General features: G+C 30.2%; 6 protein-coding genes and 2 long non-coding RNA genes across 8 annotated transcripts; 1 reads left to right on the forward strand and 7 right to left on the reverse strand.

The window, feature by feature from the left end:
* Positions 1-4,415: 4,415 nt before the first annotated feature.
* On the reverse strand, positions 4,416-7,474 carry LOC108340190 (uncharacterized). The gene is made up of 8 exons (XM_017577406.2): positions 7,415-7,474; positions 6,537-7,346; positions 5,605-5,658; positions 5,437-5,465; positions 5,155-5,229; positions 4,970-5,060; positions 4,746-4,832; positions 4,416-4,625 (listed from the first exon to the last, which is right to left on the reverse strand). Exons 1-8 carry the CDS (start codon positions 7,451-7,453, stop codon positions 4,599-4,601), a joined length of 1,212 nt encoding a protein of 403 aa, XP_017432895.1. The 5' UTR covers positions 7,454-7,474; the 3' UTR covers positions 4,416-4,598.
* Positions 7,475-10,265: 2,791 nt separating this feature from the next.
* LOC108327840 (uncharacterized) lies at positions 10,266-10,998 on the reverse strand. Its single transcript, XM_017561565.2, has 4 exons — positions 10,933-10,998; positions 10,735-10,825; positions 10,540-10,626; positions 10,266-10,427 (listed from the first exon to the last, which is right to left on the reverse strand). Exons 1-4 carry the CDS (start codon positions 10,980-10,982, stop codon positions 10,401-10,403), a joined length of 255 nt encoding a protein of 84 aa, XP_017417054.2. The 5' UTR covers positions 10,983-10,998; the 3' UTR covers positions 10,266-10,400.
* A 247-nt stretch (positions 10,999-11,245) lies between these two features.
* On the reverse strand, positions 11,246-12,253 carry LOC128196486 (uncharacterized). Its single transcript, XR_008248813.1, has 3 exons — positions 12,096-12,253; positions 11,465-11,518; positions 11,246-11,275 (listed from the first exon to the last, which is right to left on the reverse strand). It is a non-coding gene; the product is annotated as an uncharacterized LOC128196486 (long non-coding RNA).
* A 107-nt stretch (positions 12,254-12,360) lies between these two features.
* Positions 12,361-14,237, reverse strand: LOC128194027 (uncharacterized). The gene is made up of 2 exons (XM_052868564.1): positions 14,179-14,237; positions 12,361-13,203 (listed from the first exon to the last, which is right to left on the reverse strand). Exons 1-2 carry the CDS (start codon positions 14,215-14,217, stop codon positions 12,361-12,363), a joined length of 882 nt encoding a protein of 293 aa, XP_052724524.1. The 5' UTR covers positions 14,218-14,237.
* A 5,363-nt stretch (positions 14,238-19,600) lies between these two features.
* LOC108340577 (mediator of RNA polymerase II transcription subunit 25-like) lies at positions 19,601-22,349 on the reverse strand. Its single transcript, XM_017578065.2, has 8 exons — positions 22,284-22,349; positions 20,965-22,140; positions 20,714-20,767; positions 20,487-20,515; positions 20,282-20,356; positions 20,086-20,176; positions 19,867-19,953; positions 19,601-19,774 (listed from the first exon to the last, which is right to left on the reverse strand). Exons 1-8 carry the CDS (start codon positions 22,329-22,331, stop codon positions 19,748-19,750), a joined length of 1,587 nt encoding a protein of 528 aa, XP_017433554.2. The 5' UTR covers positions 22,332-22,349; the 3' UTR covers positions 19,601-19,747.
* Positions 22,350-26,531: 4,182 nt separating this feature from the next.
* Positions 26,532-29,262, reverse strand: LOC128196488 (uncharacterized). Its single transcript, XR_008248815.1, has 3 exons — positions 29,119-29,262; positions 27,270-27,297; positions 26,532-26,590 (listed from the first exon to the last, which is right to left on the reverse strand). It is a non-coding gene; the product is annotated as an uncharacterized LOC128196488 (long non-coding RNA).
* A 4,378-nt stretch (positions 29,263-33,640) lies between these two features.
* Positions 33,641-35,990, forward strand: LOC108327848 (farnesyl pyrophosphate synthase-like). The gene is made up of 6 exons (XM_052868590.1): positions 33,641-34,012; positions 34,121-34,266; positions 34,438-34,482; positions 34,561-34,650; positions 34,729-34,800; positions 35,883-35,990. Exons 1-6 carry the CDS (start codon positions 33,808-33,810, stop codon positions 35,988-35,990), a joined length of 666 nt encoding a protein of 221 aa, XP_052724550.1. The 5' UTR covers positions 33,641-33,807.
* Positions 35,991-59,104: 23,114 nt separating this feature from the next.
* Positions 59,105-59,595, reverse strand: LOC128194040 (uncharacterized). The gene is made up of 2 exons (XM_052868618.1): positions 59,407-59,595; positions 59,105-59,320 (listed from the first exon to the last, which is right to left on the reverse strand). The coding sequence occupies exons 1-2, from the start codon at positions 59,593-59,595 to the stop codon at positions 59,105-59,107; spliced, it is 405 nt and encodes a 134-aa protein (XP_052724578.1).
* Between the last annotated feature and the right edge of the window lie 12,494 nt (positions 59,596-72,089).

Raw genomic sequence — 72,089 nt, forward strand, 5'->3', positions numbered from 1 at the left:
ACATGAAATCTTGTGTTCATGCAGTACTATAACATCGGGAATGTTTGATATGCTTTTTGCAAGACGTTTATAATTCAAAATGATAGGAAATAGAAGTTAAGGAATAATGGAATGAAAAAATGAAATCAAATTTGTTTGATAACTGGTAATAAGGGAAGAAAAGAAAAGAAGCTATTTGAAACAAACCTAAAATACCATGTTTCATACCCATTGGACCAAATTCAAATGAAATCAAACTTGTTTGATAACTGGTAACAAGGGAAGAAATGAAGAAAATGCTCTTTGAAACAGACCAAAAGTATTCATATCCTTAAGACCAAATTCAATTTTCCATTTTTGTTGATTTGCATCGAATATGACTTTGCTTCCTTTTATTACTTTGGAACATGCCTCCTTTCTTACTTTGAAACATGTTCCTTTGTTTTGGCACGGGTCATGAGCTATCATTAGGTACCATCTCTATATCATCTTGCTACCCTTGTTTTGTTTGCAAGATAAATTGTTTTATTGTTGGATGCCATTAAACCATCTATTTTGGTTATGATTCATGTGATTTAACTCAGCTTTCGTTCATATCCAATCTTAATTTTAATAAGGGTTCTGTTATATTTTCTAACAAGTAGAACAAATAATTTCCCACGTGTAATTGTTTGGGATACAATTTTCCTTAAATAAGTGTTTTTATTCGTTAGGTCTATTGTCTTATTCTTGTCTTCCTTAATAGAACATTTTCCAAGACTTTTGAAAGTGATTATTTTTTAGTTTTCTCAAGCTCTGTTTTGAGTTTCAACTTTCTGTTTCAAATCCTTGTTCTTCTCCTCTCACACCTTTATGTTTGAGCTCAAGGTTTTCTTTTGAAAGACCATCTCATGTTTCAAAATTTTATTTTAAACACTCGAGTTAAGACATGATTTTAAAATTCTCTAATAGACTTAAAACATGCTAACTTGCACTATTGGAAATAACTTAATGATATGAAAATAATGAATGTTAATGTAGTCTAAGTGATCTGAAGTTTGGTTAGGCATTGTGTTTTTGTCAGTATCAAAATATGGCCCTCCTCTTCCTTTTCATCCTCAAATTTATAGATGTCAAGGTCTTCCCATATGGATATGAGACTCCTTTTTTCTTTGTCCCGCTCAGAACATTTTTACCCAAAGCGTTAAGGCTTTTTATGTCGAGAGTAAATGACTTTCTAATATATTTCCTCAGACTCTCTAGTATTGTATTGTCTACCTTTCCTACCATGTTTGAGTACATTTTAAACTTATTTGTAAGGAAGGAGAAATCATCATCAGTATCATCTTCATCTAATATTTTGGTATCTGATGAATCATTTATGATAATTGACACCTTGGATGGAGAAATTTTCTTTTCTTTTTGAATGCTAATGGTTAAATGTGTGTTGCATTGAAACACCTCTTCATGTTCTTTCGGAATTCCAATGATCTTTTCTAAAAATAATTTATCAAGTTTCATAGACAGGTTGTTTCTTAAGATCTATATTTTGGGGGACTAATCTGGTTAATGATGTCGTAGCTGTCAATCATTCGTTCAATTAATAGTTTTTGTTTATTGATGATAATCCAAAAGCTGTAGAATATGCTTGAATGCTTTCAGGCATGATGAACAAGTCATATATGGGAAACTACAAGAATCAACATATTCCTCAAAACATCTTTTGATCCTTCATATGCTGATTCCTTGCTCGATGAATGCTTAATAATGTAATGGTCTTATGAGTCATATATCTAAAGATGAATATGGCAATATGTTAAAAGAGATGTGTAGTTTGCCGGTATATGAATTGTTCATGATGCTACAACTTTATATAATATACTAAATGTTTAATATCTATTTTGGCCCCTTGGTTTTTAGGGTATGTTTAAAGTTGTCCTCCTTTTTTTCAAAAATTCATAGGTTTACGACAGAATTGCTCCCATGAGAAAAACTTGATGACCTGTTCAGTTATTATTGACGTGACACTATGACATCATTTGAAGTGTTAATTACATTTAGGGTTAAAATGATGTGGAAAATCTAAAACATCTTTCAGTCCACCGTGAGGACACCATTAACACCATCTTCTTCCTCTCGATTCAGACACAACAAAACCCAGAAAAATTCTCAATTTTTGAACTCCTAAATCGCATAACAGAAAAACCCAATTGCGTTGTTGCCATGAACCCTAGCTCACGAGCGCCGTCGCGATAAACCTCCATCGCGAAATTCCATCACGCTTAAAAAACCAGCATCGCGACCTTCGTCCTCTACGAGAATCACCATGCCAACCACAACGCAAGCCCCTCCACCAATCTCCACTACCTGTAAATCAAACACAAAAATCCAGAAGTTGAAACCCTAAATCACATCTTCTTCGCGAGTTCATCATTCTTGCGCAACCTGCAAATGCATGAAACCCATTCTCCTCTCAAAGTGTCACCATCAAACCTGCATCCAAAATAGAACCAGAAACTTATTTACATTGTGAGGATCGAATCGTAGTGCCATGATGTTCTCCTTTGTGAAACAATCGCGTTGCCGTTGTGAATACCTGAATCGCACATCCATGGAAATTCGTGATAGAACCTCCAGTTCTCATGACGATGCATAGAAATCCCTTGCCCATTCTGCAACTGTGAAACCTTAATTTTGGGTGGAAAGGGATATGCCATGTGGCATCATCTCATTGGTCAAACAAGGGCTAAACACTTCATAATGCCATGTCAACAATAATTGTACAAGTCATCAAGTTTTTTGACAGGGATCAAGTCTACCGTTAGCTTTTTTAACATCATAAGCAAAAAGGACAAGAGTGAGCTTTTAAAAAAAGGAGAACAACTTTAAAAACACCCACAACTGAGGGACCAAAATAGGTATTAAAGCTATATTAAAAATATTTATAACATAAACATCAATCACAACATTAAAAAGTCTCATGATGCTACAACTTTATATAATATATTAAAAATATTTATAATGTAAACATCAATCACAACACCCAAAACATCTAAAAAAATTTGTATTTATATTTATTATATGAAAGATGCTAGCTACTGAGAGATAGTATTGCAAAAAGTTTTTAAATTTAAGGTACGTATTTTAGTGACTCTCATAGTTGGAGTGTTATAGATATAATGGTCGGGCCTACCAGGATGGGCAAGAAGGACCAATTGGCAAGATGGACCAAATTGGACGATCTGACAGTATGGACTATGCTGGATGAGATGGACAAGTTAACTTGATAGTCGGGATGAATAAGGTTGACGGGACTACCAGAAAGGCGGGGTTATCTATGATGGACCTGGTTGACAGGATGATCAGAATGGATGTGATAAACAAGATGACCAAGATGGATGCGATGAACAGGATGACGAAGATGGACCAGATGAATAGGATGACATGATGACCACAATGAACACGATGGACAAGATGGATGTTGGATTGACGTGATGGCCAGGGCCAGGATGGACAAATGATAGAGTTAGACGGGTTAACTAGGCTGACGTGATGATTGGGATAGAAAGGCTGACATGGATAGACCGGGCTGACGAGTTGACCGAGATGGATGGACTGACAGGATAGCCGGGATGAATGTGAAGGGGCTTGTCGGGATGATCGAGATTGTCAAACTGATAAGATGGACGGGTTTGTCGAGATGTTCGAATGGACTAGGCTACAGGATTACCAAGATGTATCGGACTAACGAGTTGACCGGATTGATAGAGTAATGAACGGGATGGTAGACCACGACTGAACGACCTTACAGATATTAAACTTATTTATACAAATATATTATGTTTTAAATTTATTATTATTAAAAGAATAGATTAAAAAGAAAAATAATTTATGTGCATACTCATTGGTCAAGATACTAGTACTCTTGAAAACGTTTCCCATCTTCTACCAACCTTGGGGAAAGGTTTATGTCCAACATGGCGTATTGATAAAAACCCACACCATAATTTCATGATTGCTGGACGAGTGATATCAAGTTCATTTAGATGAAGTACTATTTTTGATATTTTATCAGTTAATAAGAATATTTTTCTCTTAGAAGGATGGCACTGGTATCCTATGTATATCTTCTTTTCCAATATATTTATAAGACCAACTTTTACAGTTGAATGAAGGAAGGAAGAAGAATTTTGCTTGTTTTTTTTTTATCATTCTTAGTTTGTTTGCCTTATGAAATTCAATATAGAATAACATTATAAATAAACAACCAAAGAGATACGTATGTCATTTTCAGCATGCTTTCACCAAGGAAACTTTTCATCTCATATGCCATCTTCAGCATCAATAAATATACAAACAACGAAGGAAAGGAGCAGTTTGTTTAGGGTAAATAACTCGAAAGAAATTAGAAATGAGATCTGTAAACAGTTTTTTTTTATACACTATTTTATTCCTTATTATTAATCAATTACATTCATTTACTATATTTCAAATATACTAGAATTGATAATTATTGTATTAGTTTTCTGATATAGATTGTTGTTGCAGCATGATCTGATGATCAGTCTCTTTCTCTTAGCTCTTTCAACCTTCAGTTCATGGCTTGTGGTCTCTTTCACTTTTGGAAGCCAAAATGCATATCAGTAAGGTATGACAAACCTTGTATCCTGTGTCACTCACCGATTAGTCAAATTACAAATATTGGACAAAGAACATGAAATTAATTCCCCACATAAAAGCTCTATCAAAGACAATTTGAGGTAAAATTATTTTGACATCACACTTACCCCTGGAAAAACTGTTCCTAAGAAGTGATATTTGCTTTCGGTTGTAGATAAGATTATCGTCTGTGAATACAGATCAATTTTTGCACACTGCATAAAGATGTAATGTTCAAATGTCATGATAAAATGCATTTACATATATGCAGCCAAATATATCCATTCATCTAGGCCTGACAAAAAAACAATTTTTCTTATGGAAATTCACATGAAAGAAATGATTCCTATACCAATTTTTCACTCTTCATATGTTCGTACAGGTCAAGATTGTTGAATTTAGTTATGTGAAAGAGCACATAATCAATAGGTCCACCACATGCCCTAAGTTTAAACGTAATTAAAATACCTGTAAGATTTCTCAGAAATAGCAACGTTAATTAAAATAAAGCAATAACATTATATGCCATAAAATTACTTCATTGTATAGTTGACCATCCTTGTGGGTAAGAAGTGCACGATCTGAAGCCTACTCGACCAATCATCAGCAAGCCTGAAAAATGAAAACAAAAATTCTTCCAATAAATTGTCGATTTAAACAATCATATATACCCTTTTGATTTTTATTATAAATTAAATATCACCCAAGCAAGTTATCCAATCTAAATTATAAGGGTTTTCCCTTACGTTTGAGAATTTTTCTTTTTGAAAAAGACAAGACAATTGAAAAACTATAGGAATGGAAGATGAGTCCACTTACGTGACAGGAGATGTTGGTTTCCTCACTGCCTGTTTCACATATAAAAAACGAGATAATTTCTCATAATTGTTAATGTTGCTCAACTAAAACATGAACAGAGTCCACTTCTGATATATTATTTCATAAAAAATTTAGACATTTATAAGCCTATAAAATTATTTCTTTTACCTTTGCAGCATTAAGGCATTCGCGATACGAGTAAACTTTTCCAACCAAACATCCCTACATGCACAAGAAAATATATTTAATGTAAGAACATCTATATATAAGCTATAACATTACGTACCAAATTTAATATTAAAGTATTGCCTTTTTCGAACCACATATATATGTTCTGTCTTATACCTAATCAGATATTTGCTGGTGATAATTACTGCACATACTATATAAGGTTAACACAATAAAATTCAAAATTAATACATCTGCAACTTAAAGCACATCACGAACATGCTTCTTCACATCTAAACTGTCAATAAATTTAATATGCAAAATTTATGAAAACATCACCCACTACATTAATCAAATATTTATTACGAAATATATTTTTTCTTGGAAACGGTAAATATATATATATATATATATATATATATATATATATATATATATATATATATATATATATATATATTTGCTTTCAAAAATATATAATTGATTTTCACTTATGTCTCTCTCCTAACTGATGACTCTAACATTGCACATCGAACAAGGTTATATATGTAAATATGTATTACAAAAAATGATAAACTCTAAAGAGTAAAAATAAATCAAGAAATATACATTGAAAAGAAAACACTACAATATATTAACATGATGTAATAATGTTTAAATTGTCTGTATAGATATTGTTACGTAGACAAACGTAAAGGAATAGATGGATTATGGTTTATCTCAAACTTTTGTTTTCTTACATGAGTTCATTCAAATAGGGTTTCAATCAAAGAAGATGTGGGAAGGCATTTTGTATGTGGTAAGAAACAAATTGACATATTTATATTAGTGCGTATATAAAGAACAAGTATATATCCAATTAAGTTTTGAAATTATGATAGCATATATTATATTGATGATTTTATGAGAGAAAACGAGGCAAGTTAGATCACCTTCCATGCAGAAACCATGGTATCAAAATCGCTGAGAGATGGTGGGCGAGGGCAGAAAATTCCATGGTTGTTAAATCGATGAACCATTGCAGAAGCACCTGGTGCATTCATCCCATTCGTTTGTAACGGAAGGGACCTTGGATGTTGTTGGTGAATATTGCTGCTGCTACCACCATAAGGAAGCACAGGGAATCTTGGTGATGGAAATCGAGTGATTGAGCTTCCTGTTACATTAGGGAACATGGGATTACGAAATGAAGCATTAAATCCTGGAGGATCCATTGTTCCGAGTCTTGCACTTGGATGATTCCATGAATCTGATTTCGCAACCCAGAAGTTTGGATTGTTTTGAGGCAATAACAGAGTTGAATTTGAACAGTTTCTGGAGTTGATAATAGGGTTGGCTACACCCATGTTGCCTCCTAGTTCCTGTGCTAGCACTTTTGAAGGTCCTTCTCCTGTGGGAGTGGATGTATCAGATACAACTACTATCCCTGGTGAAATTGAAATGTTAGCTCTCTCAGATGAATTTGGGGTCAATTGAATCATTGAAGATGTGGCTTTTGAAACATTATGTGCTGGAGTATCTATAGCCACTTGTCTTGATTCTCCTTCTTCCACTTCTTTCAGGGCTTCCGAAGAAAAATAGTCTAAAAGAATCGGCTCATCTATTTGAAAAAGGGTTTCGAAAGTCTCATCTGTTAGTGGCAAAATATCATTATCATTGCATAGATCTGCCAGAAAATCATCGTACATCTCATCCCATGTTGTTTGCTCCTCGATAACCTGGGATAGGGTTCCTACAGACTCCTGAAAGAATTACTCCAATTAGTTTACCAAATAAACCTAAATTTTTTTCAAAGTATAATAATACGTACATTTTGAACACCCTCCAAGGCTTGCTCTCTGATGTCCATGCTGAAGATTGGTCTTCTGAAAGGGGGAAACAGAAATCTATAACAAAATTCATGAACTTCACACCGATAAATCGTAAATAGATAAAAATACATTTGAAATGTAAGCTTTTAATGAGTTTTGACAGAAGAATGTTTATGCTACTACATTTATAAAGACATCTATCTTTACAGCAAAAGATAGATACTAAAGAAAAGGGCAACGAAAGTTATATTATTAGCTAGAGAAAAATGATGATAACAAAATGATTGATGAAGAACACACATTGAAAGGGAGAACCTTCAGGAAACTGTAGTGAAAACTATGGGAAATGTAACATTTTGCACTCCTTTTATAGTGTGAATCCTCTGTTTCTTTTTTGTGACAATGTAAACTTAGCAATTCTATTTTATGCATTGGAGATACACGAGAAGGGTGCATTTCGCTTTCCCCTTATTCTTCGGGATATTTTTCAAGAGTGACATCAAAGACTTAATTGTTCATTTTAAAAAGTTACTTACTTTAACGCTCAGCAACTGGAACTTAACTGGAACTTTCTTCACGTTTTTTTTCTTTCATTTTCTCTCTCCGTATTCAATACAAGATAAATAGTTAGAAAATCAAGAGCAGAACAAAAGGACGAATAAATTAAAAATGAAAAAGTAGGTATAGATGGAATATTATAAAATATTATCGGTACTATTTGCGTGTTTCCTCGATGATATTTATGCATTTGTACGAAGCATGCTAAATGTTGAAAATTATACTGGTTTTATGGGATTTAGTTAGACTTAAAGTCTATTTTTTAACACATTTTGATATAATTAAAAGGTATTATTTCACGTACTTTTATACATTCATTTGATACAAAATAAATAGGTAAAAAAATATTTTTTAATTAAAAAATAACAATGTCAATACACACTCACGCTCAATGTGATGTTCTATTTAAAACCAAAGTGAGATACGAGGTTGAAAGTTCAAACCGATAGAAAAACACAAACGCGTGACGTTGGAAACGTAAAGAGTCCTAATAAAGTCAAATTTGATTTTCCCTAATTTTTATTTCGTATTTTCTTAAATCGTGATCTTATATTTAAAAAATTTGAAACGTATGTTTGGTATATGATTTAATTAAAGTTGAAACATACTGAAATGTATTTTTGTTTAATAAATTATTTGTTTCTCAAATTATTTGCTTACGTTCTGCGGAAGTTAGAGCTGCGATTTTTTCTCTATTAGTGGACAAAGCTCTAGTAGCAACGGAGGTTCAATCATACAAGTAATTGTAATCAATGAATAGTTTAAATTGTTCTCCATTTCTAATTCATACTTTCAAAATATATATAATTTATTGAAGTCTTTAAAAAGTTTTCGATAATAAGTCGTGATTTGTATAATCCAATTTTGTTTTGTAAATTTATTATCATTGGTCATAACAAATTTTCTTTATAAAATTCTAACACCGCATTTCAATTATAGTTTGAGCATTAATATGAAAAGATTAGGAAGTGGTGTATTGTATGTGACTGAAGACTCTTTGATTCTACTACTACAACCTTTTGACCGAGTTACTTAAGACAATAACATAATATAAGTTACCGAGTACCCGGTGTTGGATAGCCTATAACCAATAAGACGATTATTGGATACTTTATACATGGATCACTTAGCCGGATATCACATACTGGATATCGGGTACTATGTTTCCAACACCAAAAACTCCATCCACTTCGATAACAACATTGCTCAAGGCATTGCCTACTAGCATCTTTGTGCGTGTTGGGAATATTTCAATGTTAGATAACTTAGTAAAAAACGAGTCTAGTTTCTCAAAGGTAAATTGGTCATTTGACTAGAATCTTTGACTAAGTACTAATTTGAATATCGAATGATCTTTTGCAACAATCCCACCATTCGATGGTGGATGAAAGAAGCTTAGAGGATGAGTATCGGGAAGCAGAGAGTTCATGGGAATAGAAGGCGACTTTGCAGGGTACGTTTGGTTCCGAAAGAACTAGAGCATTCTTCATTATAAAGTAAAACACCTTCAACTACATGATCTTCTCTCATTAATTAATCTGTGTGGCTCTTGTGCTTGCAAGACATGTATCACTTTTATCAAAGAAATGTTTCATATCTCTTTGACACTGTCACTAGAATTTTCTCAATAAGTCTGGAATCTAGACACTTCTTTCTCCAAACAATTCATCTTGTTATTCCAATAATTTATTTGAGTATTCCTTAATTGTCTCAAACTCTTTCATTCTTTACTTTTCAAATTTCCTTAAGTTTAAAACCTTCATGAGTCTTCTCGCATTTCCTTCATGTTCTTCTTTCAAATATTCTCAAATTTCGTTGGGTGACTTTAGAGATCATTTCTTAAATACTTGAAAGCATGACTTTACCTTTACCTTTCTCATTTTTTTTTTTGTGCCTTTTGATTTGAGCTAGTGTTCTCCCATGATTTATATTCATAAATCTAGTTTCTTTTGATAAGTTTTCATTCTTACTGTTCATAAATCATAGCTAGTAAGAAGAATAGCTATGATACTACTGCTTAAAACTTTTAAAAGTTATTAAAGTATGAGAGATATGAGATGTATGATAGATATAAGATATATGTTGTATGAAAGAACTTCTTATTTTATTTTATTTACGTAATTTATTTACAAAGAACAAAATGTAACATAGTAACAATCTTGATTTTCTAAATCTAAAATAATAACTAATTTTAAAACTGGATATTTTTAAAACTAAAATATTTCCTAAAAATTAATTTAAATAAAAAAGGTATTAAGCCAACAGAGTTTGTATTAGGTTGTAATAATCCAAAGAACCTATGTTATAGAATGTCGAAACAAATATTCATAAACAACAAAGTTTCTTAGCGCCACAAGCCTCCCAGGTAATAGAAATTAGTTCTGCAAAGTTGGTACTTCTATCTCTTCTTCAGACCCAATGCACCCTTCAGAGATGTTCAACAATTATCGTATCCTGTGACAGACAAAAACGCAAACGTTTCATCAAAAGACAACTTTAAACAAATGAATAATGAATCATCAATAATGTTATGATGATGATGAAGAAGTATTCACATCACACTCACCCCTTTGAAAACTGATCCTAAGTAGCAGTGCTTGCTTTCAGTTGTGAATAGTATTAAAGTATGAGAAGGGAGAACAATTTTTGCATACTGCACAAAGAAGTGACGTTAAAATCATTCTTCAATGAAGCTAAGTCAATGGCAGAAAGTAAAAGATTTTATCATATTATGAAATTTTCCGATATATAAATGACTCACCTTTTTTTCAGTCATGAGACGACCGTATAGATCAAGATTGCCGAATTCAGTAACTTCAAAGAGAATGTAATCAATGGGTCCACCATAAAGCCTAAGTTTAAGTGTTATTAAAAAATGTCATTATAAGATTTCCATAAAAGAGATAACGTTAATAATGTGAAAAGGAAAGACAGGAATAACATTGTGCCATAAAATTACCTCATCGTATTGATGACAGCTTTTCTGGGTACGTACACGGCCACCTTCATCGTACTCGGCCACTCTGTCAGCCTTCATTTTACCAATTATGAGTTTAAACAATTATGTGAAAACAAATAAATACCTCTTACGGATTTATAGAATAATAATATAAAATTAATTGAGATGTTTTAAATAACTTTTTGTTTAGATATATAATAAATATTTTCTATTTGCATGTCTTCCCTTATTGGAAAATGCTCAGTTTGTAATTAATTAACACCACCACTGACAGATAAGAACAATTAGGTTTAGACAAAAGAGAATTAACTTACGAGATAGGTGATATTGATTTCTTCCAAGCCTGTTCGAGACGTAAGGAAAAGAGGAAAAAAGTTCAGTTACTTTGTATTCAATTCTCGTAATTACTACGTACCAGTTGGCTAAATAAATAAATAAGAATATAAGCCCCATCTGGTATATCTCTTATTACAAATTAAACATTCTAACAACGAAAGATTTATTGTGCAATAAATAAAGTATATCGTCCTACCTTTGCTTTATTAAAGAATGGGCGATACGGATAAGTTTCTTCAACCAGACATCCCTAGACACAACAACAAAGCATATAAACACATATTATCAAATTTAATTAGTTGAATATATAACCTGGTTTTCTATTCTCTACGTAATCTAAAAATTTAATAGTCAAATTGAAAATATAGGACCAAATTCTACAAAATCTAAAATATTCCTGCAGCATACACAAAAATCTCTGATACTGTATAAGTATTAGCACAAGAAGTTTTATTAAAACAATTATGATAGGAAAGAACCACAATCTAAATCTCTTGAGATATTATATTTATATTTTAGTAAACTATATATGTAGGTTAATGCTATGTATATGCAATGCTATAGTTATGAAACTCGCAGAAAGTAGGTTGAATGAAACAAGGTTAAGTGAAAGGTACTTGTACTTTAAGAAGGTATAGGGGATATTCTCACAACATAAGATGAATAGCTATCAAAATAAGATCTTAAGAGTGTCTCTTCAGATATCTTGTTTCCTCAAAAAATTTAAAGTCAGATCAAACAGGACTGCAATTAAGGAAACTAAGAAGGCATTTTGAAACAAATAATAAATTGCATATAGAGGTTTTGAAATTATAATAGTACGTTACCTCCCATGCCAGCACGAAGTCATTAAAATTCCTTAGAAATGGTTGGCGAGAAAGAAGCTGAGTCTGATAATGAGGCCTTGCTCCGATTGCAGAAGGAGCAGAAGGTGCAGCTGGATTGTTCTCCAGTCGATGCTCCCTTGAAAATTGTTGATGACTACCATAAGGACTAGCATCAGCATTTGCAGTAGCATTAACATTAGCATTGGCATTTGTAGTAACATTAACATAACTAACATTAACATCAGCAACATTAGTATTAGCAGCATCAAGACTTGAAATTGATGGAGTGAGTTTCCATCAACATTATTGGCACCAGCACTGCTACCAACACTATGACTATAGCATAAGGATGGACTAACCTTGGTGATTGAAATTGAGTGAGTGAGTTTCCATCAAGATTATTGGCAGCAACACCACTACCAACACTAGGACCAGCATAAGGATGAACCAAGCTTGGTGATTGAAGTTGAGTTTCATAGTTTCCAACAAGACCACTTGCACTTGCACCAGCACAGCCATAAGGCTGCACTGGGAAGCTTGGTGATTCAAACTGAGTGAATGAGTACCTTGTTGTTTTAGGGAAGATAGAATCAGCAAATGAAGTACCAGTTTCTGGAGCATAGAAAGCATTGGATCCCGCGGGCCAAAATTTTGGATTGTTTTGAGGCAATGAGAAAGTAGAATTGGATGCATTAGGAACTATGATCCCTGTTGAAACTGAAATGTCGATTCTCTCAGATGAATTTGGGTTGAGTTGAATAGTTGACCTTGTGTTTGTGATTACAGTTTGTGGTGCAACATAATGTGATGATGATGATCCTCCCAAGTGTGGTTCAGAAGGCAGTGTTTTGCCTTGTCCAAGAATCTCTTCTAAAGAAACAGGCTGATCTAGTTGAAAAAGGTATGACAAAGAGTCTTCGTCTCCTGATGTTGTTGCCAATGTCTTTGATTTTTTCCTTGCCTGTTCTTGTTGAGAATTTTCATTGTCATCAGTTAGAAATGCTATTATATCTTCATAGTCATTTTTGGGTAAGAAGCTGCTGCTGGGCGAAAAACCATTCGTCTCATTTGCCGCTGGCATAACCTGGGGAACTGTGCTCGCAGACTCCTGAAAAACAAAGTGTTTCATGTTCACACAAACTATGTTAAAAACAAAAATAAATAAATTCATACTTCAAAATATTATCAGAGTTACAAAATTATAAATTCATCTTTTAAACTTACGATTTTTATTATTTTAAATATTAAATATTAAAAAGAAATATATATTTTAAAACATTGTTTTTTACTATAAGACGCGTTTTTGAAAGGTCTTGTGAGAAGAAATAGTCTTTTAGAGCATAATTAATCAATATCCCGTAATTTATTCATTATCTATCCATTTTTTTTACAATTTTTTATCTTAATCTATTTTTATTGTTTTAATTTGACACAGTTATTTTTTAATGTAAAAAAAAATTCACAAATTAGTTCTCAAAATAACACAATTATCTTTTAACTCCTTAAAAATTGAGCAATGCTCCATCACTATAATCTCATTTCTTAGAAGAAATCAAAGTATTCATAACTAGTGAGAAAACACAACCTAACCAATGGAGAATATGTTTTTTAGCAAATCAATAAACTAAGAAAATTATTATTTTTATATATTAAAATATTTTATTATAATTAATAATTAAAACTTAATTTATAAGTATTAACATCTTAAATTACAAATACTATCATATATTTAGATCAATATAAAAAAAATAAGTATATAATAATTATAAACAAAGTGAAATGTTCATGACTCGTTTTTACCAATTTCATCTATTGAATCTAATCTGCTTTATCATTCTTACACACACAGAGTAATTTTCTTTATAAATCGAAAAATAATTCTATATTTTTCTATAAGAACTAATTTCTACCGATTTTATTTGAAAGTCTTAAAAAAAAAAGCAATGTTTTTGTGAAATTAAGGAGTTAAAATAAATTGAAGTCTTTCTTTTAAAAATTCATGCCTCTTTATAAAAACTTTTATTCTATCAAATAAAGCCCAGAAAATAAAAAACACGAAAAGAACTATCTGTAAATGACTAACATTTTTGAAACCCTCAAGCCTTTTCTGTCTGATGTCCATGCTTCTAGCTGAGAATAGGTCTCCTGAAAAATATAAAACAAAAGATAAAAAATGGTGGATTTTTTCTTAAAAATTGGACTGAATTTAAATGAAAAATTTTCAGGCTTCAGCAAGAAGATCTGAGATTGTTACCTGGTATATATAGTCACTAATGAGTGTAATGAAAAAATAAATAAAAATAATAAAAAAAACAGTTTTTTATAATTTAAGCTATATTGATATAAAGTATAGTGCAAGAGAAAGAAGGTAAATTATAGGGTTAAGGATTTTATAAGATTAAAGGAGAAGAAACATAGCAGAATGGATGAAAGAAAGTGAGAAAACAGGAATAAATTTTAAGAGAACTGTGGGTGTGGTATATGTATTACTTTCATTATCAATATTTTATAAGGTATAATAAATACTTTGACTAAATAGGAGAAAGTTAAGCCGAATTCATGATAACAAAAATAACTGACATAAACTAAATTGCGTGTATGACTTTATTTCACTCACATTTATGGATCCTTTACTTTCAGAAAACGTTTTCTTTTATTATAAAAAATTTCAATATTTTTAATTTCTTAAATTTGGAAATGATAAATTTACTCTGTTATTTAAAAAAAAGTTTGGATGTTCAAATGTATTTCACCTAAAAGTTATGAAAACAAATACTTTGCGTAAAGACTACAAAAATATTGATTTAATTATAATGTTTGTTTCTATGCTTAATAAAACGAGTAATTTTAGTTATTTATTTTTTTTCGTAATTTTACTCTTTTTGTTTTTTAATTATCTACAATTTTGATCTTTTATTTTATAATATGTTGCTTCATTCAATTTTTAGTTTAAAATATGTCCTCATTAAATTGAATTAAAATAACCAACATGTATTGTTATATTTTCAAATATGGATATAACATATTTTATAATTATGTTATAATATAATTATCTTAGATTTTTCTTCCAAATATGCCCCTATGCAAATGTGGATTTTAACTTCTGTTTGGTGTGGCTGAAATAGATCAGTGTGCTAACATCAATCCTGAATGGGTTATCAGGTAGAAAGTTTATATCTATATGCTTACCCATGATATATGTGACTTTATAAAAGGGAACATTGTACATATTTTTTTATATGAATTGAAGTAATCCAAGTGTTTCATTATATAAATATAAACAACTACAAATTTGTTAATAAAAAAATCTTTATTAATATATTAACTGAGTGTTACAATTTTAAAACTACTACAATTTCTAAAAATCATTTTCTAAGTCTTTACACTTATATATTACTTAAGAAAATGTATTATGTATAATAATATATAAATAAGCTTTTTATTTGTATAAATATATTTTATATTCTCATTCTCCTTTTAATCATAGTTTAAAATTGAAAAGGCATACATTTCAACATATAATACACTATTAATTAGTCACAATGTTAAAAACACAACGTAGTACAAATAATTTATTACTAATTAAGTAATTATTACATTTAATTTTATTTTCTTCAAAAATATAAAGACACAGAATGTATCTTTCTCGTTAGTTTAATTAATACAATATTTTCACACAAGATAATTGTATAATTTATTTTTAAAAAAGTGGGAAAATAATAGTTTAAATCTACGTGTTAATTTATATTTGTGGGACACATTATGAGACACATGATTTGTGTCGTTCAATAATAAAAATGTATATATAAGAGATGTTTTTCCAATGTCATTGTGTCATGTAATAAATTACGAAAACCCTAACAATATTTGAACTGAAAATTTAATAAAATGTTTATTAATTAAAAATTAAGACAGAAAAATTCTATTAGAATAATTTAATGACCAAAACTACAAATAATTGAAAATTAAAGAATTATACTAAGTGCAGAAAAAAAAATAGAGACTAAACTTGGAGATTTTGTAAAATATTGAATCAAAATTCCAATTAAGTTAAAAATATTTGAAATTTATTGTTTAATTATTAATTACATGTAAAAAAATAATGGAAATTAGATAGAGTAAGATTGTAGAGATGACAATGAAACAAGACAATGACAGGTTTGTTATCTCTACTCTTCTTAAAAAAGAAAATTATCATTGTTAAATGTAATGGGTATACAATTTTGTTTCATCCCACTCTTAATATATATATATATATATATATATATATATATATATATATATATATATATATATATATATATATATATATATATATATATTGTACCCTTGTCCGTATTCCTATCCATTTTTCTATTTTTTAATATTAATTAATTAATTTAAAAGGAAAAATACTATTGCAAAGTAAACATAATATTGAAATTGGAATTTGATTTGAAAGTGAAATTGATATAAGCAGGTTGGTTGAACTTTGACTTTAATTAGGAATTGAATTTGATTTGAAATTAAAATTGATTCACATGCGTTATAATTGGAATTGGAATTGAATTAATTACCAGTTTGATATTGAAATTGATTTAGAATTGAAATTGAATTTTAAGTTGAAACTTGTGATTTGTGTTTTCCATATTTATTTTCTGCAAGTGTCAGTACTCATACGATGACAAATATAAAAGTTAGTATGACAGTTTTATTCTTTTGAAAATTCTCCTCTCTATTTGAGTGTATTTCAAGGATAGTTTTGATTAGATTTTCTCACTTCTTTTAATATTAATGTTAAATGACAAAATATACATACATTTTACTACAATCAATACATATCATATTCTTTTGCTTTAATTTTAAAAATATTATGTTTGTATGCAGTATCAATGTTTAATTTTTCTTAACTATTATCGATATATACTATACACTCACACTAAACTCATAAAAATAAACTAAATGTCTAGTTCTAATTATAATTGAACAATTTTATCTACTTTTTACCCATCATATTTCTACATGAATTTTAAATAATTGTTTTGAACTAAATTTTTTATATATAACTCAGATGGTCATTTTTAAAATGTGGGTGTAAACACTATAAAATGAATTCTACATAAACAAATCATATTATTTTCATCTACTTAAGTATTAATACTATTTAATAAAATTTATCTTTTAAGTTCATCTCCTTCCTTACTAATTCAATTTAATTATATTTTCTCCACACGAAAAAATTTTAAAGGTCAAAAGTATATATTATTTTCATCAATTTGTTAGCCTTATAGTAAACCTAGGTATATATGAATAATATATCCTCAATATTTAGATGATTTAAAGATAAAAAAATTAAGATAAACAATAACTCACTGAGTTTAAATGAAAAAAAAAATGTTTTATGGGTAGTTAATTTGGTTAGGAGTACTATGAATTTTAGAGTCCAAGGGTCATGAGTTTATTTTATTGGTTAATAGGTAATAATTGTGTCTTAATAGCAAAGTTTAAGACTTGGAGTTGAAAAGGCAAAATAAAGTTTATTTGTTAACAAAGTGGTATATTGAGTGTTTGAGTGAGAAAAAAAAAAGTGAGAGATAATCTATCTTACAAACAGTAGCCCAAGTTGACAAAAGTGATTAACTATGATAATTGGAGTTTCAAGATAAAAGCTTTCCTTGACTTCCAAAAAAATTCTGGAGTCATGGAAAATGGTCATGTAAAACCAAAAAACACTATAAATTGGTCAAATGCCCCAGATAAATGCATTCAAAGTAGTGTACATGAAGGAGAAGGAAGCTTTTGTACCTCCTGTACCAAGTCTTACTTTGAGAAAATTGCAAAATGTAAAATATGCAAAATTTGCAAAAGAAGTTTAGGACATTCTAAAGAAGGAGTATTAAGGGGATGTCCGAGTGAAGTAAGTGAAGCTACACACTTAGAGGAGAGCTGGAGAGGATGAGAATAAAGGAGACCGAGAGACTAGCCGAGTACATAAGTTGAAACCGTGGCAAACTAGCATAGTAGAAATGGAGAGATGTTATCCGCTAGCTACCAAAGTTGTCGAGAATGAGGTCATTGACCGATGACTTTGAGAACATGGTGTTTGTGATTAAGGAGTCAAAGGACTTGTCAACGCTCACAATTGAAGAAGTTGTTGGGTCCCTAAAGACACACGAGAAGAGAAAGAAGAAGAATTGAAAACTGCTTGAAAAGTTACTCCAAATGAAGGAAGAGGCTCGTAACACTCAAGGAAGAAGACAATACTGAGGAGGTAAAGGAAATGGTCATGGTGATAGATGCTAAGGACAAGAAAAGAAAGAACAATTCAGTCAACAAAATTGACTCGGAAGAGGATAAGGTCCATGGAGAGAAGGTTTGCCAACCAACTCAAACGTTGGTGCTTCAAGTGTGACAAATATGATCACTATACAAAAGACCGTTACTCAAATTAGTGCTTTAGTTGTGGTATGGCAAGCATTTTACAAAAAAGTTTGCCGATCTGAGAATGGAAAGGAAAAGATGATTAACCTTGTAGAAGAAGTTGAAGAAGTGATGTATTTGATGATGGGATGCAGCTTGAGAGTCGAGCACAAGCAATTGAAGAACTTGACATAACAGTCAAGTAGTGCGATGAACTTGACAAAACAACTAAGTAATGTGGATAGGTCGACTAAACAACTAAGTCTGGAGAAGGGCAAGGAAAGCTCTGATTGCGTAGTAAAGGATATAGAAAGCTCGCATAGTTTGGGTAGATGCCTTGATAGCTCGCATAGTTCGGGTAGGTGCCTTGATAGCTCACATAGCTCACATAGCATATATTTAGCTTCGTGGAGCAAGTGCACATCTCAAAAGGAGCTAAATTTGTTGATGTGAAGTGAGTGTGGTATAATATCTCAAAAGGAGATCATTATTATATTGATATGAACTCAAGTAAGAACAAGTCGAATACTAAGATAGTACATATCTCAATTAAAAACAAAATTGTCACTAAGAATGTGAAGAACAAGTTAGCCAAAATGAAATTAAAGTACAGATCTACAAAAGAGTAGAACAAGTGGGTCAAAGAGAAGAGCATGTCAAGTACAAAAATAGTGAAAAACCCAACTATTAATGAAAGAACCAAGAATGATGAATGATTTAAGTTTAACGGAGATTTTGTTAAGTAACCTTAAATGAGTTGTTTTATGGGTAGTTAATTTGCTTAGGAATAACAGAGTCATAAGTTTATTATATTTACGTCTTGATAACAGAATTTAAGGCTTGAGATAAAAAAGCAAAATAGAGTTTATAATGTTTTGTTTACATGAAAAAACACAAAGAAGTATATAGGTAAGTTAATACGATTATTCATATTAAGGTTTATTTGCTAACACATTTCCCATCCGAAAATGTCATAATTTTAATTTTGTTTTGCACTGACATAAGATAATTCCATAAAATACCAGGCCAAATCGCTGCAATCGATGGTATACGACCAAACCGATAAAATAGAACTATAATTCAAGAAAACATAACCAAATTTAGATAAAAAGTAATTCATAGTACCTAAGTTAGAAAATGTCTGAAACAAAACCTTATAAATCACAGTCATAATTAGAGTCACAAACAAGCCACCCAGAGTCACAGAAATTGGTTACGCAAAGTTGCTACTTCTTGAGAGCCAAAAGCATACTTCAGAGTGGTTCAACAAACACTGCATCCTGTGACATTAAATATCTAAGTGTTGGATCAAAAGACAACTTGAAACTCACGAAAAACAAATGATAATCTCAAGTAATAACATCACACTCACCCCTGGGAAAATCGACCCCGTGTAGCAGTGCTTGTTTTCAGTTGTAGACAATGTTAAAGTATGAGAAGGGAGAGCAATTTTTGCACACTGCACAGAGATGAAACGTTAAAATGAACCTTGAATGCAGTTGAGTTTATCCTTCAGTCGGTGGCAAACATGAAAGATCATTTTATTTTAAAATCTAACATGAGGGAATCGATTCGAATGTATATGACTAACCAAATTGTTACTTGTGAGATGGTGGTACAGATCAAGGTTGTCGAATTGAGTTACTTCAAATAACACATCATCAAGGATTCCACCATAAGTCCTAAGTTTAAATGTTATCAAAAAATGTATAAGATTTCTTTACAATAGATAATGCTAATAATTTTCCTAATAAACATGACAACAATAACATCATGCCATTAATCACCTCATTGTATGCATGACAGCCTTTTTGGGTAAGTAGAGGGCGATCTCCAGCGTAGTCGACCACTGATATGTAATCCTGCAAATGTTTTAAAAAATTAATTTTTGTATTTCTTTATTTATAATTTTTGTTTTTCCATTAGCATTGGCAAATGTGTGTTTTTCAATTATAACAAAGAACAGTTATGGTTATAAGAAGATCCCCTTACGTGACAGGTGATGTTTTCTTCCTCCAGGCCTGTTTCACAGGGAAGAGAGGGAAAAACTTCAGTACTTTCTACTGAATATATTGCAGTTTCTTAAATAAATAAAATATAAGCTCCTTCTTGTATATATATATATATATATATATATATATATATATATATATATATATATATTTATCAAATTAGACATTCTAACAATTAAGAAAGACTTAGTCTTCAATAAATCAAACCTTTGCTTGATTAAAGAATGCGCAATATGGGTGAATACTTCCAACCAGATATCCCTAGATACAAAAAATATAGATATATATAAACCAATAATATTAAATTTAACATTCAAGTACTTATTCTATCTGTGATCTAAATTTCGAATATATAAAGGACAAACGCAACAAGTAGAATTAATGTTAACAGTGTATTTTGAAATTTTGATAGCATATTATGTTGGACATTTATGAATGAATGAGAGAACTTAATTTACCTCCCATGCTGGCATGAAGTCTTGAAAATCGGGTAGAAATGGTTGGCGAGGCAAAAGCTGTGTCTGATTACACTGAGGCATGATTGGCACAGGAGAAGCCGAAGGGTTTGGTACCATTGCAGAAGGTACACCTAGTGGATCGATTCCTCTCATTTCGAACTGATTGCGTTTTGTAAATTGTTGACGACTACCATAAAGATTAGCACTACCATTTGCAGCAGAAGCAGAAGTAACAACAATAGCATCAGTACTTGCACTGGCACAAGCAACACCAGCAGTAAGACTACCATAACGATGCACAGGGAAACTTGGTGGTTGAAATTGAGAGAACGAGTTTCCATCAAGAGTACTGCCACCAGCACGATCACCAACAATTGAACTCCCAATAGGACCAACACTAGCACAATCATAAGGATTTACGGAGCTGTTCGGATATTGAAATTGAGTTAGTGAATTTCCAAAATCAGAACTGGAACTTTCAGCGCTAGCAGAACCATATTGAAGCATTGGGAAGCTTGATGATTCAAACTGAATGTTTGAGTTCTCTATTGTATTAAGAAAGGTGGAATCACCAAATGAAGCAGCAGTTTGAGGAGGAAACAGTGCATTTGATCCCGCAGGCCAAAATTTTGGGTTATTTTGAGGCAATGACAAACTAGAATTTAAACAGTTTAATTCTGAACTGAACATAGGGTTTACTACGCCCATGTTGCCTCCTAGTTCATGAGCTAGTCCATTTGAGGACCCTGAGGAAGTGCATGCAACTATCCCTGGTGAAATCGAAATGTTCATTCTCTCAGATGAATTTGAGGTCAGTTGAATAGTTGAGGCTGAGCCTCTTGTTACACTTTGTGGTACAATGTCCCTCAGAACCTGTGATGATTCTCCTCCCACTTGTGTCTTAGAAAACAGTGATTGCCCTTGTCCAAGAATCTCATCTAAGGAAACTGGCTGATCCAGTTGAAAAAGGTATGCCAAGGAGTCCTCTTCTTCAGAAGTTGGTACAGATGTCTTGGACTTTTTCCTTGGCTGGTCTTGTTGATAATCATTGTTGTCATCACTTAGTAGTGACATTAGTTCTGCAAAGGAATCCATAGGCACGAAACAGCCAGTGGAAGGAGCATGCATCTCACTTGTTACCTGTGGTGCAACCAGGGGTAGTTTGCTTGCAGACTCCTGAACAAGAAAGTGTTTCATGTTCAGACAAAGTAAATAATGAACGAACACAAAATAGATGGAAAACGACACAAGTTTAACTCCAAGACGGTTATTCTAGCAAGTAAGCTTTAAACAAATAAAAAAAAAAAGTTTATACTTACACGTCTAACATTTTGGAAACCCTGAATGCTTGGCTGTCCGATGTTCATGCTACTCGCCGAGTATCGGTCTCCTGAAAATATTAAACAGAAATAGAATATGAACAACAGAAGAATTTTCTTAAACAATTGGCGTAAATTTAGCAAGAATAGCTGAGATTTTCCAAGCAGTTACTAACTAATAAGGGAAACAGAAATCTAAACAACATCAGATGCAACTTTTGCTAGCTTATATCGGAAGAATGTTATCAAAGTAGTTAGTTTTACCTATATTAAATTCTTAGTGTATATATTCTCCACTAATAAATATACGGCAAGAGATACACAAAGTATAAAAATGCATGTGAAGGAAAATTTTGGTGTATAATTTTGGGTTTGGAATAGACTTTATGAGTGGTTAATGTTTTAACTATTGGTGTCTTATGGTAATTAATGTATTAGTAATTGGAATATATAATGAGTAATTAATGTGTTAGCCGTTTTTTTTTTTGTTTTGAATACAACAATAAAAAATAGTCTATAAATTGTATTGTTGATTGTACTAATAATAATAACAATAAAAATTAGTTTCTCTCAAATGAAATTTGTTGTCATCAATCAATGTTAGAAAGCTTGAATGTTTGAGAGTTCTTTGAGAAGATTAGTATTATGATCAACTTTACAAATAGTATGCTTTTGTCCAGCTGACGAAAGTTATCAAGTATGATAATTGGAGTCTCCAAATGAAGGCTCTTCTTAGATTCCTAAATAATTGGGAGGTGGTGGAAAATGGTCATGAAGAACCAATAAATACGACGAATTTTTTGAATTCTCACATGAATGTGTTGAAAGCAACATGCACAAAGGAAAAGACAATTTTGTATGTATTGTATTGAGTTACTGATGAGTTTGACTTTGGAAAGATTGAAAGTGCAAAATCTTCAAAAGAAGCGTGGGACATTCTAGAAAAGACGCATAAGAGGAACGACCGAGTGAAGCAAGTCTAACTTCAAACACTCAAGGGCTAACTAGAGTGTATGAAGATCAAAGAGACAAAAGGAGTTTAAGTACATTACTTCAGTAGAAATTGTGGTGAACCAGCTCAGCAAATATAGAGAGATGTTACTCGCTAGCCGAGTTGTGGACAAAATTTTAAGGTTGTTGACTGATGACTTTAAGAATGTGGTCTTCAAAATTGAAGAGTCAAAAGGCCCGCTAACGCTCTCGGTTAAAGAGCTTGTTGGATCCTTTAATCAATTACTCAAAACGAAGATGTCAATTAAAGATGAGAAAACCCAGAACACTTAATGTAGAGGACAAGACCAAAAAGGTAGAGGAAGTGGTTCTAATGGTAGAAGTCAAGAGGAGAAAGAAGATTCGACCAACAAAATTGGTGTGAAAGAAGGCGAAGTTAATGGAGAGGAGGTCGGTCGAGCAACTCATATGTTGAGTACTTTAAGAGTGGCAAATTTGGTCATTATACAAAGGTGTGTTACTTGGATAAGTGCTTTAATTATGGTAAAGTAAGACATTTTGCTAAAAATTTCGAATTTGAAAAATTGCCAATATTGGTAAGGTCTCACATAGAATGTTTAAGAGAAAGAAGCAGCCTTATTGATGGGAAGGTTGAAAATCAGTCTAAGTTTAAGGACATTCATACTGAGCTTGGAAGCCAAGGTACCGATCTTAAAATGGTAGTAGCTCATGCACCGAACACATAAAATTGAACAATTTGGCAAGATATCTGAATTGTTTAGGTATCTCAGTAAGGTGCCTGGACAGCTCGAAAAGCTCGATAAGGGACATGGAGAATTCAATAGAGCTTATCAAGAGTTTGGTGGGGAGCCTGAGTAGCTTGATGAAGCAAGTGAACAACTCGAATAGTTGTGTTAGGTGCTTGGACAGCTTGCGTAGCTTAATAGAGCATGCAAATAGCTTAGATAGGTCTATGTGGCATCAGATAACTTGAAAAAGTCAGTGGAACGAGTAGAGAGCCTAGATAACTTGGTGTGTTATCTTGACACGAATGCAAACAATCACATGTGTGAAGTCAAGCTTGTTATTTAAAGGTTAAAGCTTAAAAAGGTTATTTGCTACAAAAATTAAAAAGAAGGTTAGAGGCAATGCAATTCTACAAACAAGTTTAGAAGAAAATGGGTTTTACATAAACAGTGCTTGGGACTTGAATAAGATGTTTCAAGATTGCAAGAATAGTTACAAGTCGAGAAGACTCTTAGAACTGCACTTAAAATGCAAGATGAAAAGTGATGACTTGAAATAGATGAGGAGATCGATGTAATTGAGTGCAGCAATACATGAGCGTGGTTTAATCTCTTAAAAGAAATTCAACATATTGACAGAAACCTCAAAAGTAGTCAAAAAGAATAACAAGTCGACTAAAAAGAAGAACAAGTCAGCCACAAAAAAAAAAAAAAAAAAAAAACAAGTTTGTTACAAGGATAGTAAAGAACCCGACTTTTAATGGAAGGAGCGGTGTAGGTTTCAACTTCGTCCAAGAACAACAAGGTAAAGAAGGATTATTGCACTTGGAAAAAGCTGGAATGAAGGATAGAAGAAGCATGATGAAGGATAGAAGCATTTAAATATATGAGAGAGGTTAGTTGGGTTTGAAATAAATTTAAATGTATTAGCCATGGAAATTGTATAGGTAATTAATTTATTATCTGTTTGTAGTCGTTTTTCTCTATTACTACGATAAGGAATATGAGTTTATAAATTATAGTGTTGATTAGATAAATAAAAATAATAAAAATATAGGTAAATCAGTTTTTCACAAAGCCATCATCAATAATGACAACATAGTTGATACAAAAGTGGAGTTCCAGATATTCTTAATACAGATTATTAGTAGTTGAAAAGTAGAAAGTGGGGGAAGGTAACACTGGAAGTTGTTAAATAGTTCCGGAGATTGTTGTGTATTACGAGAAACAGATGAAAATTGGTGACAAAAGAAGGATATTTATTATGGGAAGAAACAAATGAAAATTAATGACAAACACATTATAGAGAGAGCGGAGATAACCTTGATGACTGTTTGAGAAATTTATGGGAATAGAAGTTGTGGTTTTCACTGATTCTATTCCTTTGCTGTAATGGACATTCTTTGCCTCCTTAAAGTTATTTGACAATAAAACAGTAATCTGACCATTTCCATAGTCCATGATGGGGGTGCTTTTATCCAGAGAATTTCCCTACAAAAGGAAAGGTTAAAAACACGTATATACTAACCAAGACATAACAATAAATACTACTAATACTTATTTCGTAGGATAAATGATCATCCATTGAAAAACTAGTTAAATGCTTCATGTATTAAAAAACTACAATACTTTAACAAGATCAAGCCATTACGCATGTGATATATAAATGTTTACCTCATTGAAAATGGATACAAAAAGTGGATGTAGAGTTGGAGTTATGACAGAAAGGCTTATCCTGAGCTGCATGTAACATAGAGAATGAGTAACGAGTAAAATGTGATGAAGATGAAAGAAATTAAGAATGGAGTTATAAGAAAGTACCGGGACAAACATTCTTGCCACGTCTAAAAAGTTGGCAAGAAGAATCCTGATTTGTCCATGGATAAATTTTCCATTATGAACCCTAGGCAAAGGCACTAACATTCTCTCAGCAACAGGTTCACCCGTTGCCACAAGAATACAATGCCTTTCACACTCGAAGTATTCTTTTTCTGTCATTCTTTCTCTTGGGAACATCTGCATAGTCCAAGGTTCATATATATATGTAAGATGTTCAAATTGATTAACAACAGCTATATGTGCTTTTTACATACCCCTAAAGCTTCTGCTAAACCTTCTGCTGCGGTATGTTTTAGATTATGTCCTTTGAAAGATAAAAACGGCAGCAATGCTAAAAACTGATCCATATTGTTTGTCCAATTGATATAGTGGATGTTCCTACCTGTTCAAAAGCAAAACTCAAAAATTAAGGATTTCTCTTTCTCTTCTCTCTCTCTATATAATATGATAATTTTATTATAAAATGAAAAACCTATACATTATACAATATTACAGTATGTCATGCAAATTACTCTACTAAAAAATTTCATGCTGTATATAATGTGTTTCCTAAAATTAATGATTGACATTGTGGTGTATCACAGAATCAAAGGGAATAATAATGAGAAAAACTGATATATATATATATATATATATATATATATATATATATATATATATATATATATTGCATTAGAAGAAGAAGAGACAGACACAAGAATATTAAAAAGTACCTAGGCTTGGATTGGGGTTGTACATTATTAATCCAACCTCACAAGTAGGATAACCTCCCTGTAAACAATAAAAAGTACGTACATGGTAAAATGTTTCCAATTTTACCAGTGAGGCAAATAATAATAATAATAATAATAATAATAATAATAATAATAATAATAATAGTTACTGGTATATCAATAACATGATAACAGTTACAAAAGACTAATACAAAACACAGGCTCTTTGTTCCTCTGAAATTCAAATCCTTCTTCTCTAGCCTTATTACACCATATATATCAGCTTTGGTTTTGAGAAAATTCAGAATATGTTTTCCATTGAAGGTCATATTTCTGATGACAGACACCAAATACTGGCAAACTAAATGGCATATTACGCAATTTTTCCTTCTACACCATTGATAAAATGAATCTTGCAACCCTATAAGTATATCTATAATATCCTTTCCTGATGAAAGATGGTTACGTTTCTTCTTTTCCTGATCTCAGTCAATTTCCTAATAATGATATTTAATTATGTGATCAACTATATTTTCTTGTCTTAATACCAAAACGCGTTAATTAACATAGGAATACTATGATTGGAAATGTTTTAATTACAGTGAAGTAATGGAAGTGATATAAGGTGTATAAAAGAAACAAGAAGCCTTAAATTTTTGTGTTGAAATCAAGTAATTTCTGGAACAAGTGCAAGTTTACAAGATCATAACATGGAATATTTAAAAACTGTAAATTACCTCTCCTCTTGAATTGCCAAAGAAGGACCTGCATAATAAGTGAGTACATTCAATTCACAAAGGGTTACTTAATTAAATTAAGTCAAAAAAAAACAGTGGACTTAATGTAAACTAACAGTGTATATAGTGCTCACACTTTCTTAATTAGGTTTTCAAGTTTCATTTTTGTATAGATTTTACTATAAATAATACACTTTAGAATTTAGAACAGCGATAAATAAAGGGACTCTTGACACCGGTTTATTTATTAACATTTATCACTTTTGAGTTGCCATTAAGTAACTATTTACTATGCATAAAATATGTTTTCAGTCTTATTCATGGTTTTCCCATAAGTTTAAGAGTTTGCTGCATGAAATATTATGTCAATTTCTACTCTTTTAACAGTTGTTGATATTATTCTTGATTTACCACATTAAAACGAGGTCATTCTATTTATTATTATATATATAGAATACTAGTGTACAATTGCAAACCTAAAAAAGTTTGGATTAAAAAGACTTTGGTCGGGTAATCCTTAAGCAAGAAAAGGAATGATTTTGTTATCCTGTTCAATTTTGTTGTAGCTTATGATATTATAATCTTCTTGTATCTCTTATGTAGAAAACTATTATGTTTAAAGAAAGTAGTATAAAGTCATAAAATAGCAAAAAATAAAATTAAAAAAGTTCATAAAAAATAATTTCTTCATGAAAATTAAAGATAAGAATAATTTGACAGAGTAGTTTATGAATCCAAGCGAAATCTATTTCTGAAACTGAATACATAGCGTAGTTTATCATTTGAGAGAGTTCGAAACAAAATGTTAACTGGTTCTCATATTACAAAAAGAGAGAGTAGTTATTATTTCCAAATATTTAAGCAGAGATTGTAATTTCTTCAGTTTTTAAAAAGAAATTCTCTAATTTTATATGTCATAGTTCTCTTCATCAGTTTTGAATATATAATCACTTTCTCGGAATTTTTTTTATACGTTTTCATGTTTGTAGAAGTAAACAGAACAAAAAAAGTGACACTTTTATACTTAAAAATTAAAAAAAGAAAAGAAAAAAAGAAACTTTTTCTCAAAATACCTTCAACTTTGCCCCTAATTCTCCGTCCCAACCCGCTCCTTTTCTTTGTTTATCTTTGTTCTCCTTTAATTTATCATTCTTTAGATTTTAACTCTTGTTTTGTATTTTTATGACTCACTCGAAACTTTTGATTATATTAATTAATTTAAGTACAAATCCGATTCAATTAGAGTTTCAATTTACTGAACCAAAGATAGAACAATTTAAAACTAAATTAAGTTATGTTATTTTAATATTAAAAAAATTGTTATATATGAGATCATATCATACAGAATATTTTGTTCTAAATAATAATATAAAAAAAGTCCAAAAAACTCGTATTTCTGAAAAATATTTAAAAAAAAAAAGTTGGGTTGGATGTGTGCTCACAAGTAGAACTTTTTTTTAGACTCAACCCATAAAAAGAATCACTCACAAATTCATAGATCTAGCTTTAAACAAATCTTAAGATCTATGATGTAGTCTTAATCTCTTAAATAATTTTTTTTCACCTTTTAATTTTCTCCTCCCATATCTAAAACAATTCACCACATTATGAAAAGTTATTTGGACCCATAAAATCAAATCTTCCTAATAAGTACAGATATATATATATAAGACAAGTGAAAAAAGAGATATGGTGACTAATTAACTAGTTGAGAAACATTTGTATATAGCATAACACAGAATGGTTATAGAAAGAAAATCATTGTGCATGATAAATAGAGCAAGAAAATTTAGGATTTGTAAAGTTAAAACCTAATTGAGATAGCATAGTTAATTTTGAAAGAGAATACCTGACAATGTTTACGAGATAATCTGAAACAATTTTACGCCAATAAGGAGCCATGACTGTGCTTCCATCGACCACAATGCTGAGCCATCTCCTAGCTGCCATGGAAGCTGCAAAATGGAAGAAAAAAAGAAAAAGAGAGAATGGAAGAAGATGACGAATGAGGAGAATCAAGAAGAGAGAGTGTTGTGTTTTTATGATGAAGCTGCAGTGTTGTTAGTTTTGGACAAATATACTAATTTACTTTGAATTGGTTTCGGTTACCTTTAGCCATGGATGACACATGTAAGAAATTATTTATGATTGACTGTTTTAGGGTTGTAGCGTTGAAGTAACTGATCACATTCTATTCTATTCTTTTGTAACGGATTAAATAGGTTGACTTCTTTTCACTCATTGTATTATATATTGCCCTTCGGATCAGTTTAGTGTAATAAATGATAATTAGTCAAAAACATTAAACATGTTATTAATTAAATATATTTATTAATTATTGCTAAACGTTCACAGTCAAATTATTACACGCACTTCATTTACTTATCAATCACTCAAAAACGCTCAGTCAAATTGTAAGCACTTCATCATTCACTCACCAACTCCTCAAATTCAAATAAATAAAACTGTGAAAAATGTAAATAGTTTTAGTTATAATCACTGTAAAATATATATATATATATATATATATATATATATACACTACAAGAAAATTATTAAATTACTCTCTAATTTTAAATTAAAAACTATTTAAATACTAATTATTTAGTAACTAAAATTTTCATAGATCAATTTAGATTTTAATTTATTAATTAATTATACCAATAATTTTGAGTATATAAATTAGTCATTAATTATTTTTTATCTTTAAAATTAGATTTATTTTCTTGTAGTTAGAAATCGATAAAATAATTTAGTTGTAATAGTATTGCCTTTTATATTTGCTAGTGAAAAAAAAATGGTACTTTGTGGTTCTATATTTTTAGGAACGCAAAAAATAATAATTATAGTTAACTAAAAAAATTGGTTTTAGCTAGGTTACATAATAAATAATGATTGAGTCATAATATATTGAAGTGTGAATAATTTGAAGAGTATTAATAAAATTATAAGAGAAATAATATCAGTAGTTATGGAAGAGAAATAGGACATAAAAATATGTACACTAAAACAACGTATTACTTTATCTATAGTTTTACAATGTTATACAATGTCTTTGATCTCAAAAATAAACATTAATGTAATAACACTTGTTCATTAATGAAAAACTTTAAATATAAGTTTAAATTAAAGACATTTGGTGCAAAAAGAAGAAGAGTAGGGAAAGTAAAATAACACATTAAAATTGAAAGTGGTTTTAAGTAGATTTAAACAAGGAAATTTAAAATAAAGACAATTTTTTGGTTTAAATATTTTTTTATTTCACTAATTTTATCAAACAATGATCTTGAATGAAAATTTGTTGTTAACTTTTATTAAAAAAAATATTATTTTAAATTATTTAAATTAATATTATTTTATATTTGATTTAGTTTGACTTATAATTGGCTATTTTAATATAAATGTTTTACTTTTTACTTTTAGTTGAAAAAGTATAATATCGAGATGAAACACATTATATATTTTGTAAATTTAATTTTCTATCATTTAGGAACTAAAGTGTGACATTTTAAATAAGACACTATTATTTTAACATCCAACAAACTTTTATATCCACTCTATATTTAGTATTTTATCTTTCAATATTTATTTTGTTTATAAATACAAAGCCTCGCTTTTTTATCAACTAAATTACCTCTAAAAATGAGTTGTGAAGTGGTATTTTTAGTGTAAAAGAAAATCCTTTTAAATATGGAGAGTATCATTTTATCATTTCTAAATTAAGATATGTACATTTTTAAAGTTATATATGTGTATGTACGGTAGATTTCTAATTTTTCCCTATAATAATATCTAATGTCATTTTTTTTTCTTTTTGTCACTTCGCTTTTCCCTCTTATGTTATCAAGGATTATATAATTTAGTTAAGTATGATAATATATTTACTGACATTTTAAAGCAATAAATTTATTATTTTAAAAAGGTTTTGAAAGAAAAAATATAAAGTTATTGTGTACATAAATATTACAATCAAGAATGACAAGAAAACTTATAACTAACTTAGTCAAAATTCACCTCAGTTCAATTAAAGGTCGTCTTAGCAAGATCAAGTTTGACATCGACCTTAACTCAACCGTAAGCTATCTTGGCAAGACCAAGTTTGGCATTGACGTCGGCTCTGCCAAATGTCATCTTTGCAAGACCAAGTTTGTCATTAACCTTGGCTCAGTCAGAGGCTGTCTTGGCAAGACCAAGTTCAATATCGACCCTCACTCAATTGAAGGTTGATTTTGGCTCTGACTAAGGCTAGCAAAGATCAAGGTTGGTATGGACCCTAACTCGGTCAGAGGATAACTTTGACTATGACCCAAGTTAGCATCGACCTTAACTCATCCAGAAAGTCGTCTTGGCAAAGATCAAGTTCGACAATACAACATATGAACATCAACTATTAATTGGCATAAGTTTGTTGGAGATAAATTCAAAATTAAGTCATAGGACGATGTAAAGTGTTCTTTATAGCTTGATAAAGTCCAGCAATACATAATTATATATACTGGTGTAATGAAGCATGCATAAACATACATGAGCATCAATTTATACATGAGCATCAATAATAAATGAAGTGGCATTGCCAAACATACATAGTTTAGTCAAAAATATTTTTGAAAATATTTTAAATAACACTCATGATATGTTAAAGCATTTGATAGAACATTGAGGGACATTATGAAAAATGTTGATGATGCAAACAAGCAAAAACCATTTCCATTCACTACAAAAATTATTAATTTTAGGAGAGGTCTTTTTCCGACGGTTTTCAGAACCTCGGAAAATTTCCGATAACATTTATACTTTTTAATTTTTAAAATAATGTTTTTGCGCCTTCATTCTTTCTGCTTTTTTTTTCCCAAACCACTATCTTCTTTTTCCTGATGCCTTCATTTTCTCCCAAATCACAATTTTCATTTCGTTGCACCTCTCCGCCACCGCTGCCTGAAGCTTAATTCCATTCTCCGCTGCTCCTCTTCCTTCTCCGAGAAGCACCACACAAACTCCCCCAACTCCGATGATGTCGTCGAGCTTCCTCTCTTCCCTCTCCCTCTGGTGCTCTTCCCCGGCGCCATCCTCCCCTTGCAGATCTTCGAGTTCCCCTACTGCATCATGATGCACACACTCCTCCAAACAAACCTCCGCTTCGGCGTCATCTACACGGATGTCGTCTCCGGAACTACCGTCGTTGACTGCGTCGGCGAAGTCATAAAGCATGAGAGCCTCATGGATGACCGCTTTTTCCTCATCTGTAAGGGCCAGGAAAGGTTCTGAGTGAACAGTGTGGTGCGCACGAAACCCTACCTGGTCTCGCAGGTGACGTGGCTCGAGGACCGACCATCTCCCTCCATCGACCTCGATCTGGACAGGCTGGCCACCGATGTGGAGACCTACATGAAGGAAGTTATCCGGTTATCCAACCGGTTGGGAGGGAAACCAGAGAAGGAGGTTGGGGATTTGAGAAGAAACTTGTTTCCAACGACATTCTCGTTCTTCGTTGGCAGCACCTTCGAGGGCGTGCCAAGGTGCAAAATGAATCTGGAAGCACCACAAGCGCCACCACCAACACTGCCATGGCAACGGAATCCATGGTGTCAGCATGCCACTGTTGTTGTTTGGTGATGAAACTGATGAGGAAACTGAAGCGACGTGGGCGCACACTACGACCGAAAAGTGTGAGTCGACAAGGTTCGTTCCAATGCCGCTATGATCCGTTGAGTTATTCCTTGAACTTTGATTCCACTGGATGTGGCAGCTTAATGGATGAAGATTACTACAAGTTCTACACTTTCTCTTCCAGGTTTGTGGCAAATCCAAGAACAACTTCTTCATGCCCTGTTCTTCAACTACAATCAGGGAACTCCCATTAACCACCACAATGAATCTCTTCACTTTTTTCTTTCTCAAACCCTCTTTCCCATGATATAAAGATGGGTATTGTAGGGATCTAATGTCTATGAGCTTCTTCCGTACCATATATATTGAATCATATTAGTTATCTTATGGTTAATTTTGTTTAACTTCAAACATATTCGTTGCTAATCTCTTCAGATGTCTTATTTCCAGTGTTGATTGGTGATTTATACTCTATACCAAATGTATTGTTGCTTGTAAGTGTAACTTCGTGGCAACATATTGAGAAAATAGTTGTAAATTCTTTTCGTGCGTAAACTCTGCTTGCCAAGTAAGAGAAAATTCCATTAATATATCTCCTTTCAAATGATCTTGTACATTAGAGTTCTAATTACAACTATGATGGAACTAAAAGAGTTATATGTTTGTTGTTTTTGCAGTCGTATATTTTCAGAGATTATTGGGAAGACATTGGAACAATAAAATCCTTTTATGATGCTAACTTGGCTCTTACTGAAGAGGTAGGTTCAAGATGTTTACGGCTATGATTTTTCCCATTCTGTTTAGTATAACTAATAAGCAGGAGTACCTTCATTATGGTTCATCATGCAGAGGCCTTAAGGAATCAGAATTAGTATTTTACTTGATTTAAGATGATGATGTTTAATGCAAATCATTAAGAAATTATTTGTTAATGTTTCTCATTTTGTTTGTTGTAAATCATTTACGTTCATATGAATTTCCAACAGTTCATCGTGATGTGATCAAGCGCCTTGTGAAAGACAAGTCAGAGAAAGTAGCAGCTGGTGTTGATGATGATTTTATTTCAGAACTCAAGCGTCTATCAAAAGAAGCTGTTGAAATACAAATGAAAGACCTTCAGTTCTTTCAACAAAATAGTGAGACTTAACAATGTGGTGAAGCCTGTAATTTCCACTTTACAATATGACAGTTGAAAGCTTTTGCTTTTCTTGTTTAAATGATTATACAACTTCTAATGGTTTCAGAGTTTACTGTGATGATGGCATTTAGGGGTCTTAAAATAGTATGTTGTGGAGTTTTGCAACTTCAGGCGTATTTTCTTGTCCTTGATGACATTATGGATAATTCTCACACACGTAGGGGTCAACCATGCTGGTTTAGAGTGCCCGAGGTTTGTAGAAAAATAAACATGAGCCATTTGTTATCGTTATGTTGTTGTTCTGATTAGGTAATTATCACTGATAAACATGATAGTGTATACTTTCACTATCAGCTTAAAATATTTCATAAAAAACCGTATTTTGACGTATCGTTTCCCTTCCCCTTCCCCCTCTAATTTTAGGATGATTATTTGGATTGCTTTGGGGATCCTGATACTATTGGAAAGGTGAGAATCCTGGATAATTAATGGATACTGGAAACATCAAGTTCTCTTTAATCTCATTCTAGTTATCTATGGGACCAGATAGGTACAGATATTGAAGATTTTAAATGCTCTTGGTTAGTTGCGAAAGCTTTGAAGCTTAGCAATGAGAAACAAAAGAAAGTTCCATACGTAAGTGATCATCTTAATATATCCCGCATTTATCCTGTGATAACACTGCACTAAATCACTAATTTTTGCGGTTTGCAGGACAACTATGGGAGTGCAGATCCAGAAAATGTTGCTAAAGTAAAGGCCCTGTATAACGAGCTTAATCTTAAGGTTTGAACTTCATCTACATCTACCTCATTAATAATTTGAGGAGTATGAGAGCAAGAGCTATGAGAAGCTTTTACTTCCTACTGTATTGTTTTACAAATGCTTTACTTATTAATTATATCACCCAGTCTCATAGTCTACAAAATTATAATCTGTTTGATTTTGAAAATTCCTCATTCTTGGATAGTAAATAAAACCTTGAATCTTCTTTACTATGACAACCTGTTTTAATGTATGATAGAACAACAGAGAATGATAATCACTGTTTTGTTGTAATTAAGAACAATATGATAGCTACAATCTTTCTTTGATCTCCGGTTAGTTTTATGAGCCATAAACAAAATATTATTTCTCACAATTCTAAATAATCAAACTACAATATGCCATAACAGACTTCTTTTAGTTTTTGTTTGATTAAATTGTTCGTTCAGTCTTTAAAAGTGTGATTCACATTTAATTATGCACGTATTAAAATGTTAAGAAGTGTCTGATATCATTACTTATGTGCAGTATTAAAATTTTAATTATGCACGTATTAGTTTAATACTAAAATTGAAATATGGATAAAATTATTCCAAGAATAGCTTCAAAAATTTATTTATTTTTATTAAATGTGAGTTAGTCTTTTGTTATTCTTTTCTCAATAAAGTCTTTTGTCAAGTCCTATTACCTTCTTTTACCACTAATATTGTTCTAATATTTCTGTTTCTCCATAATGCAGACTTGTTGTAAAAGCATATGTATTTATGACTTCCAATTTTGGCCTTAAATTAAGTGTATGATAATGTTTCTGTTACTGAAAATTTATGGCTATTTAACTTTGTTTCAAATATATTTTTTAATTTATCGAGGATTCAAGAACTCGGTTTTTACTCTTTTTTCATTTCACCTTCGAAAATGTTGCACTTCACTTCCTATTATTATTAATGAATGTATCTTAATTTGAATTAATATTGAAAGTGTTATGACATGTTTTCTAAGTTGGTTATGTAGTTTCTAATATATCATATTTTAATATTTTTCAATTATCAATAATTTAATAATTATTTTAATATATTATCAATAATTTTTGTTTTATATTATAGGTATTTGAAAAAGAAGTGTTTCAAATAAAGACGATAAAGAAAGTATCAAATGATGAATATGATGAAGAAGTATCAAATGATGAAGACGATGAAGAAGTACAAAACTGATTATTATTATTCATAATAACATGTTTATTTTAATTTTTAGAAAACATTAATTGTATTTCTAATGTTTATAATTTATATAATAATATTTTGGTATATATTTAATGTTTACATTTTATTTTGGTTTCATATTATTTAATTTTAGTTTATTTATGATAATCAAATAATTTGAATAATAAAAAAAAATTATTTATATTTTCGGCGGTTTTGGAAACCCAATTATGTAAACTCAGTAATTATCGGCGGTTTTAGGAAACCCTCACAATTACCGGCGGTTTTGCTTAATACCGGTTAGTTCCGGTGGTTTCAACAAAACCCCCGCTAATATCGGCGATTTTCGAAAAGCCCCTGCTAATACCGGCGGTTTTCGAAAAACCCCCGTTAATACCGACGGTTTTCGAAAACCCCCGTTAATTCCGGCGGTTTTTCAAAAAACTGCCGGTAATTATTTAGCGACGCTGCTTTTCCCATGGGTTTTGCTAACCGCGGGTAACGTACTTTCCGGAGGTTAAAACCGCCGGAAACGAAAAAAATAACCCCCGTTAAAATTGTAAATTTTTGTAGTGATTTAGTCGTAAAGTGATTGTTTTGGGAGAAGATTTTAGGCAAATCTTTTACATGGTGAAAACAGGATTTAGATATGATGTTGTCAAATTAGTAGTAATAAACTATTGTGAGTTATGGAAACATTGCAAAGTGTTCAAACTTTTAAAGAATGTGAAATTAATAATACCATCATAAATCAAAATGCAAAAAATATAAAAAAATTTGTTAATTGGATTTCAAAATTGGAGATGGAGATATGGATTTAAATGAAAATGATGAAGGCAATCTTGAAATACCAAAAGATCTTTTAATTAAAAATATTGAATTGCCTTTAATATCATTAGTCTAATTTTGTTATCCTTAATTTGAGCTTAATATGATGTCTCCTATAATTTTTTTATCCTTAATTTGAACTTAATATGATGTCTCTTACATTTTATTTTATTTTTATGATGGAGCCATTGTATGTTCAACAATGAATTTGTAAAGCAAGTGAATACCTTCACCTTATCCTTCATAAATAGTAAAGAAATTACATATTTAAGTTATCCTTCATAAATAGTAAAGAAATTACATACTTAAGTTTGGAAACACCTTGTCAATCAGATAGGGACCAAGGTTGAAGGGTTTAGACCAAAATTCTTGAATGAAATAAAATTTTCAAGCAAACCAATTCATCGATTGAAGTTGAAAGCAAGTGTGTCAATTATGCTCCTAAGAAACATTAATTAATGAAAAGGTTTTTGTGAAACAAGGTTGCAAGTTAATGAGTTAGAAAAAAAATGTGATTTCTACTACTGTGATCACAGCAAAAACATTAGTCAAAAGATATTTATACGAATAATGAATTTAGTGAAATCTGTTAGCAAAATGATGAAGATGAAGTTTTGATGATGTCCAAATCAAGTCAAGATATATCAAGATTCATGAAGATCCTTTGAAGACTTGTTTTTGTTATAAAAAGTTTTTGTAATAATTATAGTTTAAGGTTTAGAAGTTAGATTTGTAGTAGGTTTTGATTCTTGTACTTTCATACTTTGTATTTGCTGTTCAGAATAAAAAACACACGGTTTTAATCGATTAAATCAAGTATTAATCGATTAAAACGTTGCAGGTGCTGAAAACTCAACTGGCATGGAAATAATTGATTATTACCTATTTTAATCGATTAGTTAATCTATTAATCCTTAAAATAATCGATTAAAGATGATCGTTGGAGTTTTCTGACTTTTGAAAAGTAGCCGTTGTACTCATTTTAATCGATTAACACTTGTATTAATCGATTAAAAGCGTTAAATGGCCAGTTACGAAGAATGAAAGAGTATTTGGTTGAGTCTACAAATAGGCTCTCCTTATCCATCAACAATAACTCTTCCCTTGTGCTCTAGTACTCAGAAATCATTGAGACTTGTGTGTTCTTGTTCGGCTTGTGAAACTCGTGTCTGTGGAGCTAGTGAAGTGCTGCTACGGTGACAGAGGAAATAGTCGATTCATCCTTGGTGTGTCTAAGGAGGTGTTCGGAAGAGGAAGTTCATCCTTCGTGAAGTATTCAGAGGAGGTGTTCATCCTTTGTGAAGACTCGAAGGAGGTGCAGGTTCATCTCTTGTGGTATCAAGAGAGGTGGTTTCTAAACTTTTACAAATTGTTTCTTTGTGATTGTAATTTGTAATTGTTTTGTGAGTAGTGAACTGTTTATCTTGTTTTGAGATAAGCGACTGGACGTAGGATTTGTAAGATCCGAACCAGGATAAAATCATTTGTACAAATTTCTCTCAACCTTACTCTCTTTATTTGTCTTTATTATTTGCTTGGTAAGTTTATTGAGTAGAAATTAAAAGGAACACGTTCGTATTAAAAACCCTCTTGGTTTGTTATTCCACGCTAACAATTTCGCTGTAGCCGCTCTGACAAAATCACGGGTAAACTCTAGAAAAAGGGCACGGGGTGCGGGGTTGTGTTGAATAGAGTTTAAAACTTTTTCGCAATAGAGTGTTAGACGCTATTTTCAGGGGTTAGACGGTTTGCAGATAGTATTGAACACTTAAGGATTTTAAGAAACGTTTAGATAGCCTTTAAAAACAATAACAAGGAAGAAAACTTGTTTTTATACTGGTTCACTCCAAATTGAATTATGTCTAATTCTCCCTTAAGCATTCTTAAATGATCCCACTAATCTTTGAAAAGATTACAATAGGTTTAATTGTTTACAACGAGTATTACCACTCCGTTTTACCATAGTACAACTAATTAAACGAATTTCACCACTCTTGATATATAAATAGTCCAACTAACTATATTGTTTAACTCCACTGAATTACACAAACAAGTATTTTAAATCACTTCTGATTCTACAATAACAACAAAGTGTTTTTATGAAAAACAAGTACTGATAGTAACTCTCTAATGAATGCATGTTTATGTTAATGAATACATGTTTATGTTCTCATTTAATCTTTAATATTATATTCTTAATTGATTTTTTTACTTTAATAAAATGTTTTAATTAATATTATTTATAATTAGATTTATTAGCATAAGATAAAAAGCATGCTAAAAATAAATGTTTAGTATAAAAGATTAATTAGATCCTTCATGAGTTATTTAATCTTGAAGAACCTCTCCAAGAAAACTCTTTATTTTTGCCTATGTGCATATGCGCTCAAAGATTTTTCTGTCACTTTTTTAATAAAAAATTAATATAAATTCTTTAAATAAATAAAAATGTCAATTTTTTTTATTTTCTCAAATTATACTTGCATTTCATTTGTTTTCCTCATTATTATAGTAATTTTTCTTATTATAAAAATATTTTCAAATTTAAAGAAGCGATCAATATAACAAAAGTAATTCATTATAAAATTATAAAATTAAAAAACTATAAAACTGTTATAAAACTATAAAATTATAAATTTACAAAATTATAAAATAACGTCTCTAGTATCAACTATACAAGATGACATAATAAAATACGGTCACCGATTAATAAAAAAATTAAATGGTAAAGATTTAATTGAAAAATATAATTTTGTTTTAATATTCATTAGATAAAAAAATTATTAAGAATTCAACTCAACACAGCAAATTTATAAAGGACCTAATTAAACTTTTTTTTATTTTCACATCACTTTTCTAAAATTATAAAAAAACACCTATATATTAAATATTAAATAAAAACCTAAATATAATTTTAATGATCATTAATGAAGCATCTTAAATATTAAATATTAAATAAAAATAGTTTTAGTCTTTGTAAAATTAATGATCATTAATTTTATTAGAAATGTAACGCCCAAAAACTCAACGTGATAGTTTATCTACATGTTCTAAAATAAAACATTAAATAAATTGTTTAGCTTTTATAATGTAACTTTAGGGTATGCATTCATGTGTATGTTATTATTCTTTGGATGTAACTTTCGGTTTATATTTACGTGTGTATGTATGTGTAAAGAAGAATGTATTGTATGAAGTATCCACTAGAGTGATTTAGACTATACGTTCGCTTAAATGTGTCTACTTTTCATTGAACAATAGTTTTATATGAAACACTCACTACAATACAATGATTCAAGTGATACCCTCACTTAACAACTTAAAAAAAACTTCATCTGAGCGCATCTATTTCATTGAGTAAAAATATTAGACGAAGTTCACTTAAATGACTAAGACAATACTCACACTTAATTAGACAAAACGTTCAATTGAATATGTTTGTTTTTTGAACGAGTGTATTGGACAAAACACTCAATAAAATGACTTATGTTATACCTTGTAAATGTGTTTATATCTAACTCATAAAACTAGCTTATAACTTGTGCTTTGCACCCATTTATATATTATAATTAAGTCATATCTTTAACATATATAAAATCTCAAACATCTCCTAAACTTACACCAATATTTATTCATTTATCAAATATAACTATAATAAATTATTATACAAACAACAAATAAAAAATAAATAATTATAATTAAAGACAATATTATAAATAAATCAAATCAATTTGAATCCATCACAATCATATAAACATAATTACTTTCATTTTCAACTATAAATCAACACAAATGAATTTATTTTATAAAAATTAATATTTGACTTATTTAAACACTTTAGGTATGAAAAACCTCAATTCCGTGAATTAAGATGACAATGACTTTTCCATGTGTTTTATCGAAAGAGTTATATGTTGATAATTATTAACGACAATATACATTCATTTATAATTATTATTGAAGAATTTGTCCATTAATGGTTGTCGAAAAATATAAATTGTATGTAAATAATACTTGACTATTGTTTTTTCAACTAATTTTTTAAAATTTATGACATTTCTAACAGATATTGTCCGAATGTATTTTTTTTTCAATTTAAATGAATAACATAAAAGAGAGAAGTAAGATGAAAAAAAAAACATGCCAACTGGCATATAGACCATTGAAATATAATTAACTTCGGATTTTTATACCGTGAATTTATTAACTAGTCATCTTCATATTTCTTTTCTTCCTTTTTTTTCTTTTTCTTTTCCCTTTACTTTTCTTTAACATTTATTAAAAATGAAATTTCGTTAAAAATTGTTCAATGATATTTCTTCTATTGTCATCTCACAAAAGACACGGCTTAACTTGAAAAATAAAAATATCATAGACGAAAAAAGTAACTCAACTTTCTATTTATCCCCAAAAACAAAATGAAAAACTTCAATAAATTTTAGATTCATCATATATATAGCGACTTTTTGTTTTGAGTATCTGATAATTTTTTTAGGAAAATTAAATAATGTTAACAAGGTTTCTTAATAAATCAAAGTTACTAATGCATTTAAAAATTATCCATATTTCATATAATTAATATAGTAAAAATAAAAGCGTATAAGCTTAAATAACATTTCAATGTCCATAAAATAGGAGAATTTTGATTTGGTCTTCACTATTGAACCGTTAATATTATAATTATAATCATTAAAATATCAAGTTCAATTTAACTAGTTTTAATTCAGTTATTTTCAAAAGAAATGGATGCGAAAAAGGTTAGCCACAAAATTTATGTATATGGTAATTTAACTAGTTTTTTTTAATATATTGAACTTTTTTTTGTTACAAAAATTCATAATTAAATGTGACATTATATAAATTTTGATTTCAATAATTATTAATGTGGTTTTACTTTATTTATAGAACAAAAAATAACCATAAATATATATACAACTATAATTTATAATTTATTTTATATATACGAAAAAAAAATTAAAATATAATTAAATAGTGTAACATCCCAAAAATACAGTCTAAAACTATATAATAGAACAATCACATTAAATAATAATACAGATCAGTCTTACACTAAAGAGATCGTACGGTTATGGCCAAACGGCCTTACAGAAAGAGTTACAAATTTAAACTGTACAGATAAGCAAGTCTGACCGAACGGTTTACAAAAGCCAATACCAGACGGTCATACAAAACAAAAGGAGAAGGTGATTGAACGACCACCTTACTATCAAACTAAACTACTGACCGAACGTTCTACTGTTCGGTCTTAACTTCTACCTCAACTAGGTTTTCTTCCTCCAGCGCCTCTTCCAGCAGCTCGTCTCCTTCTGCTCACATCCACACGGATGATCATTGCAATGACAAAGACAAACGTACAAAACAGACAAGATAGGAAACACAAGGTAAGCTTATGTAATTTAATTCATGTATAAACATACATTTTACATAATCAACCAAAAAATATAATTCATCATACGTTTCATACAAAACCTAACTAGACTGACTGTCCGGACTGTATGAAATCTGTGTAGCTATGACGTTCGTGCACCCGGGTGATGTAGTAACTGGGATACCCTCAACAGTTGCCACCCGAGGTTAGTCCTATCTGTCCAAATTAACCATAAGGACTAGGACCTCCTACCATTCCCACACATGACCTACCCTCTTCTACGTGAGGACGAGTACTTACGGAACATCAGGATGAACTGCCAGCTTAGCATGCCCACATTCATACTTTACCAATTTCAATATTCATTCATGAGTCATTCCTCCCCGGAACGCTCGTCCATAATCCAAAACATTTCATCCATATCATATTCTCTTCATCTTTCATTATTAATCATCTCACTTAAACATTTCGCACAAAGATCCGTAAGGATATCAAATACCGAATGTTCAACCCTAACTCAGAACGAGACCGAACACTTGGAACGAGACCGAGAGGTGTCCAGTTCCAGAACGGATTAAGACCAAGAGGATTACTATCGGGTTGAGAAAGGAACCGAGTACAATCATATATAACAGGAACGACTAGAACGAACGTTACTTACAAAGTGAACCAATTAGATGAACTGACTCTTGAGAGTTCCAACCGAACACCGAAAAGACCATGCCAAGTACTAAGACTCTAGGATGGAACCAATGGATGCAGACACTTCAAGATATTCAAAGAATAATACTTAGAAAAATTCACATGAAGAATCCGAACGCTTATGAAAACTTAGCTTATTTGAGTTTAGCATCAAGAAAACCGAATGTCAGTCAATGACCGAGCACGGTAGAGGGAAAACTATTAAAGTTGGACGAACGCTATTTTCATCAAGATAGATTATAAAAGAAAAGAGAAGGAGCGCTTGGTGTAAGACCGAGTACTACTCAGTACGAGCGCTTGGTGTAAGACCAAGCACTACTAAACTTATAGTAGAAGGCTTGATAAATATAATAAGATACTATTTGGAGTAGTGTTTAAGAACAAACGAAATTATGCAAATACATATATATATATATATATATATATATATATATATATATATATATATATATATATATATATATATATATATATATATATATATATATATATATATATACTTAAGTTTATAACGAAACACCAAGAACCAACTATACTTGGCCGAACGCTCATGCACAATATTTCGAAACTAAAACGCTCGTCCTAAACTAGGATTCTTCCTAAATGAAAGAATCCAATTCTAACCAAGTTTATTAGAAAAATCGAACGGTCAAGGACCGTTCAGTTACGAACGTACACTCTCATAGAGGAATTTCATATTCAGAAATCATTTATCTCAATTCAATTTCTCAACATTTATCTACATAAAGTTCATACAACCATATCATAGAAATTTTCATATTTCATACAATCCAAACATTTCAACCATCATATATCATATTAATTCAGTCAATTCAACGAACGTTCATGCAATACAAGTAACATACAAATTAAATTAATAAGTTTCCCTTACCTCTAAGCGTGACCGAACATTCCCAGAGGCAGAAATAAGGTTCGCCCTACTACCAGTCCTTCTACCCTCAACGCTCAACAATTCTCCAAAAACTAAACCAAACAGAAGACCAAAAATGGCTCAGAACGAGATGAACTCATGCAACCAGAACTTGGTTTGCATGTGCCAAAAAACGAACGTCTAAAGAAAAAGAAGAACTTACCAGTTCAGAATCCGAAACCGATCGGTTCAAACTGAAGCTCTTGACGCCGGAAGTGCTTCTACGATGCCTGAACGGGGATCGGAGAAGAGAAAGAGTGAGGTTTCGTAGAGAGAAGGAGGAGAAATGAGATTTTCAGAATTTGGAGAAGAAGGGTGCATGCAGAGAGTGTGACGTGAATTTCTGAAAATCAAGTTTTGCTTCTCACGTCAAAACGAGCGTCCGCTCATCTGCCGACACCTGCCTTCCACTATCTGATTTCCGGATCCTCTTCGCTTGATACCTAACATTCGTTTAGAGGGTTTTTGGGTGCGTTTTAAATGAGGTCTGACAAATAGTAATAAAAATTAACTGCCATTTCTCTTTCTTTTAACCCTTTGTCTTTCATTTTAATATTACTAAAAACTAAAATATAATTAAACGTAAAAAAAATTAAATATATATAATAAAATTAATGATTATTAATTATACCAAGCACTGGTTAGCAATCCCATGTAAGAAATAATTTTTTTTATGCATGACCCTTGTTAAAATTTTGTGCTTAAAGAATCTAGTTTATATATATATATATATATATATATATATATATATATATATATATATATATATATATATATATATATATTTCGCCACTAGAATTATAGTGGAGTTAATAATGTTTTCTAAGTAGGTTGATTTGAAGCCGATTTTATTTGAGTTGTTTTTAAAATTGTTCATCAATATGAATAACGGTAATGTAGAAATTTTAAGATCTTAAAGGGTGGTGATTGAATATGGTCTGTTATCAATTATTGGACTGGTCTGTGCTAAATCAATACTACTTTTATCTATTAAGATCGATATTTGAGTATCGGTAACTAAATAAGTCTTTAACTATTGATATTTGATTTGTTCTGATCAAATTAGTACTTGATCATTGTTTAATCATTCGGTCTTCGACTACTAATCAATGATGTAGTCTTTGATTATCCGTCACTTTTGAAAATTGATAATGTATGATAATATTTTGAAATCATCTTCTATCCTTAATATTTTGTTCATTTCTGGAGATGAATTTGGGGAAAGAGTGAATTGAATGTTATTTAAAAAAAAATTGTAATGTTTATTTTAGGTTTAATTATTTTCGTAGTTTTGTGTTTTCTCATATTATTTTTTTTTAATTGAATTTCTAAAAGTGAAAAATTAGAGTAATGGTGTCTCTACCGTTAAATTGAATTAACAAATTTTAGGTGAATTGTTAGGGTGAGTTCGAATAGTTAAATTATTTGGCAAAACCAGACCATGTTACATGAAAATGTGTAATTAAAAGTGAAGAAAAAAGGGTTTCTAAAATGTGAAATTAAAAGATGAGCAAAACGAAAGTGTTCGAGTTTGAAATTGGGAATCATGAAATTAAGGTTTCACGTTTTGGTGGCTTGCGGGTTGCGCAACAGTGGATGCCATGAAGTTGTGTCTTAGTTTTTTGCGATTTAGGATTAGGGATTTCTGTGCGATTTAGGGTTTATGATTTCTTTGGTTCATGGAGTTCGGGATTTGGAAAGATGAGACGTAAGTTCGTTGCAGGTTTTTGAAGATTTGATGACGCGAGGCTACTACGTGCAAAAACCCTAACATTCATTCCTTTAAAAACAAATTCTTCTCATTCAACGAGATGTTCTAACATAATTGTCCAGCGTCAGCAAATATTGATTACACAAAACAACAGAGAAACAAAAAAATGAGACAGAACATTTGTACAACAAAAACATTCAATTATTTAACCTAAATAACCATTCTATTGTTCCGCACACCCAGTTCAAATTTACATCTGCGTTCACATTCTCACCACCACCATTTCTTCGAACTTGAGGTACACTGAACAATTGTTCCACAGATGAACACTTCCTGGTGTTATTGCGGGCAACTTCCGGCTTCACAACACCACCTTCCAAAGATGGAGAAAGAGGCAACACTGAGGGTATCTTGAAGTTGGTCCTTGCCTTCGTGCCTCTAAGTCTTTTCGTCGCCGCGTCGTACGCATGTGTTGCTTCCTCCGTCATGTCGAACGTCCCTCAATGGATGGAAAATGAAAACGATGAACCCTAATTTGTTGTTCTTTAGAAACCCTTTTTTCTTCATTTTTTTAATTAGACATTTCCATGTAACATGGTCGGCTTGTGCCTCGTAATTTAATTATTTCAGCTCACCTTAAATTTAATTTTGTTAACCCAATTTAATAGTAGATACCCAATTACTTCGATTTTTCACTTTCAGGGATCTAATTGAAAAAAAATAAGAGAGCGATTCGAAAAAATCTAACCAAAATAAAAACTACAAGAATGATTAAACCTTTATTTTAAGATATTTAAAGTTGAAAGAGAATACATTTGAAAATAAAATTTGTGAAAATTTGTAAATAATATATGGATGTGATAGATAAAAAAAGGTTTTCTTTCCTAGATAAATTAAAGATTATGAATTTGTTCTTGTAGTTAAAAGTAATAGAAAATAAAGATTTGATGAGTTTAAATTATTTTAAAAAATGTTGATGAATTGTTTTTAAATAAAAAATCAATAGGTGTAATAAATAAAAAGTATATAACTTATTTAGTATAAAAAATGTTTTAATAGATAAAAATAGTAGACAACAAAGTATATTTTAAAATTAAAAATATTTCTAAAAGAAATATATATTTACTTTAACATTGTTTTATTTATTTTGTTGCTTCTGAACGTTTACTTTTATTCCAAACTAAAAAGACCACTAAAAACACACCAAGAAGTGTAGGTGAAGAAGTAGAATGCAGCAAAAGCCAAGAGAATGTACAACCTACAAAACTCATTAATGTGTTTTTTCTCTTATATATACTCTGCTTCATCTTATTAAATATACTATTCACAATTATATCTTCTCCCAAAATAAAGCATTTACCTTCCTACCAGAATTATTTTCAAAGCTCACAACGCAAACCTAAACTAAACTCACGCAACAATGAGAGCATGGTTATCAAACTCGCGAGTTAACTCGTTAACTCGTTCGAGTTTACGTTTTCAGTCATGGTTGCCGAGTTAACTCGGTACCAAACTCGTTTTTGGACTAAACTCGGTAGAATCGGACATGGACTCGGTGGAATCGTTCGGAATCGCGATTGCACAGCGATTTAGCGAGTTCGAAAAAAGCCAGAAACGAAGAAAAGAAGGGTCGTTTTGTTTAGGGTTTAAAACCTGATTTTCACTCCACCACTGTTTAGCGTTTCGTCCCCGTCGTCGTTCGCCTGGTTTTCACTCCACCACTGATCTTCGTCGCTCGTGGTCAAGCTCCGCTCGTGATCGCGCTTGGTCCGGTTGCTGATCGTGGTCGTCGTCGCTCATTCAGTCGTCGTGCGTGGTCGCGTTTCGTCCCCGTCGTCGTTCGCCTGGTTTGCGATCACCGTCACAGTGGCCGCCGTCATCGCCGCCATCCTCTCCGCCTTCCTCGCGTCGCAACTTCTGGTATGCCCTTCTTCTTCCAGCCGCTGGTGGTGGGTGAAGTTTTGTTATTCTAATTTCTAAAGTTATAACCCGTGACCCTATTTTATTAGGAAATGAATTTTTTATTCTTTTACTAAAGAAAACGGGCACTGCACTGCACCACTTTACAACATCATTAGAGGGGAGAAATATATTACGGGCACTGCACTGCACCACTACGCAAGTTTTTATTCCATTTTTAAACTTTTGGACATTTTATTTTTTATATTTGTAGTGAAAAAGCTTACTTCACTATGTCGGGAAACGCATCAAATTCAGGAGAAGTTAATCCAAGTGTATCTTCATCAGTTAGTAGAAGTAGAAGTAAAAATGCTCCAGGAAACTGATCTGATATTGGATGGAAATATGGATTTGATGTTAATGGTAATGGAAGAAAAGTGAAATGCAACTATTGCTCAAAGATTGTAAGTGGAGGCATATTTAGATTTAAGCATCATCTTGCTGGAACTAGAGAAGATTCTGAGCCTTGTGCTTCTGTTCCGGATGAAATAAAAAATTTGATGATAAAAGTAGTTGCAGAAGCTAAGAATGCTTCATTAAAGAAAAGAAAGATAAATATCGGTGAAGACGAGGAAGAAAGTGAAAATTTTGAAGGAGGACACAAGGTATTCGGTTTTAAAGGAAAAGAAAAAGTTGCTACTACTAGTAAGGGGGGAGTTCAAGCAACTATAAATCAAATGATGAAAAAAGGATACAAAGAAGAAGTTGATGCTCAAGTTGCTGAATTCTTTTACACCAGTGCCATTCCTTTCAATGTAATTAGAAATCCAGCATTTGCAAAGATGTGTGAAATGATTGGTAAGTATGGAGTTGGATACAAACCACCATCTTATCATGATATTAGAGAGAAGCTCTTGAAACAAGCTATGAAGAAAACAAATGCAAATCTTGAGGAATATAAGGAGGAGTGGAAGAAAACTGGATGTACAATTATGTCTGATGGTTGGACGGATAGAAAAAGACGTTCTATTTGCAACTTCTTGGTGAATAGTCCTAGAGGGATGGTTTTTCTTTATTCACTTGACACTTCAGACATTTCAAAAACAGCTGATAAAGTTTTCAAAATGTTGGATGATGTTGTCGAGTTTGTTGGAGAAGAAAATGTTGTTCAAGTTGTCACTGATAATGCTGCAAATTTCAAGGCAGTCGGAGAGTTGTTGATGCAAAAGAGGGAAAAATTGTATTAGACTCCATGTGCAGCACATTGCATTGATTTGATATTCGAAGATTTTGAAAAAAATTTGAAGGTCCATGAATTGACCATTAAGAAGGGAAGAAAAATTACAACTTACATTTATGGGAGATCAATGTTGATTTCCTTATTGAAAAAGTTTACTAAAGGTAGAGACCTTATAAGACCGGGTGTGACTAGATTTGCCACGGCTTATTTAACTCTTGCTTGTCTTCATGAATTGAAGGCATCGTTGTTGACCATGTTCAGCTCTGAGGAATGGAAGACAAGCAAGTTTGGAACTTCACAAGAGGGGAGAAAAGTAGCACATGTAGTATTAGATAGCCGATTTTGGAAGAATGTCTCCATATGCTTGAAAGTTGTTGCCCCTCTCATGGTTGTCTTAAGATTAGTGGACTCAGATGTAAAACCTGCAATGGGTTTCATTTATGAAGAGATGGACTGTGCAAAAGAGAAGATTAGGTCTAACTTTAACAATATCAAAAAGAGGTAAATTTTCAAACTTTTACTCATTCAATGTTTAATTACTTATGTGTTAGATTATTTCTGATATAGCATGATTGATGTAGTTATGAAGAGGTTTGGAGAATAATTGATGCTTGATGGGATAATCAACTTCATAGGCCTTTGCATGCAGCTGCCTATTTTCTAAACCCTCATTTCCACTATGAACCTAACTTTAGATCTGATGATGGTGGAGAGGTGAAAGAAGGATTGTATTTTTGCATGAGAAGACTGATACCAAATATGGCAGAAAGAAGAAAAATTAATTTACAAATTGTTGAATTTCATAATGCTAGAGGCCTGTTTGGAATGGAAGATGCAAAAGAGTGTAGGAAAGAGTTAAATCCTGGGGAATGGTGGGACATGTTTGGTGATGGAACTCCAGAGTTGAAGAGATTTGCTATTCGAATTCTAAGCTTGACTTGTAGTTCTTCTGGATGTGAGCGTAATTGGAGTTCATTTGAAATGGTAATTTAAATTATTTTTAATTTATAAATTCCTTTATTATGTTTATATCTTCACTAAAAATATTATCTTTCATTTTAGGTTCATACAAAGAGAAGGAATCGTTTACATCAAAAAAAGATGAATGATTTAGTTTATGTGATGTATAACTCCAAGCTGAAAAGTAGACAGATTCGAAAAACTATAGCTCTTCCATTTGATGACATAGAATCAGATGATGAATGGATAGCTGAAAAGACAGATGATGTTGTTGAGATTGATCAAGTTGAAGGTGAAAATGATAGTGAAAATGTTCACTTAGATGGAGCAACAACAGATCCTGTTTTAGATGCTCTTGATCTTGATAACATAACATTTGAGAACAATGAGGATGCACAAGCACAACATTCATTAGAGGAAGAGTTAGATGATGATGATGATGATGATGGAGATGGAGATGGAGATGATGATGCCATTATTAGAGGATTAGGCATAGAGACTTTGACATTTCAATTTATATTTTACATTATATCTTTATGTTATGAACAATATTTCTATGAACTTATGTATTTCAATTTATATAATTTTGTTATCTTATTTGAATTAGAATGTTATTTATATTTTTTTCATACAAAGTAAACTCTTACGAGTTTACGAGTCGAGTTTACGAGTCGAGTTTACTGGACTCTCACGAGTTTACGTAAACTCTCGAGTTTAACAACCTTGAATGAGAGTACGATTAATTTCAACAATTTCTTCTATATACACTTTGTGCCTTACTCTATTATGCAAATGTGAACAACAAACAAATCTTTCATAATAAAATCAACAGTTATCGACATAAAAATAACAGTTATCAACAGTTATGCAACCACTTTTTAAGTTGGAGCACTTCCAAAACATGATTCACGAATTGTCCACCCTATTGAAGAAATCTGACATTAAAAGAAACAACATGAGGACAAAAACATAAGTTCCGACGCTAGTTTGCACATGTTTAAAGTGAACTCAAGCCCACACAAAGGGCACTTCTTAACAAACAAACAAGCTAATGGAAAACTCCTTCTATCTAAGGATTTTTCTCCCAAAGCCATAAATGACTTAGATCAATTAAACATTCACATGGAACTAAAGGGCAAAAGGATAATGGATCAATCTGTTTACATTCACACACTACAAATGGATTTGAGTGAGTTAAAGCAAGAACTGAGGGACCAATCTGATATGTTTTCATGATCTTTAACATGTTCCAATCGTTACTTCTAGGTTTTGAAAGCAAATTCCTCTTTTTCATGAAAGTTATTAGGTATTATATTATAGTTAATTTTCTCGCCTTTTAGTCTTGATTCAGTTTTATCATTGATTTTGTATTTCTATGATTCCAGTAGTGACCTAAACATCTCAATATGTTTGTTTAGTGTTTTGAATATATATGTTGGTATAAAGAATTAACTCTTTTCATTCATTTTTCAGATTTTGACCCTTGTGTAGAATTTAGGTTTTGTCAACTTTGATAGAATTAGCCATTTCTTATTTTCTGCATATTTTGCTTAATTATCTGTTTTAGGATTGCTTTAGCATCATATTAAACTTGTTCAAATGTTAAAATCATCCATTCATATGTATCACATTTCATCCTGACCCATGATCTGCAAAAAACTAGTTAGACCATCCTGCTGGCAAAACTGGTCTAATTTTCTTTTGCTGTGTAATTTGGTTCAGCAAGTGATTTTGAGATTTTGAAGTTTTTAGTATGGTTTAATCATTCATTTTACATATTTTTAAATGTAGAAACTTGGTTAAGCCATTTGCATTGCACAAACCATAGTTTAGTTCATTCAAACATTTTGTCAAACACTTAGTGAAAACTAGGATTTCATTGAGTCATTTCATCAAACACTTTTCAAATTCGCATTTAGACATACATTTAGGACAAATTATGACCAAGAAAACATTTTATTATTGTTTCTTTAACATTATACCTGTTCATTCATCATATTACAACATTTCCACATCATTTACATAGTAATGTGAGCATTTCAGTATTTTGTTCTCTTTTCTTGACATCATTGCATGCTTTTAGAGTAGGTTTTATATTCTTTTTAGTTCGTCACTGTTTGTTTACTATTTAGGTTGATAATATAACACAAATTAGCTACTAAGTTAAATATATTATTGGATTGAAACCTTGGTTGACTTCCTACACATTTTAGGAAGAAACTATGATTTTTGCTAATTCTCTCATACAAGAGACTTAAAATGTGTCTTACTATTGAATGTATTAAACTTCTCTTAATTTATAGAGTTGAGAATTACGTATATGAAGTGTTTAAAATGTATTAAAATCTAGTTTCTATACAAATATATTTAATATGACTCATCCAAAAAAGTGTCATTTTAATTTCTTATTATATATTTATTTGATGCTAGATCTATAAACTGATTTTATAATTTTAAAAAAATGGTTTAGGTTGTGGATTGTGAGTTTATATAAAATTATATGCATATAAATTCATTTATAAGATTATCTTTATATATATATATATTAATGAATTTACATATTTTTAAAATGATGTTAATTAGTGAACTTTATGTTGAGTAATATTACAATACCAGGTTATTACAAATATTTTTCTCTCAAAGTATCATCTAAAATAAATTCTTTCAAGGCACTACTTTGATGCCTTTTTCTGTTGCGAAGTTTTGCAATTAATATAGTTTTACCCGTTAATAAATTCAACTCTTAACTGAAATTAAATCTTATAATGATTTCATACTTAATGGAAAAGAATATAATATATTTACTAAGAATAAGCTATTTTAATAAAATTGTATAAAAAAAATGTTAGTAATTTAGGTTATATATATATATATATATATAACAAATAGGATTTTTATATTTTATTAGTTAATAATAAAGTAATTTAATTAAGTAAATGTGACTAAAGATATATATGTATTAAAAGATTATGTGTAGAGATTATAAATAATATTTTAATTTGTTTAGAGACTAACTTAAAATATTGAAACTTAAAAAAAAAGTAATTGATAAAAATTATATAAAAGACTCATGATTATCATTTATGAACACGTTCAACAGTTTTGTTTCTTTTTTCTTCGAAACCAATCTAGATTATTTTATTAATCATTTCAATATCTAATATTTTCTATACACTTCCATTTTTCTATTCTAAAAAAAATTAAAAACGATCCATGCTAATGCTAAGGATTTATTATTCATTAATCTTTAATTTTTGTGATTCATAATAAAAAAAAAAGACACTGTACATAAAAACTTATATAAACATAGGTAGTATATTAGTACTATTACTTCATATCAGTCACATATAAAGATATAATCTCTCTCCACACCTGCATTATGTTTCATCTGTACTTAATACTCACCTTTTAATTTCTGGTCTCTGTGTTTGTTTTCTAACTGTTTCTCATCTATGCAATACTCACCCAGAATGCAGAGAGAAAATCGAGATGAAATATATTTGAACAAAGTTGAGGTTGAAAAGCATCCGAATCCGTAAAGTAAGTAACTTTTCAAAAGGAATCACTTCCGAAAAACATCTCGAAGAATAGGAAAAGGGAAAAGCACCCTTCTAGATATTCAAGCCATGTGTCTTGGGTCTCATGGATAAAAATGAAAAAGTATAAATAAAAAAATGTCATAAATTTATTATCCTGTATTTTTAAATAAAAATAATATTATTTTTATTAAAATATTATATGTATATAGTATAAAAGATGTAATATCTGTTAAATTTGTTTGAGTTTCGTGTCATTTACGGGAATGAGTATTAATGAGGTTATTATTAATAAGAAAATGGTGACAAATATTTCCCACAAGTTTCCTCCGAAGCAAGAGTAATGTGTATAAAGGTTAAGGGAAGCACACAATTCTTTTAGTATAGAAAAGGGAAGCATGGATATTCATTCACCCTGAAGCTGAATTGTAGTGCAATACAACAACTACATTTGCCATAATTTTCATTAACAATCATCAAGGTTCTCTTTCTCTTTAACTTTGTGTTTATCATTTTCTTATGATCACTGGTGAGACATCTTAGTTGCCCTTTAGTGGAGAATAGTTTATTTATGAATATAGCTAAAACTGGTGCAGGGAAAACAGTTGGTTGCATCTTTTTTTTCTTTTTTTTTTTCTATTTTGATTCATTAGTTTTGAATCTTGTGGATTTTGTTTTAGATTTCTGTTTCTCCTGTTTCGAAATGGGAAAAGATATATAGAAATCAAAAATACCAATTGACATATAAAGAGAAGGAAATTGTTTTTCAAGTGTTATGATTGATAAGAAGAAAGAGGTAATGAGAAATAATAAATGCTGATTTCATGTTTAAAGATTATGGATGTTATAGCCTATGAAATTTCTCTGTTGTTCATCTTTTCTCTCTGGTTTTAATGATTTTAGAAGACCTATTCTCTGCAAGGCTAGCATGACCATCGGAGAAAACACCAGGGAGGGTGTTCAAAATGCTGGACACGTAAGTGTTACTTGTTCAAAAAGGTTTATTTGGTAGAATAATTTAATTGGAGCCGTTATTCACCTTTCAGTTACAAAAAGGTTCTTCTGTTATGAGTTGATTATTTATGTATTTTTCACGCACTTGATGCGTTCAGGAGAATGCAAACAATGAATCCCCTGTAGTTCCACCACAAGCAACAACAGATGAGATGTTTGATGATTTTCTTCAACAGCTATGCAATGAGGATGATATTTTCCCACTGGGAGAGGATGTTTTCGATGGTCTTTTACAACCAAATAATGAGTCAAATCCTCTAGATGATGTTTTACTAGGAGTTCTTAAAGAGATGGAAGAAGGAGAATTGAGAGAAATGGTGGCAGATACTCCATCACATAGTGTCACAAAAGACGCAACTCCAACTGTGCCATTTGCATCAGAAAACTGTTCAAATTCCAGTTTTTCATTTCCTCAAAGCAACCCAAATGCATGGAATCAGCCAAGTGGAATGAATAACACCACAGTTGGATTTGGTAATATGATGTTCCCTGATACAGCAGGAAACTCACTGAATCAATTTCAATCACCAAGCTTCCCAATGCTTACTTGTGGTAGTAGTAGCAGCAGCATTCACCAACCATTTCCAAAGCCCCTTCAGTTCCAAGCGATTGGAATCACTATACGAGGTACGCCTGCAATGAAGCATCGATTTAATCAGGGACTTGTTTCCCCTCCTCCACCATCTCTCACCGATTTTCATAGCTTCGTGTGTGCATGGCAGGTAAACTAACACTATCATCATTTCAAAAACCTTGCTTCAATGCTATATATATATATATATATATATATATATATATATATATATGCTTGTTCTTTGTATAGACTAGGCATACACATGTCACTTTAATCTTAATTTTATATTATTTTCTCTTATAGTTCATTAACCTTTGAAGAATTTATCCTATGTAAAGTATATGCAGCATGTGTATCTTCAAAATGTTGTGTGTCTGTGAATATTTGATTGAACATAGCTGCTATACTATCAGCAGTTGTTCAGTAAATTTCATACGTTAAATGATTATTTATAGTTTAGCATTGAAGAAACATGTTTGTGATGTCCTTCACTACACAGATAAATTAATTTTGGATTTTGTTGAGTTGGTCTAATATATAGTATGTGCACAATTTATGGCCATTAAATATCTGAGGAAGTAAAAGACAGTGTAAATAGTGATAAAAACATTTTAATATTAAATTTGGTAATCTTGGTTATACTTTATAGAGATGTTTTTACAATGAATAAATTTTTTGTGCATCCAGGGATGTTTGATTGGAAAAATCTACTCGAATCGTGAATCCCTTAATGTGGCAAAGGTACGATATACTTCATTTTTCTACGCATGTCAGATTTTCAAGATTTATCAGAAGAAGCTTCTGTTCCTGTTTTACTGTAACAGTTATGAAAAAAACAGTACAACGTAGCTGAGTTTTCTCCTGTTTTTTCCGTGTGCAACAGGCAGTGAGGAAACCAACATCACCTGTCACGTAAGTGGATTTACAATTCTCCTTGTTTTCACTTGCGAAAATAATCACTAGTGAAATTTTAAGGAAAAAAGATGTTTAAACTCAATTTATTGAAAGAAGACTTCAAGTCAGATGCATTAATAAATTGTAAAATGTATCTTCATTGTAGAAGAACTCAAATACCATATTAAGAAAATGGGTGTAAAGACTGCACCATTAATGTTCACTAAGTCTCAATCGCATACAGAGTCATGAACATTTAATATATACATTACGGATCATGTAAAGAAAATGAATCATCTCAAACAAAACATAAAAACAAAAGTTGATTTTAGCCCTTGTGAGTCCTATTATTTTTTTTTTTTTGTAATTGCAGGCTTGCTGCTGATTGGAGGAGTACCCTGAGGATCGTCTCCTTCTTACCCACAAAGACTGTGAACTATACACTGAAGTAATTTTATGACATGAAGTTATTACCGTATTTCTAATTTACATTTCATTTTCTATTAAGGGAATCTTATGCATATTTTAATAACGTTTAAACTTAGGATTTGTGGCGGAGCAATTGATTATGTGTTCTTTCACATAACTGAATTCAACAACCTTGACGTGTACGAGCATCTGAGCAAAAAGAAATTGGTGAGTCATATAGGAATCGATTCTAATGTTAAATTTTACATAAGAAAATCATTTTCATGTGTGTTTAGCATATAAGAACCATTTTAACTAAACATCTTGATGCAGTGTGCAAAAGTTGAACTCCCTTCAGAGACTATAATCTTATCTGCAACCGAAAGCAAATATCATTTCTTAGGAACAATTCTTCCAAGGGTGAGTGTGATGTCCATAGCATTTCACATTTATATTCAAATGGGGAAATTTAATTTCTTATGCTTTTTTCAACATTTGCAATTTGACTAATAAGTGAGTGTGAACGATGCAGGATATAGTATTTATTCAACCCGTCTGAGTTTGCATTTTGGTTCCAAAGCGCGAAAACAGACCAAAATCAAGTACAAAAGGTTCAAAGAGCTGTAGTAAACCAGAAGGGCATGAAATCACAGAAAGAGATCATGATGCAACTGAATTGTATAATGAAATTGAGGATAAATAAATACAAATCAGTATTCCTGATATTATCACATATAATTAATATAAAATAATGAGAGAGAAATATCGTATAAATAACAAATTGTAATAGTTGGTAGAAAAATGACTTAGACTTTTGTTAAACTCAGCACTAGGACTTACAAGTACTTGTTTGTTCGAATCATAAATATAATTGTTGTTAGTTAGACAAGTTACACTTTTCTGTTTTCTTTTCCTTTAAAAATGTCATTAGAGGAATCCTAGATATCCTGCGTTGATTTAAGTTCCTTTTTCTGTGACTCGTCCTTTTTATATTGAAGGGTTGTTTACAATAAATTAGAATAATAACTTAGATCATTTGTTTCTTAGGAATTTTGAAGTTCTTTGTTTTTTTGGAAATTTTTAGGATTCATTTTAGTAATGTAAGGGTATACATACATAGGTTGAATTTTTCAAAATCCAATTTAAATTTAATCTAGAACAAATAAAATAGATTGGATTTATAATTCAAATCTATTTTAACTAGATCTATTATATTTAGATTTTTTTTTTCAATCTAACTAAAATTATTTTGGATTAAATATAAATATTGAATTCATTTTACCCTTAGATTAAATACAATGAAATCAATATAATAATAAAGATATCTTTTAAGTTGTCTAGTAGATTATCTATATCCTAAGAATTTAAAAGCCATCTTACAATGCACACAAAAAGCCAAAAACTTGTACTTTTATCCTAGCCTTTTCTACACAATAAATATTCCTTTTGTAGATGTGGATAAAACAATAGTTGTAGGTTGTGTTCTTTATAGATGACAAAAAGGGACAAGTCCAGGGTTAAGACAACGTTTTTAAACTGAGAGTTCAAATTAATTTAGTCTGCCAAGTTCCACAGGCCAACCTGCAAGTCAAGTCAAGTCTAGTTAGTTTTATTAAGAAAATAAAATAAAACTCATGTCGTAATTCATATTAACATAACTCAACTTCATTAACACAATATGTCGGTCTAGACAAGGTTTAATACAGTTTAGTCAAAATCTAAAATAACCTAAATAATAGACTTTTTAAGTCCTTTTCAATCCAGCTTTAACTTGCTTTCATGTAAAAAAAATATTAATCATTCTTGTGATATTAGATTTTCGATAATAAAAAAAACAAGCAGGTCAATCTGAAAGCTTAGAGGACTGAGTTGGAAAGTTCAATCTATTTTGAATTGGTAGGTTAATCCGACCTAATCCATTTTTTATGGACTAACATGAAACCAAACTTAAATAATTCAAATTGACTTGTTTTAGTATCTTTAATTCTTGAAATTTTTGTTTATACGTTGGTTATTGTTCGTTCTCCTTTATAGTTATTGTAGTTCTATATTTTTTCTAATAATTTTGTTTAGTATTCTCATATTATTAGTGGTACATGTGTCAAAGTGTGTTGAAAAGCTTTTCTTTTTTCAACTCGTAGATATAAGCAATGTTTCATGTTACATGTGTATTGTGCTACAAACTTGTAAACTTCAACTATTGTACATTATTTGCGTTTAGAGTTTGCTTGTCGCCTAACATGTCCATATCATTTAGCGCTTTTAGAATTGTATAACGCCTTTTAGCATTATTTAACGGTTTTATTAACTTCTAGTTATATTTAGGCTTAATACCTCTTTTTGTCCCTCTTTAGAAGGAAATTGTTCAATGTCGTCCTACCTTTTTCAAAAAGTTCAATATGGTCCCACGTTGTGAAAAAAATGTCCAATTTAATCCTTTTTGGTCACGGCGACAACACAATCAACCCAGCCAACACAAACAACCCAGTCACCAGAAACAACACAACCAACCCAGCCAACACAAACAACCCAGTCACCAGAAACAACACAACCAACCCAGCCACCTCCAACCTCCCAATCATCCCGTCCACCAAAATTCAGAGTCAGAAGAAAAGATAGATAGATAGATGAATTGGTTTATTATGTACTGTACTGTCTTTATTTTGGTAACAGGCATGTATTGTCTTTTTAGATGAATTGGAGGTTATATGTATTCAATATCATGTACTTTGGTGACAAACTTGTACTGCCTTTATTTAATGAATCAAAGTGCTTTCATCATGTTTTGGTCAAAGCTTGTATTTAGATTTGTAATATGTGCCATTAGTCCTCAGTCATATGCATTATTAGGTTGACCTGTTCCAACATTTTTAAACCAAATGGGGGACTGATTCGAACATTTTCTACATTGCATTGCATAACTGATGTTACACCAACCAAAACACCTTCGCATTGTCAACGTACTTTTTTCAAGCATCCAAATACATAACAGGTATTAAGCCAACTTATAACAAATACCCAAATTCACGATCTAACTAAATCAACCTAACCACAACTTCAAAATTACAAGGTCAACCACAATACACACACACAAAGCTACAACTAACAACTTCATCATTTTCTGGATTTTCTGCAAATCCTTCACTACATTTTCCAGCTCACTTATTCTCTTCAGAATTGTGCAATCTTTTTCATCCACGTTGTCTTCACAACACCACTTGAAAAAGTTACAGCAGTTCCCAATTGAAGATCCACCCTGTTATTCACCATGTTAGGGAATGTATGAACAAATCCATCAAATCAACTAAACAAAACATTAACTGAGAAGGGTATACTTCAAACCTTGTAATGAGGACAACCCCAAAAATTTCTCCCAGCATTCTTCGTAGTTTTGGCCACTTTCATTACTGCAATATCACCACAGTAACAAGTAGGGATTAACCCACCTCCCCTACAAGCACCACCATGGGACGAACCAGAAGATCCTTTGGCCCAGCTTTTCGAAAACGAAGAACACCCTTGGGAACCCATTCTCAATCCTCAAATCGCGATTTGGAATTACCCAAACCAAACCCTAACGCTCACAATTTTAATCACTGCATTGCCCACTGCCATGTTCTCAGTTAATGACAAACACTGTCACTGCCACGTTACCAAGGTAAAAAGCCACGTTGCACACATCAGTCCACTCTGTCAGCAGGATCGTTAAATATTTAACGCCGTGACCAAAAAGGATTAAATTGGACACTTTTTTCACAACGTGGGACCATATTGAACTTTTTGAAAAAGGTAGGACGACATTGAACAATTCCCTTCTAAAGAGGGACAAAAAGAGGTATTAAGCCTTATATTTATTACTAGTATATTATATATTATGTGGATTATTACCTTGATTTGTTTTTATCAAAATTTGGATGTCATTAATAAGACATAAGATTAAAACTTACGTGTTGTTATATTAAATTCAATTTTACACTAATCATCTCTTCTTTTCTTATTATAACAAATAATTTTAGTTTAATAAAAATTTGAGTGTGGTTGATAAAACATAAAATTAAACCTTGAACCTTATTAGTATTAACTCATTCTTAGTTAAACCATTTTTTCTTTTCTTATTATGACAACTAATGTTAATTATATATATATATATATATATATATATATATATATATTAATGTTTAACTAAAATTTCTTTATAAAAATGAGAAATATTGTTTAGCAGATATAAACATAGATTCCTGTTAATTTTTAAGAAAAAAATTTTGCTTATTAAGTAGATTATTTACTCTAATAACTTGTGAGTATAATGGTCAAACATACGAGAGACTATAAGAGAATAAATGTGTTGGCATGTATAATAATAACATATAACGACAAAAGACATGTATCACAGCATATAAGAATACTATGCAGATATGTTAAGAGATATGTGTCAGAGTTATCATAACACATATGATGCACCTTTTTTTATTTTAGTGAATAAATAAAAAATATAAAATTAATATATATTTCGCATACTAAAGAATGAAAAGTAAGGGAACTTACATTTAGTTAATTATTCCCTAATTTTTTTTAACTAATTATTCTGTTAAAAAATCTTGTAATTATTCATGTTTTTTTTAACTATGTATTTTAAAGCACTTTCGATTTAAGGGTATTTACCTTGCTGCAAATATGTATAATTATTGATTAGTTATTCAATTTAAAGAAAAATAATTTGTTTGTAAACGTTTCACTTATTTATGTAGCTCATTTGTGTATTTAAAAGTAGTTTTAAACAAAATAATGTAAATTTTTAATAAATAAAATATTGGGCTAAATAAATTTTTAATATCTCCGAAATTGGTCCATATAATAGTATTAACATTTTAATTTTTTTAATATTTTGAATACCTAAAATTTAATAAATATGCAATTTTATCCTAACAACAATTGTATTATTCTTGAATTAATATTGTTAATATTTAATCATTATTATAGTAAGATATTTATAGGTATACTGAAATGTGACACTCTTAAAATTAATATGCTAACCGTTAATTCAAAAATATCAAAATGTATAAAAACATTGAAATAGAAGGATAACAACCTTAAAATTTCACTACCTACATATAATTAGTACGTGATAAGTCTTATAAAGATATATAATTCAACAAGATCAATTAAGATCATTACAAATCAATAATCATAAAAATTTACAAGTTTTCTAGAAGACAGAGTTTTGTCTAGGTTAATTCAATCCCAAAAGCCTAGAAACAATTTTAATTAACTAATATGTATTATTCTTCAAAGTCATGATTAAGCTATTAGCCCATCAGCGCTTACCATTGCTCACATATTAATGTACTATCATTATAGATAAAGAACAAAAACAATATATCAACACAAACACAGTGAACTAATGCATTTAAAATAATAGAGAAAAAAAGGTAAAACAAAGTAAAAAGGGTTGGGAAAGAATTTAAAATGTCAAACATAAATATAAAGAAATAAATTAAAAGAATTGATTTGAAACAAATTATACTATAAATATTTAGAATAAATGTGTAATTACATGTCTTCCGAAAGATTAATATATTTAATGGATCATGAAATTCTTCACCTATCTTACTCGTAATTTGTACATTGATGTTTCAACAAATAAGACTAGTGTCCCTAAATCAAGTTATAACATGATTACTTCACTAATTTCCCAAGTATCATCATTTTTCATATCATACCATCTGTCATTTGAAGCTTCCTATATGTCTTATTATGTGAGTTAGATGCACGATAGTCTTACCCCTAAATTCCTCTTCAATACACTTTGACACCATATTTTTCCATGAAAATAATTATTAGAACTCAACCACACATTACTACTTCAAACAAAACTCTAACTTAATCATTTAATGTCCTTCTTTAAATTCAAGTTTTGTCAATCCATGTTAAGCAATAAAACACCACAACACATAATAACAAGACACATTAACTCTTATCATCTCTCTTTTCCAATTCATCACCCATCATGCTAATTCATAATTATAAGTCAGTATAAAGGTCATTCACAACATTTCCTTGTCCTTAGTGTTTAATTCTCATTTCTACCATTCACCAAGAGAGTAATCACATCACAAATTAATTAACACCACGATCATCCAAAATTATTATATTTTCAATCTCATTGATCAATCCCCCTACCCACATTCAAACACACTCCAAAATACAAAATTCTCAAATATAATTTCAAAACAAAAAGAAAATTAAAAACTCATCAACATAAGTTACTTCTACATTATAAAGAGAAACTCATAAACATACATATTACATACCAAATATTTTCTTTCATTATTTCAATATTAATGGCCCAAACCTCTTACTATTTACATCTTACTAGGAATTAATAATTTTTTTATCTATACATCTTTTAGCTTTAACTCCAAAACCCCACACTTTTCCATGCTAAAAATAATGCAAGTTATCATGCTTTTACAATTGCATAATTTTTATTTATTTTACTACAATTTCTACAACTAGTCTCTTAATTATCTTACCATCCTAAAGTTATGCAAATACCATAAACAATATCACAATTCAATACCACACATAACATAAAAATCCCAACTTTTAAATTCAAAATCTACTTCCAATTTTTTTTGAAAACAAGAATAATTAACTCAAATGATTAACTTCCCTTACTTTAAGAAAGAGCCGATACACATTCTTTCTTGAGTACCACCATACAATTCAAACTTGACTTATATATAAAACAAGACTCCTAATATTTCATGTTCTTTCTTTAATATTACCACCACACAACTCAAACTTGACTTATATATAAAACAAGACCCCTAATAAGGATCAAATTATGATTTCATGATCATCATGAGGTGAGGATTCACCTACAACATTGAAAAATCACATGCAACCCATAAATTTTGCATGTGTCAAAAATTATAATGGTTCTTGGAAATGGACATATTACACTAACGGAAACAAATTATAAGGGTAGTTGCACGAACTTGATTCTATCGCCTCAATTTTTAAAAGGTGATGAATGGTTAGATTTTTAGAAGAATCAGAAGAGCAAGAAATAACAATATTTTATTCTAAAATGTTTTGTTTTTCTTTTAGAAGCCAAAGTCCAAAATTTTTAATTTTTTTTATTTCTTTTAAAAAAGGCTTCTTTTTTATAACCCAAAAATCATTATAATTATTTATTAGGTTCTCACAGCAGTAAGATTATGTTACTTGGGGATTATACTAATTAAAATACATCAAATTTTATGGTTTTTTTCTGTTTATATATTATATACTAATGTAATATCTTAACCTTATTAGACAAAGTTTTGACGCCATCACATCTGCAAACACAAACAGTTGAGGGACAAAATGGGATCAGGTCACGAGACAATGTTGTTTTTACTATAATTTGTCACCATTTGCGCAATATATAACACAAAATATTTAAAATTTTTAAATTAAGCACTGCCCACAAAATTCACCTTACAAACATGATAATTCTTCACTGAAGAACATGCAAATGTTGAACAGTGTGTACATAAAATAGTTGTATTAAAGAAGTTTTAATTAAGATAATTAAGTAATTTTTTTCTACTCTTTTTAGGAAAAAAAAAACAAGTAATTTAAAAAACCTGGAAGAGTGAAACAAAGAACAGTGTTTTGATTAGCTGGTGATATATGGTTACAAAGTGAAAGAGAATGAAAACAGTAATGAAGTAAAATTCTGGTGCTCTCTCTATTATTTCTCTATTTTTATTTAAGAAAGTTGTTTTTATTCTTATGAAAAAAAATGAATGAAGCGTGTCTAAAATTTGAAGATAATATATTTATAAAATAATTGTATTTTATTTATTTTTATCCATTTTTACTTAACATGATTATAAAAGTACATTTAGCGAAAGAGCGAATAAAAATAAGTTGCCTTTCTTTTCAATAAAGTAACTCGCAAGGTCCACCAAGCATTTTACGTGAAGGGTCTTTGGAATCCCAACACCTCGTCAACACTCATCAAAACCTCTTAACCTTCAAAAAAATTTATAACATGTTTGTTCAACGACACAATCGTCATGTTTCTCACTATCACTTTCTCAAGAAAAATGGCCTTCTTCGTTGGTCCTCCCAAGAATATCCTCCTTCTTTTAGAGAAGACAGTGATTGCATACCAATTGAATCAATAAATTTAATATTTTATTAAGTTTTAAGTGACTTAAAATTTTTCTATTTTTAATTAAATTTATATATTCGAAAGTTTTATATTTTTTTAATTAAGTTTCTTAAAATTGATTTTATTATTAATTGAAGTTACATTGTTACTGAGATAAAATCATCTAAGAAAAGGTAAACTGTTTAACAATTTATGTTTTAAAGTTTATCCAAGCTACTTGCATCATCAAGCGTCTGACAAAGCAAATCATGTGTAATGTCTAGAAAGAAGGCTTTAAATGCTATAAAAAATATATAGAACATAGTGTGTCGAGATAAACAATAGTCATTCCACTAAGCAATTTGCTAGCTCAATTCCACTAGCAAATCATCTATACTCTATAGTGTCTGAACTAAATAACATATAGCATCTAAGCACTAACGTCGCTTAAACATAGACGCAAAATTGCACAAACACTATCATAAGAAAAGCATATAGAAGAAAGTTTCTCTCATTGAGATAATATATTAAACTATATGGGCAAAAAAAAACCTAGCGTATTATGAAAATAAAAGTCTATCTCTTACATGACACTAAGGTTAAAAGAAATTATTATTCAATACAATGTTATATCAAACAAATCTTTCTAAAGAAAACTTCATTTGATGAATGACCATTAAATTCTTTAGCCTTTGATAAAGCATTTTATGTTGATATCATCTCATGAATATACATGTTATTTGTCTTACCAAAAGATGCATTTCTTAATGAAATGACAAATGATAAAATGTTTTGAACACGCTACAATGTCTAACATTTATCAACGTTCAAAACATCTAATGCATGTATGAAAAAGTAATTCGATACTTGTATTCTTTATTTCTTGATATATGTAGAGATTCATAAAGCATAAAGATATTATCAAAACCACACCACTCAAGAAAAATAAGTTGTGAGAGAAGAAAAACATTCTTGGAATGTTTCCCTTGAAGCTATATGCTTTGTCACATCGTACAAGCTCAAAGTTTCGCTTAAGGCTATAAGAAAAAAGCTTTGAACTCTATAACATAGACTTAAGTCTGACCAAGCTATTGGAAAATCCTATAAAGGCTATCAAGATTTCAACTTAGTCCCCAATGGTCATCTCTCAAAGAAAGCCTATAAAAAGAAAATAAACTGAAGAGAATGATTTTTTGAGAAAATGTAAAAGAGATAATAAGAGGTGGAAAAGGAAGAAAAGAGAGACTATGTTAAAAAATGATCATCAAACATTAACTCTACCTTACCTCGGTGCATATATTGTCTAATGCTCTTCAACTTAAGAAATATGATGAAGACATGAAAGAATGAATGAAAGCATGCTTTAGTAGAAGAGAATGAGAAGCGTTATGAGAAAGAGTAAAGAAAAGAACTATCATCACATATATATCTTACTACAATAATACAACAATATTGATGGTGTTTGACTCTTAATGAGATTATATGTTTACTATTACAATCTAACACTTGTATAGTTACAGATTCAAGTTAACTCTCCTAGAGAGGATAAGTATAATGATGTGTAGTCTTGTAACTTGGAAGTTGCTTCCTTTGTTGAAGAGAATCAGACGATGTAAACTCAATGAGCAGCAATATTGATCTCCAATCTTAATGTTTGTCCTTGCTCTTTTTCTCTTCCAGTAAGGTTGTTCCTTTGATTGGAGAAGGATCAGACAATGTATCCGTGAAGAGTAGTACGACGAATACTTGCTCTTTTTATCTTCTTTTTTCTTCTTTAATGAAGTTGTTTTCTTTGATTGAAGACCTATATACGATGTAGGATCTAAGCAACAACATAGTTGGTCATTCAACTTATTTTGATTTGGATGCTCCTTCTCTTCTTTATTCCCTCAGGATGGAAGAACTTCAAATAATGTGTATAAACTTGGTGAGCAATAGAGTGAATGTTCAATTCATGATCTCTTTCTTTTATTCTATTCTTTTCACTATGCTCTCAACTTCATTCTTTTACAATACATGTATTAAATGTTTTGAACATTTATAGTCGTTAATTTGTATTGCTTGTTCAAAAGATTTTGGCATACATCTTGTTAGTAATTGATGCATCATTTAAGTATATCATTCAATAAGGGTTGGAGGATGTTTAACACTTTTCACAGTATAAGACATAAGGCATTGGACTCTTATAAAAAATTGTTTTAGATGTATATTTTAGTGTGCTTTCAATTAGACGATATTCTTTATGGGATACTTTCGCTTACAACACTTTTTTTAACGTAAGAAATTTAAGCTTCAATGTTATTACGATTTGTAATAAAAGATATTTTAATTTGAGAGGTTGAGAACATATCCTATTATTTTGTACATATTCTTGAGACAGCTCTTTCATAACATATTTTAATTTCCGTCTCTACATGAGTATAAATTCTTAGGTATGTTATCTCTAAAGCTTTCATGTTAGACTTTTCTTATTGACTAGAAACTTCCTACAAACAATGTGTTAGAATATATAGACTTCAAAGAAACGTTGTTGTGCTAAGTTGTTATTTTGAGAAGACTGTTGCTAGCATAAAGATGAAGATTAGAAGCTTTGTTGATGTCTCAAAGTTAAGTCTCAAGCGATCTTGTTGCTAGAAGACCTTCATGAAGACTTGTCTTGTGTTAAAGCTTTTATAATTTAGTAGATTTATGTATAGGATGTGATCTATCTTTGATTCTATGTATTCTTGTCTTAGTTTGTATTGTAAGTCGTTTTGAATCAGAAAACCTCATTTTACACTCAGGATAATTGATTACCAACTAATGATAATCGATTATTAGTAATCGGTTATGACTTGTCATAATCGATTATCATGAGCAATTATGAGAATTTTCAAGCAAGTTTTTGACCATTATGCATTCATTAAATGCATAATCGATTATCATAAGTGGGTAACCGATTATCACACATTAAATAGCTGACAACAAATTTTTGGAGGTATCCTTGAGTGAGATCTCTATAAATTGGATTGATACTCTCATTTAACATACAAAATACTTGAATTTTGAAAAGCTTATATGTTTTGTTGTGTGTTGTGATAAGTGTGTTCTAGAATTTGTGCAACCCTTGTGCTTATGGCTTTGAGAACTTGGTGTTGGTATAGAGCGAGAACTTTCATGAGAGTTGTGATTGAGTGTTGTTGTTATTGCTGAGTTAAATTTTTTCATCCTTTGTGAAGATTCAAATGAGGTGCTCATGCTTCTGAAACATTCAGAGGAGGTGTTCATCATTTGTGGGTTTCAATACTTTAGCTTTGACTTTATAGACAAGTAGAATGAGACAAATATTTGACAACATTTCAATATTAATCTCAGTGATTTTTACATGGGGTAAGCACTTCTATTTATAACCATATAACCCTAGAGGTGTCTCACAAAAGTAGAAGCAAAACCGTAAAACCTCAACTTTGCTAAGTTGGACAACAAAGGAAAAATATTCTCCATTAGGAAGAGGACATGTGATCACTACTATGAAAAAGTTCTCTCAATTAGGAGAATGATACAACTATTACTACAGGAAAAACTCTATATTAAGAGAGGGATGCATGACCACTACTCTCCAAAAGGAAGAAGTCAATCACGAACCTTACCTTGCTTCCCAAGATGGTCTAGGTGGATTATGACTAAAAATCAACTATGAAAGGCATCACCTATGGGTCAACTTAAAGAGTTAACTTATGTTGACTCATGTTAACCAAAACCCTACACTACTTAATCCATAATACAATATCCAAATGGAAATCCTAAACTACTTGATCCACCATTATACAAAGTAACGTATTCTACTAATTATAATTTATTAAGACCCAAAAGAATAAAAACTTAGGTTATCAACATATAACTTTAACTCTTCTTCTGCTTCATTATACTTCTTGTGATTAACCCTTAACTATAACCTTCCATTAAATTTGCTCTAAAAGATAAAAAGAAAGATGATTAACAACCATTCATGTTATTATTAGTCTTCGGTTTGATATCCAATAATAATGTTCGTCTTTATGTAATTTTCCTCTTTATCAACTATTTCACCAAAAAAGTAACAACCAATTTAGGCTACAAACAAGACTTTCATTTATATACTTGTTCTCAATGACCTATTTGATCACATTTCGAAATACAACATAACGGTAACATCATAAATATATTTAACTTTAGAATTAAAAATATCAATTGTCAAAACGGAAAGACTAAAAAGTAAAATTTTTAATTCTACAAACAGAAACCCCTTCTCTGATGGAGCACTACAAATATATTTTCAGTAAAATTTCAAAACTTATGTCATTCAGTTAAATTTACATTATAAATTATGAGTAAATCATAATTTTTTACATTATAAATGTCTTTAACATAGTTTAATTTGGTAGAATAAAAATAATATTTAGTAAAATTAATCAGTGGAAAATGATAATTTTCAATTGGAGAATAAAATATAATATCCATGATTTTTTATTCCTAAAACTATTTATAATTTTTTTTCATCAATGATGACAGATAACTTGAGAGGGGAATTGGAGGATAGCAAACATAAAATAGTTTGAAGTCTTAATAATTGGATTCTTTCGTGTTGGAGGCAACCTCATTCATTTTGATTCTGCTCAAAGTTGTGTGGACTCGGTGCCACACGTGGCTCACGTGCCACATTACATGTGACAAACTTCAAGAGTGTGGCCAGGTGGGCCTCAATCTCAGCCCTAGGGTCATTTTTGTTGACACCTACATACTAAAATATAATTTCACTTTATAAATTTTAAAATATTAAAATAAACAATACACTTTGTATTATGTTATATCATAACTATCACAAGATAAATACATAATGTATAAGTGAATGTTTATTACTTTAATATTACGTGAAAATACTTGTTATGAAATTATGACGATTAAAACCAATAAAACTTTTTTGGATGATTCCAATTAATGTTATATATTTCCCTACTATTATATGAAATATAAAAGAAATTCAAATTTTATTTTGTATACTTATATGATGACAATAAAGTAGATAAAACAGTTTCATTATCACATATTTATTTCTAAATTAAAAATTCGTTTCCATTTAAATTTCATATACAATGGTATAAGATTTCTTTTCATCATTTTTATTGGATAACAGCTGTACTCCTACATCTGTCAGTATATACTTTTTTATTATTTTAATATCAATATCAATTAATTATTTTTTATAAACAAATAAAATTTACACAAAAAAACAGAATATTATCACATATTTAATATAAAAAAGATATATTCTCATATATTTTAATTAAATATTTTAAAAAAATTATAATGATATAAATTTCTAGATACCAAATAATGATAATTAAATAAAATAAAATAATTATATAAATTATTTTGCAATTCCACATAAACAAAATTTGATGGTAACCAAAATATTTATAAATTTTGAAAAAAATAATAAAACAAAGTTGATAAAGTTAAAAATATTTCAAATTATGCAGTAATCTCTTTCTTTATATACCGATAAAATTATATTTAACGAAATTGCATAGAAAAAAATATTACACCAATTATAATTCAAATTTAGATATAAATTTTTCATTTTTTTAATTTTAACATTTTGATGATTTACGATAATAACATTAAATTATTATATTATATTAAATAAAATATTTGTATGCAATTGTCATGATAAAATGAAGTAGAAAACAAAATAATTACATAAAATATTATCAAAACACTATTCTATATAATAAAAATAAATAGTAAATACAAATATTAAAGAGATAAAAATGATCAAACTATTTGATATATTACTAAATAAATTACATAAAGAAAAACAAGTATAATCAATAATATGATAAGATGAAAAATATTTTAAATATCTATTAAAGTTTTCTATAAATAAAAATAGTTGAACTATTAAAAAATAACTAAACTTGTTTTAAAACAATGATCAAGGATCAAAAGAAAATAAAAAAGACAAGTTTTTATAATACCTGATGAATTTATATGATTGAAAACCAAATTTTATTTATAAGAAAAATGTAATGAAATGTAATACCTAAAATATATTTTTTCATTGAAGTTAATAATACAGTAGAAGATAATCACTGACAAAAAGAAATGCATGCTCTGTGATAATACGAAAAATACTTATAAATATAAAACCAGATATCAAAGATAAAGCGGATAAAACATTCAATTTCGACTTCTGGAAGAAAAAAAGGGACACATTGAGACAAAGTACTAATTGTTCATTTGTCATATCTGCTTTTAATTAATAATATTTTTAAAATTAAAATAATTATCTTATGAATTTTATTTTTTAAGTAATTTTAAAATTTAATCATGTTTTTAAATTTAACCAATTTTTTAAAAGATAACTATTTATAATAAAAAAAAATTACTAACAAAATAAATAAAAATTATGTATAAAAAAATTTAAAAATTATTTTTTATAATTATAATTTTATTTTTTATCATAAAAAAATAAAAAACAAAGGCATATATTTTCACTAGAATGAGTTAGAACCAACTTGATTCAAATAAATTTCTATAACAGTTTATTCATGTGGAATTATTCTATGAGGAGTTATTGGTAATATCTTTCTAATAAATTGCTAAAATATATTTATGTGCACTGATTTTTATGTTTTAAAATATATTAATAATTTTTAATGTATTAATATCAATGTATTTTAAAGGGTGAGCAGAGTGATAATATTAAAATCTCATAATTTTACATATTTCAATTGAACTTGCAATCTGAAATAGGGAATGAATATTATTGGAAGAAACAATGGGATAAGTAAATTACAAAGGAGCATGACAAAAAGAATTACAAAAGTGAGATGGAAGTGGAAGTGGAACACCAAAAGACCAAAAGTGAGATGAAAAGAAGTATATTCCTGTAATCCAAAATTCTATATTTTACTTAATTATTTTTCTTCACATGAAATTATTTTATTTCGTAAACTTTATAATGCTATTAAAATTGTGTAGTTTTTTCGAAACTAAATATCGAAAAACTGAAATATCTTCTTCTCTTATTTCATCATGTCAAACTAAAGAAAAGCTTTTTCTCACAGAAAAGTTTCATTTATTTCTATTCTATTTTTGGCTGATTATTTTAATAAAGTGATATAATTTAAGTCTCTTATTTCATATCTTTAGTTTTTAACGGAAGACTATAATTGTGCAGTTTATTAAATATATAAATTAATGAATAATTTTAATGGAAGACTATAATTGCATAGTTTATTAATAATAATTGCATCTTAAGAGCTAAAACATATATATTAGTTTATCAAACATACAAAAAGTAATAGGTAAAATAAGTGACTAAAACCATAGCTAATTTAAATATCTTACTGTTGATACTTACTTATCTATTTATTTTATTTAGTTTCAATATTATTAAAAGGTTAATCAATTTTTTATTTTATTTTTAGAAAAATAATAATGTGAAACTTTTCATCCACTAATAATTAATTAACAAATAAGTATTTATGATTCTAATTTACATATAATTTATAATAGAGGGGTGAAAGTGAGAATGAAAAAGGTCAACATAAACATATTTCGACGCATTGTTTCTATGTTAATAAAAAAATAAGCAACATATTGATAATGAAGAGTAATATGATATTCATTGTCATATTATATGTAAAAATGTGACATTCAAAAGTGTAAAATCATATAATAGAATGATCACATATAATAATATTACAGCTCAGTTCTTATAAAAGATAGGACGTACAGTTAAAGCCGAACGACCTTACAAAAATAGCAGGGAGTTAAAATTGTACAAATGGCTACAAATATAGGACGAACGACTTATAACTCTTCTTATGTTGAACGGTCAAATCAAAAGATAAAG

Source organism: Vigna angularis, chromosome 1 (assembly GCF_016808095.1).
Source record: "Vigna angularis cultivar LongXiaoDou No.4 chromosome 1, ASM1680809v1, whole genome shotgun sequence".
Lineage (NCBI taxonomy): Eukaryota > Viridiplantae > Streptophyta > Magnoliopsida > Fabales > Fabaceae > Vigna > Vigna angularis.

What these genes read in the sequence shown, in the direction of transcription:
- LOC108340190 (XM_017577406.2), bottom strand. Translation starts at nt 7,453, where the DNA reads ATGGACATCAGAGAGCAAGCCTTGGAGGGTGTTCAAAAT. An exon ending in AATGCCTTAATGCTGCAAAG is followed by an intron (nt 5,466 to 5,604) that starts GTAAAAGAAATA and finishes TATGTGAAACAG; the next exon opens with GCAGTGAGGAAACCAACATC. An exon ending in AAACCAACATCTCCTGTCAC is followed by an intron (nt 5,230 to 5,436) that starts GTAAGTGGACTC and finishes TTCATTTTTCAG; the next exon opens with GCTTGCTGATGATTGGTCGA.
- LOC108327840 (XM_017561565.2), bottom strand. Translation starts at nt 10,982, where the DNA reads ATGAAGGTGGCCGTGTACGTACCCAGAAAAGCTGTCATCAATACGATG. An exon ending in GTCTCATGACTGAAAAAAAG is followed by an intron (nt 10,627 to 10,734) that starts GTGAGTCATTTA and finishes TTCTTTGTGCAG; the next exon opens with TATGCAAAAATTGTTCTCCC. An exon ending in TAGGATCAGTTTTCAAAGGG is followed by an intron (nt 10,428 to 10,539) that starts GTGAGTGTGATG and finishes TGTCTGTCACAG; the next exon opens with GATACGATAATTGTTGAACA.
- LOC128194027 (XM_052868564.1), bottom strand. Translation starts at nt 14,217, where the DNA reads ATGGACATCAGACAGAAAAGGCTTGAGGGTTTCAAAAAT. An exon ending in GGCTTGAGGGTTTCAAAAAT is followed by an intron (nt 13,204 to 14,178) that starts GTTAGTCATTTA and finishes TTTGTTTTTCAG; the next exon opens with GAGTCTGCGAGCACAGTTCC.
- LOC108340577 (XM_017578065.2), bottom strand. Translation starts at nt 22,331, where the DNA reads ATGAACATCGGACAGCCAAGCATTCAGGGTTTCCAAAATGTTAGACGT. An exon ending in CATTCTTTAATCAAGCAAAG is followed by an intron (nt 20,516 to 20,713) that starts GTTTGATTTATT and finishes CCTGTGAAACAG; the next exon opens with GCCTGGAGGAAGAAAACATC. An exon ending in GCTGTCATGCATACAATGAG is followed by an intron (nt 20,177 to 20,281) that starts GTGATTAATGGC and finishes ATTTAAACTTAG; the next exon opens with GACTTATGGTGGAATCCTTG.
- LOC108327848 (XM_052868590.1), top strand. Translation starts at nt 33,808, where the DNA reads ATGTTTCTCATTTTGTTTGTTGTAAATCATTTACGTTCATATGAATTT. An exon ending in GCTGGTTTAGAGTGCCCGAG is followed by an intron (nt 34,267 to 34,437) that starts GTTTGTAGAAAA and finishes CTCTAATTTTAG; the next exon opens with GATGATTATTTGGATTGCTT. An exon ending in ATCCTGATACTATTGGAAAG is followed by an intron (nt 34,483 to 34,560) that starts GTGAGAATCCTG and finishes CTATGGGACCAG; the next exon opens with ATAGGTACAGATATTGAAGA.
- LOC128194040 (XM_052868618.1), bottom strand. Translation starts at nt 59,595, where the DNA reads ATGGGTTCCCAAGGGTGTTCTTCGTTTTCGAAAAGCTGGGCCAAAGGA. An exon ending in GGGGTTGTCCTCATTACAAG is followed by an intron (nt 59,321 to 59,406) that starts GTTTGAAGTATA and finishes GGTGAATAACAG; the next exon opens with GGTGGATCTTCAATTGGGAA.